The sequence below is a fragment of the Diceros bicornis genome, chromosome 38 (genome assembly GCF_020826845.1).
Source record: "Diceros bicornis minor isolate mBicDic1 chromosome 38, mDicBic1.mat.cur, whole genome shotgun sequence".
Taxonomy (NCBI): domain Eukaryota; kingdom Metazoa; phylum Chordata; class Mammalia; order Perissodactyla; family Rhinocerotidae; genus Diceros; species Diceros bicornis.
This window is the reverse complement of record NC_080777.1, coordinates 11,871,941-11,944,029: the sequence shown is the minus strand read 5'-3', so window position 1 is coordinate 11,944,029 and position 72,089 is coordinate 11,871,941.

The following is a 72,089-nucleotide window of genomic DNA, read 5'->3' as shown; positions in this document are numbered from 1 at the left end:
CACCATAAGCAAGAATCAAATAAAAAAACAATAGAAAGATTAGATGACCAAGATATTCAAATGATAAAACTATCTTTTACAGGTAATAAAATAAGTATGTATTAGATGATGAAAGACATTAAAAACATAAACATATAAAGTGTTATCAAAATAGAGAGATTCTAAAAAGAACCAAATAAAACTTCTAGAAATTAAAAAAGCAATCATTTAAAAAGAATACTCAGGGGCCAGCCCGGTGGTGTAGTGGTTAAGTTTGCACACTCTGCTGTGGCAGCCTGGGGTTCATGGATTCAGATCCCCGGCACGGACATACACACCGCTCATCAAACCATGCTGTGCTGGTGTCCTACAAACAAAATAGAAGAAGATTGGCGCAGATGTTAGCTCAGGGACAATCTTCCTCAAGCAAAAAGAGGAAGATTGGCATAGGATGTTAGCTCAGGGCCAATCTTCCTCACCAAAAAAACTCAATAGCTAGATGAAACAGCAGATTAGATATAACTAATGAGAGAATGAGTAAACTGAAAGATAGATGTGAAGAAGTTACCCAGAGACAGCACAGTGGCATAAAAAAGTGAAATTGGAAAAGAAAAAGAAAAAAAAATATGTATATATATATATATATATATATATACAGTTGAAGAGACTAGAGGATGCAGGAGAGGAAATGTTTTAAAAGATAGGCAAGAATGTTCCATAATTAGTAAAAGACGTAAATCTTCCAAGGAAGATATATAAAAGTAAATTTCACTTAAATGTCGTGATGAAACTTCAGGGAAGATCTTAAAGTCAGTTGCAATGAAAAAGGGAGATTATCTACAAAAGTAGGACAATGAGAATGACAGCTGACTTTTCACAAGCGTCAATAGAAACCAGAAAGAGATGGGGTCACAACTTCAAGAAAGGGGGCAAAAACCCTATTAATTTAGAATTGTACATCCTGCTAAATTTTCATTCAGTTGTAGTGAGGGTAAAATAAAGACATTTTAAATGAAGGTGCTGGTGGTATATACAAGGTGTATGTGTGCAAGGGGATTATTTTCTTAGTGTTAGAGATGATAGTGAGGTTATAGCCTGTACAGACGGATTTATACAACACCCCAAATTGCCCTAGATCTCAGACAATATGTCTTTGGGTAAAATTTGTAGCAAGAACATTGACAAGTAAGAAAATTAAGCAACATTTGTTGTTAGCTGGAACTTAGCCCTAAACTCCAAGGCAGAATTCTAATCAGAAAATTAGACCAAATAAGAGGCTCTTTGTATTTTGTGATAGTTAGTCCAAAATAATCTCAAACCAAAGCAGTCTAACCAGTTCAATTATCTTATCTTCCCTTTAATGTCCATGCCAGAATCACTTATCTTTTGTGTGTGTGTATGTGTCTGTGTGTGTGTGTGCAAAAAGGCAGCTGTAACAAGTACAGCAGATCCAGAAAGACAGTTGTGAGAGACAGCCTACCTATGCCATTGCCTCGTTCAGAGCTCACCTTGGTTACTCGTACAACAGATAGGAGAGTGGAGCACCTCACCCTTTATTTTCTGCAAAAGTTGAAGCAAAAATGCAGTGGGGAAGAAGGGGATGTGACTGGTTTTGTTGAGTTGTAAGATAAATGGAACTGACTTGAGAAGTCTTCCTAAGCTTTAATTTAAACTATGACATAAATTTGATTGCTAGTGCCCATCACCACATCTAGCACAGAGAAGGTGCTCAATAAATATTTGTTGAATTAACGAATGAAAGAAAAATGAATGGAAAAGACAAGCAGTTGAGGGCTAGATAATTATTTAAGGGAAAGGGAGAGACTTCTTACATCTTAAGGGGGCTTTGTAAAGAATTTCTACATTTCCTATTCTGGGGTAGAAATCTTCCTGGAGAGATTTTTCTAAGTTTTATTTTTCCACAGCTGGACTCTGGGTAAGACATCTAAAAATGTGTACTGTTGCTCACAGAGAAAGGCGAGTAAATATAAGGGGTTGTTGCTATGCAGTGGTGGAATACTCAGGGACCACAGGAGCTGAAGAGGCAAATAGACTAATTAAAGGCTTTAGGCCTCATCATGATGGCCTTGAACTTTGTATGAGCTTTGTAGCCAAAGTAGTTTCCAAAGGGTGGGGCTCAGTGACTCTTTCACCTCAATATTAAGGAGCATCAACTCCTACAGTTTACAGCTGCTACAGCAACTGGATGCATTTCAAGGAAGAATGACTCATTTTAGAATCCCTGCAGGCAAAGAGATTCATGTTAACGAAAGCAATAGTTTGATGGGATTTCTCTGATTTTTAAATACCACCAAGCCCTTTGATAGGCATAAAACACAAGTATTAGAAGGAAAAATGATATTAATCTAGCTAAATTTCAATTATCCACACTAATGTTGTAAATTTCCCCAAAGTAATTTATGTTTGGCTTTCGTAGACATTGTGTGATGTTGCCTTTGTTTTGCAGCAACAAATTTATCTACCCAATCACGTTTGGCTTACTCTGTTATTGAAATGATTTTTATATTGCCTGAGTACTCAAAGGAAAGGAAAGGAGGCCCAGAAGACATCTACTGGCAATTAGAATTCAACATAGAATAATCATTTGTACACAGCTTTAAATTTTTCAAAGCACTTTAAAATGTATCTCATTTTATTTCTATAGTAACACTGAGCAGACACGGATGTCAAACCATGGTAGTTGCAGGATGCTTTACTTTATATAAGCCCCATTAGCCTCCTATCAATTCCTAAATAAATAACTTTTCTAAGAAAAAACAATATGTTTGCTGTGCAAACTCAGCTTCAGGACAAAATCCTCTAGACGTCTCCTTCCAACTAGATAACACTCCATCTTTGTAGTAATCGATTGCGTTAATGGCCCCAAATCTTCATCCTCCTCTGAACCACATCGTTTGTAATGTGACATTGCAACTCCCGCTATCAAGAGGTGGGGACTATTTCCCCACTCCTTGATTCTGAGTTTGGCCATGGGACTCATTTTAGTAGTTTTGATGCAATCAGAGAATTGAAACATGCCTGCAAGTTTCTGCTAATGCTTTTGCTCTCCTTTTGTCATAAGAAAATGTCTAGACTAACCGACTGTAGGAGGAGGCATAAAGAACAGAGTATAGACACCTCACCTAAGGAAGGAGTGCCAGAATGTCAGAAGTGCAGGAAGGAAGGAGGGAGGGAAGGAAGGAAGGATGGAAGGAAGGAAGGAAGGAAGGAAAGAAGGAAGGAAGGAAGAAGGAAGAGGAAGAAGGAAGGAAGGACTGAAGATACCAGGAATGAAGAAAAGATATCAGGAAGAAAGTCAGGAAGGAAGGCAAGCAGAATGAACAGATTTTGTTACTGAGAGCTAAGCACTATTAATACCTTGGAAAACATCCTTCCCAATACCTTTTATGTGTACAGGCACGTTTGTATGTAGGATGTAAATCAAAAGTTCTGTAATATGCTTTGTTTATTTGTAAGTATGCCATAAGCATCTTTACTAACCAATAAATATACCCCAACATCACTATTTTTAATAGCTGAAATATAGTCTAATGTAATTATTACCAAATTTTATTCAACAAGTTCCTTATTTTGGTAAGTTGCAAAATAACCACAATTTTCTACCTTTTCCTATATCCATGCTCCTTTGCAATGCGATTTTGTTGCTCCTACCATGAGGAAGTGGAGTCTGTTTCTCCACCTTTTGAATCTGGGCTGGTCTTGTGACTTGCTTTGGGTGAAAGCAAGAAGTAGAAATGATATTATGCAAGATCTGGCCCTAGGCCTCAAGGGACCTTGCATGCTTCTCTTTGTTTTCTTGAAATTCTGCCAAACTGCCATGTGAACAAGCCCAGCTGATCACTAACTATACACATGAGTGAGGCCAGCCCAAACCAGAAGAACCTCCTGGCTAAACCCTGCCCAAATTGCCAACCCATAACTTGTTAGCTGAATAAATGATTATTGTGGAAGTCATTAAGTTTTGGGGTGGTTTGTTTTTATAGCAAACTGATAATTGTTGCACCTATTGATGAACTTTTAGATTGTTTCTAATTTTTCTTTATTATAAACAATGCTTTGATGAAAAACATTTGCAGAGCTCTTCATATACTTGTAGAGTATTTCCTTAATATAATTGCCTAGGAGCAAGCTTGCCAGGTCAAAAAGAATGTTCATTTTAAGTTATAACATACGTAGCTAAATTGCTCACTGGAAAGTAGGATTAATTTATGTTTTAATCAATCATGTAAAGAGTATCCAACATGGTTGTGTTGGAGGCAAGGACTATTTTAGATAGGGTTATCAGGGAATCTTTTCTGGAGAGGTGACATTTGAACAGAGACTTGAGGAGTGAGGCAATGAGCCATGTCTGAGGAAAGAGTGGTCCAGGCAAGAAAAAAGCAAATACAAAGAGACTAAGACTGGAGGGTGTATGAAGTGTTGGCTACTGTGGTTGCAAGTGAGCAAAGGAGGTCCAGAAGTTAGATTGCAGATAGGCAGGGATCTATCAGATCCTACCTGAGATCATGTAGAGCCTCATAGGCTGCGATGAGCATTTTGTACTTTTTCTGAGTTTAATGGGATGCCATTGGAAGATTCTGTGCAGGGGAGTGTCATCATCATCATTAACGTCAGCAGCAGCATCGTCTTCCTCATTGCTAATACTTATTAAATGTTTGCTATATGCCTGATGTTGTTCTAAGCATGTTTCATATATTAATTCACTTAACCCTCCCCAATGTAAGAATTAGCTGCTATTGCTACCATCCCAATTTTACCAGTGACATAACTAAAGGGCAAAAATATTAGATGAATTGTTCCAGTTCACACAGTGAGCTGGAGGCAGAACCAGGATTCAAACCCAAGCAGTCAGGCTCCAGATCCTGGAATTATGTGACTTATGTTTATGTTTTAAAATGATGCCTCTTGTAAAAAAAAATTGCCTATAGAAGGGCAAGGGTGGAAGCTGTCACTTTGGAGTCTTTTACAGGAGCCTAGAAGGGGGAGTTGATTGACTTGTTGATAACTATGAAGGCAGTGAGCAGTGACACATAGGAGGATTTGCTGGTAAATTCTCAATGATCCTTTAATTCTTTAAAAAACCATAGCTAATGTGATTGGTAAAAAATGGTGTCTCTCTGGAGTTTTATTTGCATTTCTTTGATTAATAGTGAGGTATAATATTTTTTGTAATTATATTGACCATTTGTATTTCTTCTGTTAATTGCTTGTACATATCCTTCATACATTTTTCTATTGGAGGAGTGTCCTTTTATAGATTTCTGAGAGCTCTCTGTATACTAGGTATACTCACTTAAACGCCTTAATTTATTTATACAAATATAATTAGCTAATATAAATATAGAAATGTAATATTCTTATATATTTCCCAGTTTGTTGTCTTTGGTATTTTGACTTTGTTAACTTCTTTTTTGCACAATAACATTTCATCTTATTTTTATGCAGCGAAATTGCATTATATTTTATGGTTTCTGAATTTTCTGTTATGCTTGGAACAGTTTTCTCCATCACAAAACTATAAAAGTATTCACCCATATTTTCCTAGTGCTTTTATATTTGAATTTTTTTTTACTTAAATACTTGATTCATTTAAAATTTATATTGGAATCAGGAGTGAGTTGAGATGTAGCTTAATTCATTTTATAAATTACTAACAGATTGTTCTACATTATTTTAAGCATACACAACGTTTTTGCACTGATTTGAAATCCCACCTTTGATATACGTTAAATTTACATATATTCTTGATACCCTTTTTATACTTAGTTGCATTCCTGCCCTAAAATTAGACTGTTTTAGTGATAGTCATTTCATAGTTAATTTTAATATCTGCTAGCATAAGTACCCAGCCCCTAATTAATCTTCCTTTTCAGAATTTTCCTAGCTATTTCTCCTTGTTCGTTCTTTCAGCTAAATTTTAAAATCATTTACTCAGCCATAAGAAATGATGAAATCCAGCCATTTGTGACAACATGGATGGACATTGAGGGTATTATGCAAAGTGAAATAAGTCAGAGGGAGAAGGTCAAATACCATATGATTTCCTTCATTAAGTAGTAGATAATAGCAACAATAAACAAACACATAGAGACAGAGATTGGATTGGTGGTTACCAGAGGGGAAGGGGGGAGGGAGGAGGGCAAAAGGGATAATTTGGCACATGTGTGTGGTGATGGGTTGTAATTAGTATTTGGGTGGTGAACATGATGTAATCTATGCAGAAATAGAAGTATAATGATGTACACCTGAAATTTATACAATGTTATAAACCAACGTTACTGCAATAAACAAAAAATTAAAAAAAATAAAAAATAAAAAAATAAAATCATTTTTCAAGATAAAAACAGCTTGTTAAAATTTTGATTGGGACTGTAGAATTCTACAACTTTTTTGTAGATTAATTTAGGGAGAATTGACATCTTTAAAAATTGAAGTTATAACTGAAAGTTATGATTACTCTACTAATCATAAAGTATTATTGTTATTGTAACAATTAATATGTTGCATTTGGGGGAATTTCCTTATTATCGTCTTGTCTTCTCTTCACCCCTCGCCTCCCCATACACACACAGAGAAATTGCAGGGCACTTTAGAAGAGAATTTTCAGTTCTTTCTCTTGAACTTGAGCTTTCTTCTTTTATTTGCTCTGCTTTACCTGCTCCCCAGAGCTGGGGAATTGTTATTAATCAGCTCCAAATCTGAGTTCCCAAAAGGGGAGTATGTATGAAAGACCAGACTGGCCCTCAACATCTGCAACTTTCAGCCTGTTGTATGACTATTCTACGAGCAAGCCACTGGGCACTTTTTTCCAATCTGAAACTTATTTCATGTTAGCACACTTTTGTTTTACAACACTGTTTCCAAGTTTATGGCTTTCTTGCTTGAGCCGCTTGTTCCAATTGCATCTAATATTTCATCAAATATGGTAAAGAAACCATGAGAATGGATTGATGCTCCTTGTGAGCCGTCTTAAGCGGACATCACCAGATTGCTGTAAAATGGTTTTCCTTTTTAGCCCTTCTGAATCGTAACATGTTTCTGAGGCCAAATTCTTCAGGGAAACATTATGACTATTTAAGGTCTCCAAACTTTATGCTTCAGTACAAAAGGCCTAAGGGTGAGGATTTTAAATGGATGAAGTGGAGAAATTTGCACTTCCTTAAGCAAACATATAGCATTTCCTTCCATGTGTCAGAAATGAAAACAAAAAATACAAACTAATTTGTCATGAAATTTTCCCTTTTATAATTCCCTCCTTGGTGCTTTTTCAACCTAACAAGTCATATTTTCTCTTCTTTCGTGTCAGGTTTATAGCTTTGCTGGTCACAGTTTCAATAACCATGATGGACGATCTTCTGTTCTATATATCATGTACAAGTATTCAGCTTAAAAGTATCTTTGTGTTCACAGCTTGCTTTCTGTCACCTCCCTGATCCCTCCTCCCCACTGCATATGCACATGGCGTTATATTATATGCGCGGAGAGCTTTGGGGAAAGCTCATATTTAGGAACATTAAGTAAGCAGAGGATGGCTGCTTATTTGGGCTGAGCCTGACCTCACTATGAAATGAGGCAAATTGTCATATTTATGACTCAAGGTAAGTCAATAATATATTGGTGTTCACATGTGGAAACACATTTACTCCCCAACATGTGGCCTCCACTTTGTGTTCTCTAAAGTCGTAGTCTTTACCTAAGTCTGTCTTTCTCTTTGCTTCTTCCTTTCTTCCTCTTCCTTCTTCACTCTTTCTTCCTCCCTTCCTCTCTTTCCTTCCTTCCTTCCTCCCTCCCTCTTTCCTTCCTTCTTTCCTATCTACTTCCCTTCCTTCTTCCGTCTCTCTTCCTCTTTCCTCCCTCCCTCCCTTCCCTCCTTCCTTCCTTCTTTCCTATCTACTTCCCTTCCTTCTTCCGTCTCTCTTCCTCTTTCCTCCCTCCCTCCCTTCCCTCCTTCTTTCCTTCCTTCCTTCCTTCTTTCTTCCTCCTTCCCTTCCTTCCCTTCTCTTTTCATACTTTCTTTTCTCCTTGCTGAGCCCTGAGTAATCTTGGTGGGATTTATAGCACTTACAGATAGCATAAGAAAAACTTCTCTTCAGATAACTAAATTATTCCCTTTACCCTCCTATTTCCACCCTCTGTTTGCTAGATCCAGGCTTACAAACATACATACACACACCCACACACACAGTCATACATTGAAAAAAAAATTATATGGCTGGATAAGTACTATTCACAACTATTGCCTGGAAATCTGATCCTATTGGGTCCTTTGGCATCCGAGTCAGTATCATTTGTTTTTCTTGCTCTACGGCTTCTCTGTAAATTACAGCAGGAGAAAGGACGCTCATGTGGTTTCTGATTTACTGTACAGAATATTGAGAAGGAAAAAAAAATCAGAGTAGTCATTGATAATCAAAAAACTTAGAAAAACCTCACTGTGAAAGTCTTTATTATTTCTAAATTTGGTCAGCTATACCTTCCTGTTCCCCCAACTACAAGGCCCCCATTATCCTGAAGTCTATTTTTATAACAACTCCACTTTGCAAGATTTAGGTTAGGAGGGTCTGTAGAAAATCTTTGCATCCCTTCCCCTCTCCAGTGTGCTTTGGAAATTAGGTTTCTCTCCCTATGTTTTCCAGTTCGTGCCGATTTGTGGGGGTATTAGGCAACCCATTCTGCCCTGTGTTTCTCCTCCTCCTTGCATTTGGGTCACATTTTGGATTCCATAGGCTGTTTTGTGGCTGACCACCCTCCTCCCCCAACAGTCATGACACACAGATGGCCAATGTACTCGTATCAGGAGAAAGAGTCCTCCTCTGGGAAAGGCCTCAGAAATGCTGGATGGTCTTTGCTAGCTGCTGTCATTCTTGATTTTCCTCATCAAGCTTATAGCATTGTAAGGTGTTGGAACAGCCATCCAGACTCTGAGCAGACTCAGTGTTGACGTTAAATGTCATAAACACAGTCAACCACCAACTGAAATCAACAGTTACTTGTTTGCTTTGCTTTCTGTGATTCTGAGTAACTAGTTGGGATGAATTTCCCACTTTTTACCCCTTAGATTCAGGAGGATGAAGTTATTAAAGCACAGAACTGGGCACCAGGAAACTGATTAAAAGAATCATCTGTGTTGCTGCCTTTCTGGTCCCTTGGAGATGACATTTACTTTCCCCCAGGCTCTGTTTCCCAATCTGTGATTTGAAAGGATTCATTCTCTCTAAGGTCAATTCCCATAATAACATTAGATGCCCCTGTTTGCTGATGTTGCTGTTGTTGTTTTCTTTAAGAAGGGAATTGGGTAGGATTTTCTTACTACCACATTTTCAATTTATCCTATGACTGGGGCAAAGAACAGAACTGCTTTTCCTCCACCTACATGGGGAGAAAAATACTCATGAGTTATCTACTTCCCACAAATGTTGAAAAGATGAGGGACTGAGGGACTAAGGCTGTCTCCACAGAGCACAAAACAAAGCAAAATTTGGCAGCTCTCCAGTTCATTTGATTTGAATTAAACACAGGTGAATTTTTTATGGTTTATTTTTGGCTTGATGCTAGTCATCGAGTTTTTAGGAAAGTTGATATTAGTGCAATTACTGATCATTTTAAAGACAACATACTGTATTGTATCGTGTAGCTTAAGAAGCAGGTATTACTCTTAAGAATCACAGTTGTGTGACTAATTTCTTTCTTTTTTTTTTTCCATCAAATTCTTAGCTTTACTTATTTTTTTTTTGGTTTTATTTTTGTTTATTGCAGTAACATTGGTTTATGACATTGTAAAAATTTCAGGTGTACATCATTGTACTTCTATTTCTGCATAGATTACATCATGTTCACCACCAAAATACTAATTACAACCCATCACCACACACATGTACCGAATTATCCCTTTCACCCTCTTCCCTCCCCTCTTCCCCTCTGGTAACCACCAATCCAATCTCTGTTCCTATGTGTTTGTTTATTGTTGTTATTATCTACTACTTAATGAAGGAAATCATATGGTATTTGACCTTCTCCCTCTAACTTATTTCACTTTGCATTATACCCTCAATGTCCATCCATGTTGAGTGTGACTAATTTCTACTTGAAAAAATGTTGCATGTAGGTAAAGATATCTGACCATGAAGTATCCATTTATCAGTGTTTAGTTAATTTGCTTGAAACAAATAATCAGGCTGCAGTAGCTGGGCTCAAGCTTAGTTCGGGGACTTGACTTATCTGTTTGCTCCCAAATTAAAAATTCTCATTCCCTGACTATAGAATCTGGATTTACACTCAAACAGGACTAGACTAAGCAATCCCTGATGGCAGGAATCATATTCTAGTCTTTGTGTACAAGTAGCACAGTGCCAGAATATAGTAGGTCCTGAATAAATATATTATGAACAAAATGTATAATTAAATCATTCATGATCAATTCATTTTTAATATCTTTTCTATAGTGGTCAAGTATACATAACGTAAAATTTATCATTTTAACGATTTTAAGTGCAGAGTTCAGCGGCACTAAGTACATTCACATTATTGTGCAACCATCACTACTATCCATCTCCAGAATTTTTTCATCTTCCCAAACTGAAACTCTGTAGCCATTAAGCAGTAACTCCCCCCTCCCACCACCCTCAGCCCATGGCACCCACCATTCTACTTTCTGTGTCTATGAATTTGACTATTCCAGGTACTTCATATAAGTAGAATCATACAGTATTTGTCCTTTTGTGTCTGGCTTATTTAGCCTAGCATGTATTCAAAGTTCATCCATGCTGTAGCATGTGTCAGAATTTCCTTCCTTTTTAAGGCTGAATAATATTCCATTGTTTGCATATGCCACATTTTGTTCATCCACTCATTCATGCATGAGCATCTGGATTGCTTGCACTTTTTGGCTATCATGAATAATGCTGCAATAAACACGGCACATAGTGCAAATTTTACCATCTTTATAAGAAATAAAACATTGCTCAGAAAGAATCCATATTATAGGAATCCTTTAGGTCCATTAATATAGCTGAAATTCTTAGGCCATTTCCTGATCTTTTTGTTTTATGCTGGGAAGTTCACCCACCAGACTGTGAAGCTCTATGAGGGTAAGATCCCTGTCTTGTTAACCTTTACATTCCAGCATCTGGCATAGGGCCTGGTCCAGAGATGGCTGAGTGAAGTGTTATTGAATGGATTGACTAGACATCGTTATCTGATTTGCACTTTCAGGCCCCAAGAGAAAAAAGAAATGAAAGTTAGAATTCTGAGCATACTCATCGTCAACTGATTTTTATCTATGTTTTCTTTCCTTCCCACTAGATTTGATATTTTCTCAACATAGGGAACAGTTTGAAATTAGTGGACTTCAAATTATGTTACTTAATTTTTTTAAGAGAATATTGAAAAGCAATGCCTCTTTGCTCATTTTTATGTTGACATCTAAAATTTTGCACAATAAATTAAGTAATGCTAAGGAAATTTCTTGTTTGTTGCCAACATTGACAGTTAATATAATACATCACTCTTTTAAATATATCAATGGAATTTTATGTATATGATAGCAATTTGATCCTACCATCGTCAACTTAAAAATACACAAACAAGCCCTATTATAACAGTTGGTAATTTTACATTGTTTCTTTTTTTCCCTTGAACTTATATTTTTATTCCATTTGCCTCATAGAATTTTGTCATAATTTAATAATTGTTTCATTGTTGAAAGTCATTTATTGAGCACTCTATCATTCTTCTTAGCAACCTTACACATTTAAAATCTTTAATTTTAATTTTTAACAAATTTTCCGTGAACATAAGGCTTGATGTTAAAAACAATTTCTGCTGGGTTGAATCATCATCATTCAATCATCATAATCATTATTAGTGCATAGTCATTCAAAAAGACATGATTATATCACAATTTTATAATTATTTACAATATTATAATTTATAAGTATTATTCCTACAATAATACAAAGTTTTAGTGGAAGTACTTTTTTTCTATTTATGAATCACTTTAATAAATGTTGTTAAATTTGAGTGTAATAAATGCTCAATTTATTAATAAATACCTCAGTTTTCTACTAACTTTGAGTTTTGTTTGTTCTTCTTTTTCTAGCTTTTTTAGGTGTAAAGTTAGATTGTATATTTGAGATTTTTCTTGTTTCTTGAGGTAGGCCTATATTGCTATGAACTTCCCTCTTAGAATTGCTTTTGCTGCATCCCATAAATTTTGGAAAGTTGCATTTCCATTTTCATTTGTCTCAAGGTATTTTTTGATTTCCTCTTTGACTCATTGGTTACTTATTAGCATGTTGTTTGGTCTCCAAGTGTTTGTGTTTTTTCCGGTTTTCTTCTTGTAATTGATTTCTAGTTTCATTCCATTGTGGTCAGAAAAGATGCTTGATGTGACTTCAATCTTAAATTTATTGAGACTTGTTTTGTGACCTAACATGTGATCTACCCTGGAGAATGTTCCATGTGCACTTGAAAAGAATGTGTATTCTGCAGTTTTTAGATGGAATAGTTTGAAAATAGCTATTAAGTCCATCTGGTTTAATGTGTTGTTTAAGGCCAATGTTTCCTTATTGATTTTCTGTCTGGATGATCTATCCATTAATGTAAGTGGGGTATTAAAGTCCCCTACTGTTATTGTATTGTTTTCTATTTATCCCTTTATGTTGGTTAATATTCACTTTATATATTTAGATGCTCCTATGTTGGGTGCATAGATATTTATGAATGTTACATTCTTTTCCTGGATTGATCCCTTTATCATTATATAATGCCTTTCTTTGTCTTTAGTTACAGTCTTTGTTTTAACATCTACCTTGTCTTATATGAGTATTGCTACCCCAGCTTTCTTTCATTTCAATTTATGTGGAATATCATTTTCTATTCCTTTGCTTTCACTCTGTGTATGTCTTTAGATCTGAAGTAAGTCTCTTGTAGGCAGCATTTAGATGGGTCTTATTTTTTTATCCATTCAGCCACCCTGTCTTTTTTTTTTTTGTAGGGAAGATCAGCCCTGAGCTAATATCCATGCCAATCCTCCTCTTTTTGCTGAGGAAGACCGGCCCTGAGCTAACATCTATTGCCAATCCTCCTCCTTTTTTTTCCTTTTTTTCCCCAAAGCCCCAGTAGATAGTTGTATGTCATAGTTGCACATCCTTCTTAGTTGCTGTATGTGGGATGCCACCTCAGCATGGCCGGACAAGCAGTGCATCGGTGCGCCCCTGGATCTGAACCCAGGCAATCAGTAGCGGAGCGTGCGCACTTAACCGCTAAGCCATGGGGCCGGCCCCCACCCTATGTCTTTTTATTGGAGAATTTAGTCCATTTACATTTCAAGTAATTATTGATAGGTATGTACTTATTGCTATTTTGTTAGTTGTTATCTGGTTGTTATTGTAGTTCTTCTCTGTTCCTTTCTTCTTCTCTTGGTCACTTCCCTTCTGGTTTGATGGTTTTCTTTAGTGTTGTGTTCCTTTCTATTTATTTTTTGTGTATCTGTTGTAGGTTTTTGGTTTGTGGTTACCATGAGGTTTATATATATTGTCCTATTTATAAAGCAGTGTATTTTAAGGTGATAGCTGCTTAAGAATGAACACATTCTAAAAGCACTACATTTTTATTCCCCCCTCCCATGTTTTATGTTTTTGACGTCATATTTTACATTTTTTTATTTTGAGTATCCCTTAACTACTTATTGTAGTTATAGTTGATTTTACTACTTTTGTCTTTTAACCTTCATTGTAGCTTTTTAAGTGACTGATGTACTACCTTTACTACATATTTGCTTTTATGAGTGAGATTTTTTGCCTTTCATATATTTTCTTATTTCTAGTTATGACCTTTTCTTTTCCATTGAAAGAAGAATCTTTAACATTGCTTGTAAAGCTAGTTTAGAGGTGATCAACTCCTTTAATATTTGCTTGTCTGAGAAACTCTCTATCTCTCATCAATTCTGAATGATAACCTATCCAGGTAGTGTATACTTGGTTGTAAGTTTTTTCCTTTTAGCATTTTAAATATATCATGCCACTCCCTTCTGGCCTGCAAAGTTTCTGCTGAAAAATCAGCTGATAATCTTATGGGTTTCCTTGTATGTAACTTGTTTTTCTCTTGCTGCTTTTAAGATTCTCTCTTTATCTTTAACTTTTCCCATGTTAATTATAATATGTCCTGATGTGGACCTCTTTGGGTTCATCTTGTTTGGAACTCTCTGTGCTTCCTTGACCTGTATGTTCAGTTCCTTACCCAAGTTAGGGAAGTTTTCAGCCACTATTTATTTAAAAGGAACAGCCACTGCTCCTTTGTCACTCTTTTCTCCTTCTAGGACTCCTATAATGTGAATGTTAATATGCTTGATGTTGTCCCAGAGGTTCCTTAAAGTATCCTCATGTTTTAAAATTCTTTTTTCTCTTTGCTGTTCTAATTGGGTGATTTCCACTGTTTTGTCTTCCAGACTACTGATCCCTTCTTCTGTATCATCTAATCTGCTGTTGATTCCCTCTAGTGTATTTTTTGTTTCAATTATTGTATTCTTAGCTCTATGTTCTTTATTTTTTTCTAACTCTTTGTTGAAGTTCTCAGTGTGTTCATCCATTCTTCTCCCAAGTTCAGTGAGCATCCATAAGACCATTACTTTGAACTCTTTATCAGGTAAATTACTTTTCTCTGTTTTATTAGGGTTTTTTCTTGTTCTTTTGTTTGAAATGTCTTCCTCTATCTCTTCATTTTGTCTGGCTTTCTGTTTTTATTCCTATGAATTAGTGAAACAGCTACCTCTCCAGGTCTTGAAGGAGTGGTCTTGTGTAGGAACATCCCTGTGTGGACTGCATCTACCAGGTGGCTTTGACAGGCTGGCCAGAGCTGGAGAGAGCATGGGTTGGTGGGGTCCTAGGGTACAGGGATCTGGGCTGCTTTGGCTGGATGCCTGGAGCTGGAATGGGTGCAGTGGGGGGATGTGGGGTATGCTGGGCAGGGGTGCCCTGGTCAGACAACTGGAATAGGCATGAGCCAGAGGGGTCCTGGGGTTCACCATACCTCGCTTGCCTTCACGGGATAGCTGGAGCTGGGACAGGTGTGGGGGGGCCTGGGTGTGCTGCCCTGAGGCTGCCTTGGTGGCGGGTGGCTGGAGCTGGTGTGGGCCAAGGGCCAGGGGTGAGCTGGGACAGGCTTAGCAGGCTACCTAAAGCATCTGGACTGTGCTCCTGCTTGCACTATCAAGATGGAGGGGGAATGCCAAAAAATGATGTGCCCCTGCTCCTCCAACCCTGGAGAGACTTCCAGCCACTCCCCTAACCCCACCCCCAGTGTTTGGCAGATGCTCTAGGGTTAGTAAATAGATTTCTTCTGGTATAGTGTAGGTGCCCTTTAAACTGCTATTTTTTGTTTGCTGTGCCCCAGGTCAGAGAAGCCTGCCTGCAGCTGCTCAGTACTATCCCTCTCTGCTGCAGGTTACTACACGGAGGTGGGGTGAGGTTCCCATTTATACCATGTTTCTGTCTCTCTTACTCATCTTTATGTGGTCACTCTATCATTTGTTGTGCAGAAGCTGTTCAATCAGCCCTCAGTTCTTCTTCAGGAGAAATTGCTCTATATGTAGGTGTAGATTTAGTGTGTCCATGAGAGGAGGTGAATTCAAGGTCTTCCTATGCCACTATCTTGGACTCTTGAGAAGGACATTTTTAAATGATAGGGGATTTTTAATTTTCAATTTGTTCTCTTTATTCCCAGATTGAAATGAAGTTCAGAATCAATTCTACTTATACTTTTCATTTTAATAGATGTAGCACTGAGATATCTTGTTCACATAAAAAATTAGATGGGAATGAATTCCTTTTGAATCAAGCATTAAAAGTCATGTAGGAGAGCTATCATCAAAAATTATTTTTAATAATTCATCAGATAGCAATTCAATTAGGTCTTCTTTCATTTTCTTAGTTTTTTTGAAGTATATCTCCTCTCAAAAAAAGTTTTAAAAAGAGTATTAATTATATCTGTTGCTCTTTCACTTAGAGGCACCTGTTTAACCTAAAATATTTAGAAGATACTGGAGGAATAAACATAATGTGAATTTAAATATACCTCTTTTTTCCTGTACAGTATTTTTAAGTAAGATTATTTTATCTTATTGAACATTTAAATGTATTTTTATCAGGATCTTTGAGCTGCATATGTAGTTTTATTAATTTGTGAAAAGCTGTCTTCCATATAATCATTTGGCAATCTCAGTCCTCTTTGTCAAATTCTCTAAATTAGATTTATTCTCTGTAAGAAAGCCTGACTTCATATTTCAATTTAAATAAACTTGTTCATTCACTTTCCTTTGACAACCATTTCCCTTTTGAATTCTAATTTTAAGATGAATAAATAAGGCATGAAACTTTGCCATGACTTTGGGCCTGGGTATAAAAAAGTGCAGCTGCCTTTAATATACATATATTTTTTTTACCAGCATTCTCGTTCGTTTGCTCTCATAGAACCCTCCCTCAAGAGCTGTGCATTTTTTTTTGAAAATGGTTGGAATATGGAAAAGACAAATTCATTAAATAAAAATCTTCATCCCACTTGCAATTCCGCACTGGCATATATCTAAATTCAGAACATCTCAAATGGGTTGATAGTACTTTGTGTCTAATGCCACACTTTGCTTTTACAAACGTATGCATAAGATGAGAAAACACAAGAAGACTTCTCGCCGGTTTATGGTGCCTTTGGTGGGCATAGAAGCCTTCACCAACACCAATATTTTATATGGTCTGTTTGACAGGCAAGGTGGGGGAGTTTACACCTCAGGACAATGCACCATCATAAAGTTCAGCATCAGAAGTGTGTCTGTCTTTTGTCAATCAGCAGAAGAGTGAACTGACGGGAAATCTCAATTCCAGACATTTCCTCAAACATATAAATTTTTAAAAAAACAAATATGGAAGTTGAGGATTAGAAAGTGTATTCTCTTAAAATTACCCATGCTAGTTGCCCCTTGAAAGCATTTATCTCCAGGGGTACACACACTCTAGCTTAAGGACCACTGTCTCATGCTCCTCTGAGCCTTCATCACTTAGCTTAACACACACTGATATTTATGGTGACGTCACAGTTGTAAATTCTTTCCTTTCATGAAGCTATTTCTTATGAACTGGTTAGTTCCATGGGTTACCGATTGCATAGATCTATGTGACAGACACCTCATTCATTCACTTTTTTCATTTGTTAATTCATTCATTGTAATGTGATAAATACCTACCATTTGCAAGTCTTTGTGGCTCAGCAGAAGATAAAAAGGACACAAAATAAGGAGCTTGCCTTTTGTGGAAATGAGAAGGCTTGTACACAAATAACTACGGTCGGTACAAATTAGAAAACGTGAAGTTGAACCCAAGGGAGTTTAGAGGAGGGAACAGTTAGTTGTGACTCGAAGAATCACGTCCCAAGAATGACTGTGCATAAGTATAGACAAATGTAAAGCCACCACAACTTCTAGAAAAGCAACTCAAAGGACCTGTTGGCACAATCTTCCTATTTGAAAGATAGCACTTTAAAATTTGTAATTCACATGCTCATACTTAGATTTATGAGTGTGTGTATATAAAACCTTTAAAATGAATTAGCTTATTTCCTACCTATGGAGGCGACTGAATCATGCTTTATTTTTTTTCTGTTGAGAATAAACATATAGCATCATAGTCTGTCAGTTTCATATTTATTGGAGGAATGTTTTCAGATCAGTCTTTCCTCACTGACTTGAGAACACATTTACTTTTATTTCATGAACTCTACTTCAACCAAAAAAGTCTCTGATGCTGACTCAGCATACAAAGCTACATTTTATACCTGTCAGGCTGCATATAGATTTTTATAAGGTGAACAATGGTTGTATTTAAGTACTGATGTAGTAATTGTGAAATCTTCTGGCAGTATCATTTGGAAACTGAATCCATAAATTTTATTAGTATTAAATGTTTCTAATGGGAGTTGACAAATAGTTGAATGGAATAGCTTTTTCTCTGTACTTGGCAAAGAGAGAGGGAAGAAAAAGTCCCTATTACACAATGAGAAATGCATTAATGCTCAAGCTCATTCATCTCAATTTTGAACAAATATAATTTAAGACCTTTTACAACTGTTGGTGAAATTACAGTGTGCTGCAGGGAAGTTGCAAAATTTTTATGAGCCTAATAAAATTGTCATTGTAATACCATTATAGGGTGCTGGGACAATATGCGTATTTGTAATATGCATACTCCCATGCCAAACTGAGAAGGGAGATAGTAAGTTTTATTGGAGACAAATGCTGAACAGGGCTAAAATCCAAATTTGTTTGATAATGAAAATCTCCCTATCAGTGTCTGGTATCAAACAAAATTGGATGGGTAATTAGGCACTTTAACTGGTTGGCTTTACAATGGAGCATATAAACATTATCAAGCACAGTCTATAAAACAAGTTATTGTTGAAATAATCATGTATTATCTTCAGATAAATTTCAAAATAATTACCGCTTGTGTATTTCCTGCTTTTTCACTCAAGTTTGGTTTCAGAAACATACCCAATGACCTTTCTCTGCTCTCGTTTTTAGCACACAGCCAAAAATCTCTTGATGGTCTTTAGACAGACTAAAAGCTTTTGAAAATATCTGATAAGAATTCAGCCACTTTGCAGCATGAGGTCAAAATAAACAGCCTTTCTTACTATCAACACCTCGAGTGATATCAGTTAAAAGAGAATACTATAAAATGGCTCAACACTGAAGTCTTGAGGATTGAGAACAGAATTTGCAGGATGTGTCCCCAAACGGAGCTGTAACCACATCCTCTGCCTACCCCTGGGTTCATGTCCAAGATTCACTCACAGGATCAAATATTCAGTTTCTCCAAAGTGGACAGTAAGATATAGCCATGCACTCCAGCTGTGAAAGACTTGATGCTTACTCTTCTCTCTTCCTGGACCTCAGCTGATGAAAGTAACACAAACACAAACCCTTATTACATCAGTGGAGTATGTCTGCATTTGAATCCTCAACATCTCTTCAATGCCTTAAAAGAATTAGTTTGACCTAAATCTGTTAATCCCATTCCCCTTAGTAGCGGTTGGTTTAAGACATTAGGAATAAACCTATGACCCACTGCTAGCCTGTGCTCTGAGAAGGGAAATGTGCTGGTGCTTCCTGGGGAGACTGCCTTCTTCCCAGGAGAGAACGGGAAAAGACCATCTCTTTCTTCTTTGTGTTTAGGTGTGGCCCATGGAAATGCTGCAGCCGTCTCACTATAGCGGAGGATGAAGCAATACAGAGAGGAGATCTGAGCTAGGAGAGACACTGAAGATCTGAGACAGAGCCCTGACCTTCTACCTGGAGGCTGCTTTCCTTCAGGTGAGCGGAAGTCTGAGCCAGGGAGGATACTTGGCCAGGGACAAACTTGCAGACCTATGCCACTTGCCAGTCACGTAACTTTTGGAAAATTCTTACTCTCTCTGAGCCATGGTCTCCCCATCTATGAAATAGGAATAATAAAAGTACCTAGCTTATAAGGCTATTGTGATCCTTAAGTGATAATATATGTAAAGTGCTTAGAAGAATGGCTGGCACATAGTTGACACTCAATAAATGCTAGCTATTCTAATTGTTTTTAAGTGAAAAATAGTCTTCCTTATTATTTAAACCATTTTGAATTAGGATTTTCTGTTATTTTTAAGTAGAAATATTTAGCAATATTAAATAGCATAATTGATACATTGGCTTTGCTCAAAGGCCATATTTTTAAGGAAGACTCCATTGACCAACCTATTTAAAATTACACCCTACCTCTAGCGTTGCTCCCCTGACTTATTTTTCACCATCAGATTTGTAATCTATTTTACTTACTTATTTGTTTATACATTGTCTCCACCATGAGAATGTAAGCTTCATGAGGGCAAGGATTTTTTTGCTGTTTTTACAGCTATACTCCACAGTGCCTAGATGAGTACCTGGGAGAGTAGGCACTCAATATACATTTGTTGACTGAATAAATGTGTATCTTGTGCCGTTTGGCAACATTATACAACAAGTAGGGCAGGCAAACCTCTATACCCTTGGGTCACAGGGTGACAGACAGGCAGCAGAGACAATGCTACTTCCTCCAGATGGAAAAGTGAAACAATTTAGGTTGCATTAGAAGTTATTCAGCAAAACAGTCTATTACTTTCCAGGTCATGTCTCTACTCTGATAGATTAATTATCAGTACTTTTAAAGATGGAAGGATATTGTATCAGATTGTGGGGGCTGGTAAGTCTGAAATCCACCGGGTAAATCAGCAGGCTAGAAGCTGGGGCATGAGCTGATGCTGGAGTCTTAAGGCAGAATTTCTTCTCCAAGAAACTTCAGTTTTTGCTCGTAAAGCCTTTAGACTAATTGAATGAGGCTCACCCACATTATTACTTTTTTGTGTGTGAGGAAGATTAGCCCTGAGCTAACATCCATGCCAATGCTTCTCTTTTTCTAAGGAAGACTGGCCCTGAGCTAACATCCGTGCCCATTTTCCTCCACTTTATGTGGGACGCCGCCACAGCATGGCCTGACAAGTGGTGTGTCAGTGCGCGCCTGGGATCTGAACCCGGGCAACCTGCAGCGGAGTGCGCACACTTAACTGCTATGCCACGGGGCTGGCCCCTCACCCATATTATTGAGGGCAATCTCCTTTACTTAATGTCAGGTGATTGTAGATGTTAACCACATCTACAAAATACCTTCACAGCATCACCTAGATTAGTTTGATTAAATAACTCTAAGCCATTCTCTAGCCAAGCTGATACATGAAATTAATCATCACAGATTTGATAATAAAAATACAATACATGGGTATTCTGTAGTCAACTTAACAAAAGGCTCTTCAAATACTGTTTATTGGTATTAAAGATTGAATGGTAAAAATGGCCCTAAATTCACATAATCTTTTGATATATAGTAAACATTATATCAGTAGATTCATGAGCCAGACTCAACCTGATTCTCGTAATACAGTAATGGCTTTTCTAATGGTGGTTTTCTAGTTAGGCCTCCAATCATGACTTAAAAATTCAGTACAAAACTATTTTGAGCCCCAGAAGTCATTCATTCTCACAGGGGTCATTTGGAGCTGGGAGGTGAGAAAATGCGTGAATGAGCATTTATGTAGTGGTCTTTTTATCTTAATGGATGTTTGGTTTTGAGGTGCTTGTTTTAGGGTCTGATTGTCAACACGAACACTCATAAAGATAAATTATAATTATTATTATTTTAGCTAAAATATATTGAGGTCTTACTATGTGCTAGGTAATACCAAGCACCTTACACAATTATCTCATTTAGTCCTCACTAAAATCCCATGATGTAGGAGTGATTGTTGCCCTCATTTTACAGTTTAGTCCCCTGGACTACAAAGTTCTTAAGATCATGAAGCATCTCTAGTATTTCCAGTGTCTCACCTCACACACTCAAGTTCAGAGCTTTATTCATGAAAGATTCTAAAGCACAGTTGATAGGCTGGCTGAGTTCCTTAAAAGCCTTGCTTTTTAAAAGGCCTGAGAGGGCTCACTTTGGCTATCCAAGGAGTCATAAACCTATGCCTTTTCAACTGAACCTTTTACTGTGATACTGCCAAAACCAGAACACCTTGGGTTGGAAATCTGAATGGGGATACACTTTGATCAAAAGTGGATCTGGCTTGTGCCTCACAAGTTTTGAATTCAAGGTTCATTTCAATGTTCCTTTCAATGTGGAAAATCATCATTTCATTTTAAGGAAAAAGAAAATAATCACTTTAATAAAAATCTTTATGAACAAGGTTCAGAGGGCTTCTTGGACAACAAATGACTCTTACAAAACAACATGGTGGTGAGTTAAGTGTAAATGGCTCAGAAACATGTAGATTAAATTTCCCTGGAAACACTCAAGGGCTTCCAAAATTAATGGGGAAAAATACATGGACAATATATATTTCAGACTTTATGCTTTTTTTTTTTTTTCTTTTTCACTCTGCTGATTTTATTTTCTTCTGCAAAACACTTCCTAGGGTGACTTCATCTCTTGTGGTCAGGACACTGTCAGGCCCAGTTGTCATTAATCCTGGTGCATTCTGGGTGGCCCAACCTGGGTATCAGCAGTGTTCCCTCTCTTACAGAGTTAGCTTTTCTCTTTGCTATTTGTCTTTCAATATAGGAAAGGTATAAAAATGAAAACACAATTCAAAGTCTGTGCCAAACTTTTGGGCCTTGTGAAAGTCCACCATTATGACACTTGAGAGATAAATGTGTGAGGTTCTTGGATGTTGAAAATGGATAAATCTTCTGTGCTTTAACTCAGAAAATACCACTATGGATATGGATGTGGTAGAGGGATCCATAAATCAAGATTTGAAGATTCTTAGGAGGGACTTTTGAAAAGCCCTCTAACCCGTTCCCAAGCCTCAGACATATCTCAATATAAAACATGACAGAAGCATAATTATAGTCCCATTTCTTAAATATTGCCTTAGATAAATTTTCTTCAACGTGCTTTAGAAAAATATTTCTATGTTTTTTCCTCTAGAGAAGTTCCCATAAAACTAACCAAATTCTATTTTATAGGAATTAAAGTTTATTTTCTTTTTTCCTGTCTTTGAAGGAGGCAAATTCTGGAACACTGGGTTGGTATCCATGATTTGTTTTGCCCAGTCCTTGCCCAACCTTAGTCAGTGAAGCTTGTCAGACATTTCTCTCTTTCTGAAGATAACAGTGCTGACAAAGCTTATTTTGCAATTCCTCCTGCCACATCCCCAAGAATATAGTCTCCAATGTTACCAAAGTGTATTAAATCCTGTCCATCTCAGGACATTATGTGATAGGGAAAAGCAATTTACCTTATTTAATGAGTGCAAAAGTAGTGGAAAATATGGTATCTACCTCCTAGAGCTTAGAGTTTAGTAGGGGTTATGGAATTCATACACATGGTTGTGTGAGGGGGTCAGCAAATCTCCCCAAAGGCAACTATAAAGCTGGACAAAATTGATAAAAGTGGCTATTTCTGGAACTCAACCAAAAGCATGCAGCAATCAGTGAATCCTTCATGCTTGAAACACTACTGAACTTCAAGTCAGAACAATAGGAGTCTGTGATGTTCTTGCCTGGGGCTGTACCCCTTCCATCCCACGCAGCCCCCGCTCAGTCTGCATGGAGGATCTGGCAGAGTCAGGCAGGCCAAGAAAACATGCAGCTTTATTGCCAAATTGAAGGGACATCATTTCATTTGGAGTGGTGGGCAATCACTATGCTAAGCGTGGTAGAAGTGATGATATTGGCAGTGGAAGGGCCTATGTCTCCACTAGCCTGAAATTGTTGTGTGGTTATATGAAACAATAAGTAGAACATTGTGTGGTTAGGTTTTGAGCATATCTAGATGCAGTATATATGACAATTATAGTACAAAGAAGGAAAGGGGCGATATTAAAGTTTCTATATTTTACCAGAATCATTGGTACTAATCTATGAAGTATATTGTGATAAATCAAGATGCATGTAGTAATCTGTAAAATAGTCACTAATAAAATAGCATTAGAATAAAAAGTCAACAGAGGAATTAAGATGGTACACTAAAAATATTTTTAACACTAAAGAAGGCATTAAAAGAGGAACAGAGGACCAAAAATACAGGAAACATAAAAAACAAATAGCAAAATGACAAGTGTAAATCCAATTATGTCAATAATTGCATTAAGTGTGAAAGGTCTAAATGCCCTGATCAAAAGGAAGAGATTGTCAGAATGGATCAAAAAGCAAAATCCAACTAATGTTGACAAGGAGTACACTTTAGAGTCAAAGACAGAAATAGGTTGAAAGTGAAAGATGGAAAATGATATACCAGGTAAATAGTAGCCATAAAAGAGATGGAGTAATCATACTAACACCAGACAAAATTGAGTCTAAGATAAGATATATTATTAGAGACAAAGAAGGACATTTTATAATTGTAAAAATGTCAATACATCAGGAATATATAACAGTTATAAATATATACATACCTAACAACACAGCCTCAAAATAAATGAGGCAAAATCAGCTAGAATTGAAAGAATTAACAACTTAGTAATAGCTGGAGATTTCAATATCTTACTCTTTTTTTTTTTTTTGCTGAGGAAGATTTGCCCTGAGCTAACATCTGTGCCAGTATTCCTCTGTTTTGTATGTGGGCCGCTGCCAGTCAGTGGTGTAGGTCCATACCAGGGAACCGAACGCAGGCTGCTGAAGCAGGTGCACCGAACTTAACTACTAGTAAGTTAACTAGTAAGTTACCTAGTAGGCCACAAGGCTGGCCCGCATCAATACCTTACTCTTAAAAATTGAAAGAACAATTAGACAAGATCATCAAACATAGAAGACTTGTACTATACTTTCAACCAATTCAACTTCTGTTTTAAAAGAACAATTTACCCAGAACACTCCACCCTGTGTATTGCAAAATATACACCTTTTCAAGCAGATGACAAGATGCGAATGCAAAAAAAATTCCAAGGAATTCACAAAAATGCTAGAATTAACATATGAGTTATATATACACAAAAATCAATGTGTTTCTATATATTAGCAATAAACAGCCTGAAATAAAATTAACAAAACAATTTGGTTTCTCATCACATCAAAAAAATTCAATATGGTTAAAAAGGTAATTTATCCAAAATTGGTGTATAGAATCAATGCAATCTCTATCAAAATAAATATTTTAGCAGGTATTTTTGTAAAAATTGACAAAATTTTCCTAAAATTTATATGGAAATACAAAAGATCTAGATAGCCAAAACAAGCTTGGGAAAGAAGAACAAATCTGGAGGCATTACTCTACCTGATTTCAAAACTTACTATAACACCATAGTAAAAAACACAGTGTGGTATTAGTGCAAGGATACACTTAATAGATAATTGGAACAGAGTTCAGAGTCCAGAAATAATCAATTTCATTAAAGGATAACTGATTTTCAACAAAGGTACCAAAACAATCAATGGACACAGAATAGTCTTTTCAACAATAATGCTGGGACAATTGGATTCCTCATGCAAAAAAACTGAACTTAGAACCTTACCTCACACTAAATGCAAGAATTGACTCAAAATGGATTATCGAGCAAAATGTGAGAGTTAAAACTATACAACTTCTTGAAGTTGTATTTGCTTGAAGAAAATACTGGAAAACATCTTTGTGATCTTCATTAGGCAAAGAATTCGTAAATATGACCCCAAAAACATGATCCATAAAAAAATGATAAATTGAGCTTTATAAAATTTTACAATGTTTGTGTTATAAAAGACACCATTAAGCTAATGGAAAGACAAGACACACACAGGGAGAAGACATTTGCAAGTCATATATTTGATAAAGGACCAGTATCTAAAATATGTAAAGAACTCTTATAACTCAATAATAAAAAGACAAACAATCCAATATAATAATGGGAAAAAGATTTGAATAGACGTTTTACCAAAGAAGATATTCAAATTGCTAATAATTATTGTGAATACAAAATATTCAACAACACTAGTTGTAAGAGAAATGCAAATTAAAACCATAATGATATACCTTTACATAACTAGTAGAATGGCTATAAACAAAAAGACAGACAATACTGAATGTTGGTGAGGAAGTAGAGAAACTGGAACCGTCATGCATTGTTGATGAAAATATAAAATTTTCAGCTACTTCAGAAAACAGTTTGGTAGTTTCTTAAAAAGTTAAACATAAATTTATATGACTCAGCAATTTTACTGTTAGGAATCTACCCAAGAAAACAAAAAACATGGCAACACAAAGGTATGTATGTGAATGTCCCTAGCAAAAAATGGAAACAACGCAAATGTCCATCAGGTGATGAATGGATTAATACAAATGGTATATCCATATAAGGGAGTACTATTCAGGAATAAAAAGAAAATAAAATGCTACTGATTCATGCTACAACATAAAAGAACCTCAAAAATTTTATATTGCCTTAAAGAAGCCAGATAATAACTAAATATTGTCTAATTCTGTATGTATGAAATCTCCAGAAAAGGCAAATTTATAGAGATAGGAAGCGGATCATTGATCGCCTAGGGCTGAGGGTGGTGATGAGAATGAACTATAGTTGTGTGCTGCATAACGGCTTTTCAGTCAATGACAGACCGCATACACAATGGTGGTCCCATAACATTAGTACCGTATAGCCTAGGTGTGTAGTGGGCTATACCATTTAGGTTTGTGTAAGTACAGTCTATGATGTTCGTACAATGACGAGATTGCCTAACAACACTTCTCTGAGAACATATCCCTGTCTTTAAGTGACGCATGACTATACACATGGGCATGAGTGCACTTTTTGGAGATTTGGAAATATTCTAAAATTGGATTGTAGCATTGGTTGTACAACTCTATAAATCTGATTTAAAAAATCATTGAATTGTACACCTAACAATGAGTGAATTTGGTCCATAAATTATACTTCAATAAACCTGTTAAATAAAAAAGAAAAAGTCTTATTGTATATATTCCATTTACCAGACACAGTACTGGCAATAGAGGAAGGCTAAGTCAGACAAAACACCTGCCCCTATGGTGCTTACAATTAGCCAGAATCTATAAGGATTTTGAGCTGGATGGCATTGCCTGCTTTAGAAGTTTCAGGAACAAACAAACCATGTTAAATACACTATATTCCCCCAAAGCCCCTTCTTTCATGGAACTTACATTCTATTGTAGGATGTTTGGGGAAGACGGAAAATACCGACATAAACATATAAATATATAACATTTTAAGAGGTGATAAGTGCTGTTAATATAAATAAATCAAAGAAAAGAAATAGAAAATGCTGAAGGGCAGAGGAGGAGGTGTTATTTTAAATAGAATGGTAATGGAAGCCTCCTTGATAAGGTAACATTGGATTAGAGACCCAGGAGAAAGGGCGGGACAGCCACACCAATGTTGGGGAAAGAACATTCTAGGTGGAGAGAACTGACTCAGGGAACACCTGTGGCCTCTTTGAGGACTAACAAGGAGGCCAATGTGGCTAAAACAAACTGAGTGAATGGAGATCACAAGAGATGAGGTTAGAGGGAGCTGACGTCCAATCATTTAGAGCCTAAAACACATCGTTAGACTTGAAATTTTACTCTGAGTGAGCACAGAAGCCACGGGAACGTTTTGAGCAGAGACGTAAAATGATCTAACACATTCTCCTGGTTCATTCTGGCAGCTGGTGGAGAACAGTCTGGAGACTGCAAGACTGGAAGCAAGGAGCATAGTGAGGAGGCTATTGCAATCATCCAGGAGAGAGAGGCCAATGGCTGAAATCAAGGTAATAGCATTGTACATGATAAGAAGTGATTCTGGCATGTTGTGACTATACAGCTAACAGGATTTGCTGATGGATTGCATGACAGGCGTGGGAGAAAAAGGAGAATCAAGGATAATCCCAAGGTTTCTGGTTGGAGAAACTGGAATAGGTTATGAAACAACCTCCTACATCCTTAGGAGGTAAAACCTTAGCCTAAGACTGCAGGTAGGATCCTATGAAATTAATTGCTAAGATCCTGGAGGAATAGAACAGCAGAATGGGATAACCGAGCTCTCTTTATATGGTATTTAAGTCAGATGATGCATAGCTGTTGACTTTGCGAACGTTAGTCTTTGCTCCTGACACCACAGTTACAAAGGATTTCAACCACTGTTACTCAGGAAACAGTGAAGCATCCCCTCAAATTCCTGATAGCTTAAAGATGGCGGTGGCCATCTTCATTCTGTGGCCTCTCGTGCACCTTCTCCACAAGATGGCAGCACTGAAGTTCAGAGGCCTTCAGCACGGAGCCTCCTTCCTTAATAAATATAAATGAAAAGCTTTAGGCCCGTTTTTCAGACAAGTCAGACTTTTAGTCTCCCTCCTATCTCCCCTCCCCCACTGAGGGCAACCCCTTCCAATAATCAGCCTTCTGGACTATAATAGAAGCTTTTAACGTTATAATCTCTTGTCACATTACTCAGCAGTCTCATCTAGGCCCAGGAAACCATTTCCTGGAGGCCTCTTTTTTATTTGTGTTCATTAGCTCCACTAATACATTCTCTTGGAAACCACAGTTTAATAAATTTCATAGTGTATGACCAGCAGACTTAATGAATATTAGTCACTCGAAGCAATTTTTGTTTATTCAGCTTCTCTTCCTCTCCTCCCTTCCCTTACCCCAGACCTCATTCTGTGGAATGATAATAATACACAGAGAACTGGCTGGCCACAGCAGACTAAAAACCAGGAGTAAAAGAATCTTTCTGAGCTCACACCTGTTTTAAGATTTGTTATCCTTAAAACGAAAAGCTGTAGGGATTCACTCGACTCCTTCCTTGTAGCTCCCAGTGGACCTTGCTATTAAACCGCAGGGAGGAGCCCAGGCTTCAGAGCACTTAAAAGTACTTATGTCAAATCCATCCCATTCTTCCGGCCTCCGTTCCTCAATCCAGCCACCATTCCCAGGGGCTGGAGCACATTACAAGGCATTCACTTCATATGAATGGGCACAAACAGACTTTTTCACCATTTAGATATGTCTACATTTGCAGGCACATCCTGTAGGCTGCCTGAAACAGCCTTAATTTCAATTTACTGTCTCCCCAAGGATCTTGCCATTCTCCCGAAAGTGGAAAACTCAATGGTCGTTTCTCCTCCCGACCTCTCACCCCAGACTCTCTCTGCCTTCCTCCTCTTTCAAGGAAAGAGCTGTGCTGGGAGGAACATTTTACTCAAGATGAATAGAATGAAGCTTTGATGCTTCTAACAGTGCATATGATCTTTTATTTTTTACAAATAATGAGCAAGTTGCACCAGATTATCACATTTGGCAAGTTTTCAAAGTCAGTGCACGAAGCCCAGTAAATGCCATCTTGGGTCCCCTGGAATATGGCCGAACAAGACTGCATGAAACTGTAGTCTTGAAATTTTACACTGTCGTTTCTGTTCTGCTGGGGCTAACTATATTTAACTTTTTATCACGGGAAATTTCAAATAAATACAAAAGTAGACATAATGAAGCTCCATATAACTATCATTTAACTTTCACAATAATCAACATTTGACCAATCTCATATTGTCTAATCTTCCTCCCACAATACACATCTTCTTTACTTGGAGATTTAAAAACAAACCACAGATATTATGCCTTTTTCCCTGTCAACAGTTCCATATGCATTGCTGACTGATAAGGGCTTTCTATTTTTAGCATAGTCACCCTGTCAATATCATACCCAACAAAATTAATGATAATTCCTTAAAATTATCTAATCCTCAGTCAATATTTATTTTTTCCAGATTCCCTCAATATGTCGTTTTATAGTTTAGAATCCAAGCAAGGTCCACTCATTGCATTAGTTGTTTTGTTCTTCAGTCTCTTTTATTCTATAAAAAAACAGTTCCTCTTCTTCTTCTTCTTTTTAAATATTATGCCATAGACTTGTTGGTGACATGCAAATTTTTGTTCTGTATAAATGTCCCACACTATAGATTTGACTGATTGCTTCCTTGAGGTGTCATTTAACTTCTTCTTGTACCGTTAGGGCTATTTCTGGTTACAGAAAAGTTTGGCTGGTTGCCTCACTCTTAAAGTGAACAAGAATCATACTCAGGTAGCTAAATGGATTAGAATATTAGGGGCAATCAGCATTTTGATTTGCAATCTGGAGCTGGACTTACTGTTAATTCACTCAATATATATTAATTAGCTTTTATGTGTACCAGACACTGTACTTTGGGAATGCAGAATGACTAAGGGGGGTGGGAATGCAGGATGACTGAGAAAAACATGGACCTTGTCTTTGTGAAACTTAAGGGTCATGGGCTTTAAAGCACCCAAAGGGACACTTGTGTTGGATTCTCGTAACACCCTTATGAAGTCCATATAGTTACAAAGCCTTTTAAAATTTACTGAAAAATACTGAGAATGAAGTGACAGCAACTATTCCAGAAATCAGTAATGAAGAAGTCAGACACCAATCTTCCTGGGCCTTTGGATTCCAATCCTTTGGTAAATTAATTCTGGATCTCAAACTCTATCAAAGGTGCATCACTACTGCTGAAAAGATTTAGGCAACTTCTGAACCAAAATAATACAGGGGTATCAACTTGTATTGGCCTAGGTTACAAAAGAAGTTCCTTAAGAGTCCTTGATTTTGACATCATCTCCAAGAAACCACCAATGAGTTGAAATAAGAATTACATTGAAATGTAGTACTCACAGAATAAACACAACTGAAATAAGAGTTGCACAAAACAAAACTTATTTTCTCATACCTACCAGTGTGCAATAAGCTCTGATATTTCAAAATCTATTTTTATTCTATTTTTAAAAATGCTGATTTCAACTGGTGAATGAGTTTTATGACCCACCAATGAGTCAGGAACCGCTGACTGAACTGCTGACTTTGAGAATGACTTCGCTTTTGGATAAGATGGTGTCATGGATCATCTGCTTTAGCTGTGCAATTTAGGCATGTTTTCTTGAAAGCCTAGCTTTTATGCTTTTGAATTCACATTTGAGGAAGAAATCCAGGTGGAGATTTTCAGAAGCTGTAAAGAGCATCAAGGGCCTCCTCTTATTTATTTTTTCTTGGGTGGAAGAGTTGGCAAGCAAGATGGAAGGAGATACTTGGGACAAAGTAAGATCCTTGGGAATTTCAAATGTCTTATTTATAAAGAAGAGGGCTAAAATTTGTTAAGTGGCTTATACATGCTGCATGTTTTTCCATTTTCTCCTATGCAATCCTCGTAACAATATGATAGAGCAGCCTCTACCATCTACAAGTCACATGTGAGAAAACTTGGGCTCCCAGAGGTTAGATAACTTGGTTGAGCTGACAGTTAGTAAGAGGCACAGACTACTAACCAGCTAATAGAGGCCATATCTCCCAGTGATTGGGGACCTACAGGGGTGAGGGCCATTCTTCACTTTCTATTCTTGTTGTATCACTTATTGACTCTGTCAATTAGTAAGTGAGGAATGAATAAGATAAAATGTGCAAACACTTGGCATCTAGTAGGCAAAGATTATATATACATATATATACATGTATATAGATAGATGGGTAGATATAGATATATATGCACATTAAAATTTTTGTTTCTCAAATTATCCCTTGGAATAAGACAATACACTGAAGGTACTGACATTGTCTAGATCTCTAAACTTTCAGTCTGTTAGCATCACTCATTGTCGTGTTTCTTAAGTCAGTAAACACTGAATGTGGTGAGAGCCCTGTATGGACTAGGCCCTATAGCAAACTTAACAAGCAAGCAAACATACAAATTCAACAACAGGTGTCAATTTCCAGCAGAGAAATTTGATAGGATAAACCATTATTTTGAGCACTTGCCCATGTCTCATCAGGACTAGGTTACTTTTACAAAATCCAGAGATTTTGTTGTTGCTATTGGCGTTGTTCTGAGAATGTTTCCATTCTCACATGTGTCATGACAAGAGACAATAGTGTATAGTATTTAAGAGCACAACCCTCAGAACAAATCTGCCAGTGCCCAAATCCTGATTCTGCAACTTACCTGCTATGTGGTCTTGGACAAATTACTTAAAGTCTTTTTTCCTCTATCCTCCTTTGTAAGACAAGATTGATGATGTTGATCATGGTGATGATGATAAAAGTGCCCACCACATAGGTTGTTGTGAGGATTGAATGCTTTAGCATATATAAAACACTTGGAACAGTGTTTGGAATATAAGAAATATTGGCAAATACTATGATATTATGAGTTAGAGAGATATTCCCTCTATTCTCAGAAGGGCCAACTTTCCCAGTCTCAGTTGCATTTGGTAGCTTTTTGGAGTGGATAAAATCAGAATTGGATCTCCACTCATTCATGGGGACTTTGTTAGTCCTATACGATAGATAAGACAGTGCTAGTATTTGATAGGTTAAAGATGAGTGGAAGATCTGTTCTTTCCTCAAGAAACTTACAATATAGTTGAGAACAAAGTATTATCTGCCACCAGCTAGCTTTGAGACCTCACTCAAAATACTGCCCCTCTCTGAAAATAAAGGGCTTGAGTATTCTATCCAATGATGAGTGAGTTGAGACGCACCAGACCTTAATACCTCAAGTCACAAAGGGAAGATTTTCTTTCTAAGAATTATAAAGAAAATCATGAACTCATAGAAATATTTTAGATAATATAGAGCCTGAAAAATGAGGAACATTATGTTATTTAGTGACATCCTCTAGATTAAAAGTGTGAAGTTTATGGTTAAATATTTTTACTTGGGGTCCATTTTTCTTTTTTTCTTCTTCCTTCCTTCCTCTCCCTCTGCATCCTTCTCTTCTTCCTCCTTCTCCTTCTTTTTCCTTTTCTTCTCTTGTCTGACCTTCTGGTCAGACACTTAAAAGACCTGTCAAAGAAGCAATGGGCCTACCAAGTTTGGCAAGACATCTTCAATCTCTCCTTTTGGAAATTATGATTAGAGAAGCTTTACTTATATTCTCTCTTCCTCTCCTATAAAGTAAGTAACTTCCAAATCTCTAGACAATCTTTCCCTTGATGTCTAGGAGGACCTTTGACAGAAGGTACAATATTCAGAGTGACCAACTCTGAACCCATTATTTCAGTCTTCATACAGACAAATCTATCTCAAAATTATTGCTAATTGAAAATTGAAAGCCATGTTTATTTGCGAAGTTAATAAAATTCCCAAAGAGGAACTAAATGCCCAGATGTCTTCATCCTTTTTGAATTGACCTGTTGTCTTCCACTGAATATGCATATCTTCTATAATAGCAAATAGAGTCATTTATCTTGAACTGGTTACCCTATATTCAGCCATATAATAAGTCATTGACTTACTAAAATGTTGGGAACCTCAATAATGCATCATATGTCTCATTAGCAATGTAAAAATCTGTTCCTGGGCAGAAGTATTAACTGCTGCCAAAATGAACAACTGTCTGCCATACAGGAATGCACTGCAAAAGTCAGCTACCTCGTGTCTTAGTATGAAAGGTTTCCTTCAGTATGGGGTCCAAGAGACATGTGAATTTATTTTCCTATGTAGTTCCTCAACATGTGTTGGATGCAGGCAGACTTAGAAATCGGTTATGTTTAAAGGGTTATTTTATAAGCCTATTGTTTGCAACTGAAAAGGCATCTTCCAATAGTGACAGTGCTACAAGTTCAGGTTAGGTTCCTGAAATCACCCATGGAATTCTACTGAACGGAAAGCTGAGATTTTATAATTTATAGTCACTAATCTACCTAAGGAAACTTCTGTCCCAGCGCTAAGTTCATGAAGCCTCCAAGACTTGAGTTACTGCTGAGATAGCGAAGAGGAGGTGGAGGATGGGTGGAGGAGTGCACAGCATTAGAGGAAAAGGTGGAGAAAATAGAAAGGAATTTCCATGGCTCCAACTGTGTTCACTGGGTCGTCGATAAATCAGAGGCAATCTGTATTCTACAGACTATGTACTTCCCATTATACAGCTCTCTATCTCAATTGCCTCCATGATGGTCTTAGGTGTTTGTAATTGAAAAACTTTATCCTTAAAAAAATTAAGAAGGGTCAGCCGGGTGGCATAGTTGTTAAGTTTGGCACGCTCCTCTTTGGTGGCCCAGGTTCGCAAGTTTGGATCACGGGCGTGGACCTACACTGCACAACAAGCCATGCTGTGGCGGTGTCCCACATACAAAATAGAGGAAAGATTGGAAGAGATGTTAGCTCAGGGACAACCTTCCTCACCAAAAAAGAAAAAAAATTAAGAATTTGTGGCCACATCTAGAGCCTCCAAGAAAATGGATGTATAGGTCTATTCATTGGGGTAAAATGCACAACACAAATTGCTTGGCATCATACACAGATTAGCTTTTAAAGTTTGCTGCCTCAATACTGTATTTGGTAAGCAGTTGGACTGTGTAGTTTGTTGGCATTTGTTTGATCATAACCAAATCCCAGGTCTTCATGAGGATTCTAGAGAATCAGAATTATGGCTTTATAGAGCTGAATCATGAACACTACCCTGGAATATAATTCCCCCCTGCTGAACTGACTCAAGGGGACAACAGTCTCAACCCCTTTGGTGCCTGATGGGGGGAAAGGATAAGATCTAAGGAGACTCAACTGAGTCATCACACCCAGTTTTATATAGCGAATCTATTGCCTACCCTGTAGAAGAAGCATTTGAGATAGAAACAGAAGCTGTAAATAAAAGTCACGTGCAATTTAAATCATAAATGCCTCATATGCTCCAATTTTCCCCTCTCTACCTCAGTCCCCATCTTCCAAGTTGCATCCCAGTAACACTGAACACGCCCCCCCCCCCCCACACCACCACCACCACCACCACCACCACCACCACCACCACCACTGCCAACCAGAAAGACCTTTCTGGCCTGGGAATTCCATGCAGTCAGGCCTGACTTCTGTCAATTACTCCAGATGCTAAACTAATTGGCCTGATGCTCAGATGAAAGAATCTAAGTCTAGAAAGGCAGGAAAAGCCCCCTCCTGTGACCAAAGCCATTAAACCTCAATTAGGACATAGACAGGGAAGGTGTAGATGAGTCTGGGGTAATTACCAGGCTTTGCCTGACAGCTCAGTTCCTGCAGCCTGGGCCAGAGCAGGTGATTTGGAAATCGGATCCCCAGACAGCTGCAGACAGTGCAGGCTGATTGCACCCTGCCAGCTGGACCTCCCGCCACCGGCAGTTTACTGTAGTGTGTGGCCCCTCAGAACTTATCTCTGCCTGGAGAGCTGGTCCCACCTGTTTCAGAGATGGCCAAGCACAGAGAAAGCCACCCAGGGACAAACATCTATAGATTCCAGCCCAAGAGACAACTATTGGGTGTGTGGGGTGCTCCTTATTATGCTTTAGAATCATCTTTTAAAAACCCATTCTAGCTATGCTTCAGGAGAATTAGAAACTAACTAAAAGTTCCACTGTCCTCATCCTAGGACATCCTTGGGGAGACTTGATGACTAGCCAGCTGGCCCAGGCTGTTTTCTGAAGGTTTCCTGAGGCTGGAGTGATTCCTGTCTCCCACACCGACAGTGCATTAAGAACACAGATGTGGACATTCGTGGTGTTGTGGGCTGAACTGTGTCCCTCCAAAATCCATGTGTTGAAGTCCCAAACTCCAGCACCTCAGAATGTAACCATATTTGGAGGTAGAGTTTGAAGAGGTGATTAAGTTAAAATGAGGCTATTAAGGTGGGGGTCCTAATCCAATGTGACTGGTATCTTTTTGAGAAGAGGAACTTAGGATACAGACTGAGAGATATGAGGGGTGCGTGTATACAAAGGGATGACCATGTGAAGAGTCATCAAGACGGTGGCCATCTGCAAGCCAAGGAGAGGGGCCTCAGAGGAAACCAACCCTGCCGGCATCTTGATCTTGGACTTCCAGCCTCCAGAACTATGAGAAAATAAATTTCTGTTGTTTAAGGCACCTAGTCTGTGGTATTTTGTTATGGCTCCCTAGCAGACTAATACACATGAGTTCATTAATTCACTCAACAACTATTTGTTGAATATCTCGTTCCAAACATTGTTTAGATGTTGGAATAGAGAGCTAAAAAAGACAGACTGGATCCCTGCTGTCATAAAGCTTACATTTCAGTGGGAGAAAAAGGTCACTAAAAAGGTAAACAAATGAGCAAGTTAATTTTAGAGATTGGTAAGTGTTATGAGGGAGACAGAACAGGATCATGTAATGGAAAGTACGTGGGGGCTGCTTTGGATAGGCTGTTCAGGAGAAGGCCTTTCAGAGGGGTGATATTACAGTTGAGGCCTGAAAATAGGGAAGGCATTAACCATGCGAAGATCTGGGGAGGAGAATGTGCAAAAGTCCTGGGGCAGAAACAAATTGATGTCTTTCAGGAACAGAAAGAAGACCAGTGTGAGTGAAAGTAAAGTGGTTTGAGGTGGATTTATGTCAAGTGGAAGGGAGAACTAGAATGGCCTGAGGCAGATCTCTGTACATAGCTCTGCCCTCTTCAAAGTTGACAAGGGCGAGTGAAGGTCATACATTGAAGGAGGCACATGTGGAGGTGAAAGACAGAGTAGAGCCCTGAAGATGGAATCTAAGCTCCAGGTTCATGGTTAGCCTAGATCGGTGGTTCTGAACCTGACCAGAATCAATGCTTCCTTTTATAGCAAATATATATATATATTTTTAATTATTTTATTGAGATCATATTGGCTTACAACATTGTGTAAATTTCAGGTGCACATTATTACATTTCAGTTTCTGTGTAGACTGCATTGTATTCACCACCAATAGTCTAGTTTTTATCCATCACCATACATATGCGCCCCTTTATGTCTTTCAACCTACCCACACTCCCTTGCCTTCTGGTAACCACTAATCTGTTCTCCTTATCTATATGTTTGTTTATTTATCTTCCACATATGAGTGAAGTCATAAGTATTTGTTTTTCTCTGTCTGACTTATTTTGCTTAGCATAATACCTTCAAGATCCATCCACATAGCAAATATTTTATAAGATCCCTTTCACTATCCTGAAACTGTCATAGACAATATGAACTATATAAATACATAATTAAAAAAAATCAATATAATGCCCCAACAGTAATAAAAGGGAAACATTTATAATAAAATAATTTTAATACATAAATACGCATGCACAGGTACATTAGAAGAGTCGATGAAGTAGTCACCTACCTGCAGGTAGAAACACAGTGAACATGATCACTACAATCACAGGCTGAAACCTAACTTGGTTGATCAAAACTTATTTTTAATCCTTCATAGTTTAGAAAATTTTCTTTCAGCTTTACAACTTGTTATGGTAACGACATGTAAATTTTAAGATTTCTGCCAAATTTGGGGAAATTTCTATCAAGCTTTTTCATTTATGAGCTTTCAGATTTCCTGGCATTTCAAGTTTTCTTGTGCAATGACTAATCTTCAATGATCCTTGAATTGTCAACACTGATTAACCACTTCCCACCTCCTTTTGCTGGGGGGCACTGTGGGACACATGCGCACCCCAGGAGGACTCTTAGTTCTGATCGACATCACAGTGTTAGGTGACGAGGAGCAGTGGGAGTTTTCTGAAAGCCAATCCTACCCTGGAATTAACTATATAACTGTAACTTAACTATACTTGGAAGTGTCTGCAAATCACATAAACATGTTCTACTAAACCTGACCTTTAACTCAACATATCCTGTGAGCTGGATCACAAAAACGTCTGTGACCTGACAAGAGGGAAATGTGACACACGTGAAGCCAGAGTGAAACAAGATGATGGCCTTCACCAATTAAATATTTTACTTTCAGAAAATTTAAGAAACCATATGATCATGTGAGCATTCTGCTGGGCCCTCTTAGATGTGTGGATCAGAGGCCCTGGAGCTTAAATTTCATTAGCTTCACTATTAATGTGCCTCTACCCAACTTCCTTGTGTTTCTGATCCAAAACCAGCAAAATCCCAACTCTGAATTCAAACTTCTGTTTTCTCTATAGATGTCCTGCTGAGCACTGCTGCAGAAAAACCATACTACCACGCATGACATTTCCCCTACAGATCTGGCATTATGAACCTCAGTTAGGCTCTGAATGACGCCCAGTGGTTCTACAAGTCTTGAATTAGTTCTCTCCCCATCTTCCTAAACAACTATTCTAAACCTTCCTCACTGCTCTTAAATATTTATTCTGGGTTGCTTTCTCTCTCCCTTATTTTAATGTCCTTATAAAATTATACATATATAATTACCTATTATATATATACACATATATATGTATGTGTATAATTATGTAATTAACTGTACTCATCTTTATCTTGTATCCTTATATTAATGGAGGGGTGTCACCTTTCTGGTACATCCTTTCCACCTGTGCTCTGCTTCTCCTCGTGGGGACACGGTTCCTTCAATTATCTTGCTTTTTTCCATAATCTTGAACCACTCTCAGTCAATTGGTTGTTGCCCTTAGCCTATAAATAAACTTAAATCTCTCTAAACTTAAAACAAAATTCTTCCTTGTTGCTGCATCCATTTCTAGTCACAGCTCTATTTTGTTTTCCCTTTTATAGCCAAAATTCTTCAAAAAATGATTGATAATCACTGTCTCCATTTCCTTACCAACAGTTGCCTCCTCACATAGTCAGACATCCAACCTCACCACTCCACTGAAACTCCTTCCACCAAGGTTTCTAGTTGCCAAAGGATTTTCTAGTTTCCAAATTCAAGGGGCACTCGACTCTTACTTGAACTTCACGTGCATTTGACACCATTGGCCAGTCCCTTATTTTTAAAGAATATTTATTGGTTTATGTATGTGTTATCTATATTGTTCCAGAGATGATTTAAAGTGTCCTGTCAAAGTACAAAGAGTTAAAAAAGATAAAATAAAAACTTAAGAGTGTTTTAATGGTTCTCTGGGCATTTAACACATGTACTTAAACCTAAAGATAATTAATATTGTTACCTCTCTTCAGGTAAAACAAGGATCTTAGGACATTCCAATCAGCCTCTTCAAACTTATATGCATGTTTTTGTCCTTTATTCCAGTTTGATCTTTTTAAACCCTGTAAATAGAGATTAGTATTGTTTTTAAATAATCAGAGATTTATTTTTACTAAGATAATTATCAATTTCTTGATACATTGTTTCTTTTTATATCCCACGCCTTCCAACTGGAACCACTTCCTTCTCCTTTATGAAGTACATACTTTAGAAGTTTCTTAAGTAGAGTTCTGTTGATGGCAAACTCTTATTGTGCTTATCCAGAAATTTTATATTTTGTCCTCATTCTTTGAAAGAGAATAAACAACTCTAGATTGATTGCTCTGTTTTCTCAGCATATTAAGTATATTATTTCTCTGTCTATTTTTGTTGAGAAATCAGACGTTGGTCTCATTCTTTCTTAATGGTTTTTTTCTATCTACTTTGTGTGTGTGTGTGTGTGTGTGTGTGTGTGTGTGTGTGTGTGTGTGAGGAAGCACCAGCCCTGAGCTAATATCCAATGCCAATCCTCCTCTTTTTTGCTGAGGAAGACTGACGCTAGGCTAACATCCATGCCCATCTTCCTCTACTTTATATGGGATGCCGCCACAGGACGGCTTGCCAAGCGGTGCGTTGGTGTGTGCCTGGGATCTGAACTGGCGAACCCCAGGCCGCCGCAGCGGAGTGTGCGCACTTAACCGCTTGTGCCACCGGGCCGGCCCCTCTCTCTATCTACTTTTAAGATGTTCTCTGGTATAGTGCATATTACTACTATACCTTGAAACACATCCTGTTAGGAATTTGTTAGGTTGCCTCAAGTTAAGAATTGTTTTCTTTCATCAATTCTGTAAAATTTTAGCCATAATATCTTCAAATATTGCCTCGCCCTCAGTCTCTTACTTGCCTCCTTCCATAACTTTGATTAGTAATATTTTGGGCTTTTTGCTCTATTTTTAACACGCTCTTTTATTTCTTTCATATATTAAACATGTTTTTTGTTGTTGTTCTTTGCTTGATAATTCCAGAACCTATAGTCTTTGTTGATGTGACTCAAGTCTTTGCTATTTCTCTTGATTATTGTTTTGGTGTGATGTTTACTGTGTGTTCTAGTATTTTGTGGTTTTCTTTTTTTCACTGTGATGTTATATTCACACCCTGTAATGTCTAGTTTGTGATTCTAAATTCTTAGGAGAACCTTTTTTTCTTAGGGTGAGATTGTTTTCCCCTTTCTTCCTGAAAAGAAGCAAGTGAAAGGAGGCAAGATTCTTGGTTCTCCTCCTCTGCTGGACTCATTTATTTATTTTTCACTTTTATACTAGGATCTCCACATTTCGACATCGTCTTGTATTAGACTCTTCACCTTATTATCTCCTGCATTGCATACCGTGCATAGCTATCAAAACGAAAGCTCAAGGTCTCTGGGGTTCAATAGTTATTTCTCTGAGAAAGTGGGCCTCAGTGACAGCTTACCTCTCTGGATCCATGCCTTCATTATGATTTTTGCTTCTGAGCATTCCTTTCTACTTACCAGTTCAACAACTCATTTGAAATATGGTTTTAAATTTTATCTAAACTTTCCTTTCAGAAGGAGGTTTGTTCAGGATATCTAGTCTGTCAAATTGCTGGAAATGGAAGATTCTCCTGATTTCTTAATATTTTTTTCTCTCTTGGCTTGAGACTTCACTAATTTTTTTTCCCACTCTAGCCATCTTTCACAGCTTTCCTCATTGGATCCTCTTTTCCTGCTCATCTCCCAAAGGTTAATGTCTCACTGTGTTCTACTCTTTACCCTCTTCTAACCCACTTGGAAAACACGTCCCGCTCATGCCCTTTGCTATCGACCATACGCCAATGCCTCCCAAATTATGCAGTGTCTAGCCAAACCAATCTTTGGGTCTCCAGATCCTTGTGGCTAAATGTCTGCTTTATTTGGCTATAACCATGGCATCACAAGCGAATGTATTCAAAGTCGACTTAATCGCCCTCCTCTCACCTTTTTCTTTTATTTTTTCTTTGGGAAAATGACACCAAAATCTATCCTTTTAACCGACATAGAAACGTGGGAAGCATTAGACTCCTCTCTCTCCCACATCCTCCCCATACAATTGATCACTAAGTCTGTTGATTCTACCACCTTAAAACCTCTCAAGTGTATTCCCTCCTCTCCATCACAACTCCCACTACCTAATTAATGAAAAGCTTCATCATTTCTCTCCTGAATTGATGTAAGAGACTTCTAAATGTCTGCCATCAATCCACAGTCCTCACTGGAGTCAAAGTAGTCTCTCTAAAGCACATATGTGATCATCTCATAACCTGCCCCTTCCCCTACCTAAAATTCATCAATGACTCTTTATAGGGCTCAAGATAAAATTGACATTCCAAGTTCATCTGTTCTATTCCCTGTTAACCCAAACTGGAGACAAACTGAAATAGTTGCAATTCCTCAAGCACATCATGCTTTCTTACAGCTTTGTGTCTTTGCACACACTTCCCTTTGCTTAGAATTTTCTTCCTCTTCTTCTTTGTCTGGCTTACATATTTTTATTTAATAGACACAATGTACATGTTACTTCCCCAGAAATCCTCCAAGTCTTCCACGTTCCACAGTCTATCCTTCCTCTGTACCCTTGATTCATTCATTCAAGAAACATGTATTGAGTCTGTATTATCTATCATCTATCTATCTATCTATCTATCTATCTATCTATCTATCTATCTATCTATCACTATAGTAGTATCCTGGGCATTAGGAAAGTAATGAAAACAAGAAACAATCCTTATTACATTGCAGCGTAATCATATAAAGATAGCAGAGAGCACAGTGAAGGGTAACCTGAACCAGCTTGAATGAACAGAGGGCTTTCAGAGGAGTTTGCACAGAAGTTGATGTAATTGCTTCCTCTTCTGGTCCCCAACCCCTGATTTTCTCTGCCCCTAGCAGCCAATCATTTGTGTATAAAATAAATCAGCATCTAGTTGGTTATGAAAATAAAAATTTGCATAAATTTCTGTAGTTTAAATCAGCCTAGCCTCTGCCTGTTATTGACATACTAGATATCATGAAGCTCTGAGTAATTGGGTTCATATGTTCCAGTAGGGCTTATCCAACCCTGAGAAATTAATAGCACCTGATCCAACAGGACTAACAAAGACCAAACTCAAGAAAAGAGATGAATATATTCTGACCTACATTTTTAGACTTCTTTTAATACATTCATTCTTGTTTTATTCCAAAAAGTCACCATAGAAATGTATAAAAATATGCACTGTTCAATGATATAAAATATATTATCAAGGGAATGAGAGTAAAGAGGAAATAAGAAAAGGAATATCATAAATCTGGACTAAGATTAGAACGTGGAAGTGCTAGAGAAACGCAACAGATTTGACTCTAAGCTTCTTAACAGCCAAGACAAAGAAGGATCATGATTGGTCACAGTTCTCTGCAAGAAAAATAAAACAAACCACTTGTTCAGAAGAAGCACAGTTTTATCGAAAACTGATTCCCCAGGAATTTCTCCCATGAATGCAGAAACTGCTGTGTGATATGGTAGACAACGGTCCTAACATGATCCCTTCCATAACTCCAATCACAGACATAATGAGCCTGTCTCATCATATCCTTTCTTGTGGGTAATTGGCATAATGCCAAGAACAAGTCAGTAAAAGCTGCTCTACAAGAAGTAACTTTCAGTGAAGCTCACAGAAAATTCCAAGAATTTAGAATCAAACAGCTGAGGATTGAATCTTCGTTCAATTACACAAAAAATGTATAAACTGGATCCTGTTACTTCCTCTTCCTTAGTTTGACCATTTGTAAAAACTGTGATGATAATGCTTACCTTTTGGTTTGGCCGTTCAGTTAAAATTCAGAATATTTAGTAACAATACTCGACATCCATTATACTCTTCCTCTATGCCAGGCACTGTTCTAAGTACCTTACATGGATTATCTGATTTAATCCTCAAAGCAACTCCATTTCATGAGTACTGTTGTTATTTCCATTTACCAACTAGGAAGCTAAGACCAGAGAGGTTGGATAATTTGTCCAAAACTACAGAGCTAGGAAGAGGAGAGCTGAGGTATCAGCCCAGGCAGACAGATAGTGGAGTTCATGCTCTTAAAGCATTCTGTTCTATAATATTATACAACTTTTAGGCATCTTTTGATAAAAATCATTTTTTACAATCAGAGTTTTGATAGCAGGTTCACGTTAGCTTTGTTGTGAAAACCTGAAAAATAGATTTTCTCCACGGCAATTAAGGTGCTTTGCCAAAGGTAGTTTGATCAAGTTCCTTTAATAAAACTCAAGGGGTCTGACCATACAGATAGAATAAATGGCAAGCTTCCCCTACAGAGCTCTAAGACCAGAAAAGTTAATCCTTGTGTTCTGCTTACTGTCTGTGGCAAAGACAGCCCCTTGCTGTCTACTCACCTCGTTTATTCAGTTGACAGACAGCTGCTGGCTAATTGGCCTGCTGTGTTGCTCTTTGGCTGGTTTGTGTGGCAAGCTGAGTCTGGCAGGAGGCCTGAAACAAAGCTTACCCGGCATGTCTTCAGCCGTGTCAAACTCTAAAAATAGAAGGTTCTGCAGAGCTAAGGAGTTGAACATCCAACCAGTCAACGGCTAGAAGATAGGTTACCTCAAGGGTGGCTTGTGTTTCCTATTAAACTGGGGTTGAAATGACAAGGCGCAATCTTTCGAGTGCTAGTGTCTGAACAGAATGGCACAGGTCTGCTATGTGCAGGGCTGAATCCTGGCTATAAATCATAGCAACAATAGCCTGAAACAGAGCTATCACGGACCCTTAAATCTCCAGTTGGCCTGGTTAAGCCATTATGAGAAGTCTGCCTTCTCAGATATAAGAATTCCATGCCTTAGTGCATAAGGCACACCTTTCTCTAATCCATTCCTTTGTCTCATCCAGACTTTATTCTCTGGAATTTTCCTCCAGGCTCCATGATGCGATCAAGAATTAAAGAAGATTCTATATTCCATACTACATTAGAAAAAAGTGACAGCATATCAGAGAGAGGCAGTTTGGACCTGTATTTAAGTCAGCCTGTCTGGATCCACATCCTAGCTGCATCCTTTACTAGGTATGTACCTTGGACAAGGTATTCAATCTTCATGGGTTTCATTATGACCCTTAGCTTTGGTCTTGTTATCTCTAAAACATGAGTAATAAAAGTACCAACGTCATAGAGTGGCTTTGAGACTAAAGTGAAATAATCCAAATAAAGCACTAGAAATCATGCTCAATAAAAGTTCTTTTCATCATGATGATTAACATCATGTATCATCTAGAGAGGTCCTAGTATACCCATACTGGAGGGACTCAGGAGAAAAGTGAAGCAAAGCCTGAGTTAACTTTAGAAATCCAAAGTGTTGGAGAGGATGTGGAGAGAAGGGAACTCTCATACACCACTGGTGGGAGTGCAAACTGGTGCAGCCACTATGGAAAACAGTATGGAGATACCTCAAAAAATTAAGGCTAGAACTGCCATATAATCCAGATATTCCACTGCTGGGTATTTATCCAAAGAACATGAAAACATGAATGTGTAAAGATACATGCACCTCTATGTTTATTGCAGCATTATTCACAATAGCCAAGACTTGGAAGCAACCTAAGTGCTTATCAAGGAATGAATGAATGAAGAAGATGTGGTATATATACACAATGGAATACTACTCAGCCATAAGAAACGATGATATCTAGCCATTTGTGACAACATGGATGGACATTGAGGGTATTATGCTAAGCAAAATAAATCAGAGGGAGAAGGTCAAATACCATATGATCTCACTCATAAGTAGAAGATAAAGACAACAACAAACAAACACACAGAGATGGAGGTTGGATTGGTGGTTACCAGAGAAGAAGGGGGGAGGAGCAGGGTGAAAGGGATGATTAGGCACATGTGTGTGGTGATGGATTGTAATTAGTCTTTGGGTGGTGAACATGATGTAATCTATGCAGAAATGGAAATATAATGATGTACACCTGAAATTTATACAATGTCATAAACCAATGTTACCACACACACAAAAAAAAAACACAAAAAAAGAGAGAAATCTAAAATGATGCAGAGGTTGACACTAGGAAACTCAATTATATTCATGAGTGGAATACTCTATAAAACACTACACTCCCCAAGGAAAGGCTTTTTAATTTTTGTAATTGGGGATTTCCTGCTCCTCATTCATGCACCTAAAGGGAAGCCTGACTATTAGCATACTCACCCAGTTACACAAAGGCTCAAGTCTTCCTTCCTGATACAGGCTGGTGAAACAGACTTTCACAAGGCAGTGAAAACCCAAAGCAGCTATCAATACTTCTTAGTCATAAATCTGAATGGACAGTGAAAAATTATTTGAAAGTGATCTACAGCATAGAAGAGGGACACAACAAAGAAACATAACTGACAGTGGAGGAAATAGAAATAGTGCATGAAAAAGGAGAAAATTAGAAAAAATTCTTCCAAGTAACTGGGAAAATTTAAAAGGCTATTTCATCCAAACCAAGAACAGCTTGCTATCACAGAAGATAAATCAGAGAAGAAGGAAAAAAATAGGAAATTAAGACATTAATGGTCCTGTAATCAATTCCCCAAAATTAAATGAAAGGGGCCAAGTAACAGAATGAGCATGGATGAAGAATATATTAGTTATATAGAAAGTAAGTGGAAGAAACTTTCCAGTACATAAGGCAGAAATTATTGGCCAGAAATTTGAAGAAGGATAATTCAAAATAAAATTATTAACAATATGGAAACCTGGAATAAAATTTCTAGATTATGTCAATAAAACTTTAAGCATTAGAATAGTAGTGGAAGCATGCTGGTGGTCTTGTATTTTTTAGGAGGGATGAGTTGATGCTGATGCTGAAGAATTATCTACTTTGTTTGAAAATATGTTGAAATATGGTTGATCAAAATTTACATGTTATCATTTTGACGTTAGTGCTGTGGAGTTGACTCCAACCTCTAGTGACCCTGTGGACAGCAGAGCGGAACCCTGCCCAGTCTTTTTGTGCCATCCTCTCACCTTCTGGTGCTATATCAGACAATGCACCGCTGCTATTCATAGGGTTTTCATGGCCACTTTTTTTGGAAGTGGGTGGCCAGGTCCTTCTTCCTGGTCTGTCTAGTCTGGAAGCTCCATTGAAACCTGTCCACCATGGGTGACCCTGCTGATATGTGAAATACTGGTGGCATAGCTTTCAGCATCATAGCAACACACAGCCACCACAGTATAACAATTGAAAGATGGGTCGTGTGGTTCCCTGGCCTGGAAATGAACCTGGGCTGCCACAGTGACTGTGCTGAATCTTAACCACTAGACTACCAAGGCTGGCTGCATATTATCATTAAAAATATAAAAATAAAAGGTGTAATGTTCAAAGCACTTGTGAGAGAGAGAAAAAAGAAAACACCAACAAGAGAAGCAGCATAACATGGAGGTTCAGATCATAGCTCTAGAGACAGATTGCTAATATCTGAGTCCCAGTTTGTCAATTTAGCAGTCATGGGACCTTGGACAAGTTACTCAATCTCACTAAGCCTCAGTTTCTTTACTTGCAACAGGAATCATAGGGTTATTTTGAACATTAAATGTGATAAAAACCAAAAGATAATTGGAATATAGATTAATACATTGTAAGATATCCGTAGATGTCAGCTATTAATTAAGACTACAAATGGTGGGGCAAATAGTAATAGACAACATTCAGATGACAGAAATAAGTCCAAACATATCAAGAATCACAATAAATATGATTAAATTTCCTTAAATTTCCATGTTAAAACATAGAGTCCTAAAGTGAGTAAAGATGCAAATACCAGATACGTGCTGCTTACAAGAGATCTACCTAAAACAAAATGTGGCTAAAATTTTGAATATAGTTAAAAAGGATATACCAGGCAAATGTTAAAACTATTAACAGTAGACAAAATAAAACTCAAAAATCATTAAAGTTAAACAAATGTCTTATGGGAAAAGCGTACATTCATTCAACAACTTATTAATTAACACCTACATTTATTTCTTGAATATCTGCAACGTGCCAGCCATTGTCAAAGTGCTGGGATGATAACACTTATCTAGACAAAAACATTTGCTGTCTTCAAGAAGCTTATGTTCCAGTGAAGGAAAATAGAAACTAAATTTATGCATGTATAAATATACTTGATAGTGGTTAGAGCTATGAGTAATAGTCAAAGAGGTCAAGGAGACTGAGAGTGATGGGGGCTTCTACTTTAGTAGGGTGGTGCAGCAATGCCTTTCTGCACAAGTGACCTGAGTGGAGTGAGCAAGTCATGAGACTATTAGGGGTGGTGTGGGTGGGAAAGTGTGTAGGCAGTGCAAACAGCATAATGTGTTCATGTACACAATGCACACACAAGTGCAAAGGCCCTGAGTAAACTGCCGGAAAGGAGAAATCTAGACATACAGTGATGGCGAGTTGCTTTATCATCTTTCAGAAACTGATAAACAATCATAGCTAAGGATATAAATTTTTAAAGTTGAATCGACAATATTGGTTAAATTTACATGTATATAACTCATTAACCAAGAAACAGGAAAACATATTTTTCTCAGACAGAATATTTTTAAAGAATTCGTCCTATATTAACAATGAAGGAAGCTCCATAAAACAAATCAATATGTGGGTATTCTCTGACTATAATGCAGTAAAACTAGACATTGAAGAAAAGATAGCCAAATACTATATCTACTCAGAGATTAGTAAAACATTCTTCTAAATAAAACTAGGGTTAAAGAAGAAATTGTATTAGAGCTACAGACTATTTAGAAATATACGAAATTGAAATTACCACATATAAAATATGACAGTACTCAAATGACGATCAGTACTCAAATGACTGTGTATTATTCTAGTTGCATTTTTTTAGAAAACAGGAAAGGATAAAAATAAAATATTAAGTATTTAATTAAAAATGCAAAAACAAAAAATAAATCTATGGAAGGTAAATGAAGGGGGTTAATAAAGACAAAAGCAGAAATTAATGTAATATAAAACTATGAAATTAATAAAAAAATAACACAACCTTCAGTTACACAAAAAGCTTTTTTCTTTATAAAGGTCAACAAAATAGGTAAATATTTAGCTATTTAAAGTAAAAAAAAAAAACCCACAAATCACATTGTGAGTCAGCAAAGAGAAAATAACTCCAGATACAAAAAGATTTCAAAATTAGAGAATATGTTTATTAGTTTTATATCATTGAATTTGGAATGTAGATGAAATTGATGACTTTCTAGAAAAACATAAAGTAAGAAAGGTGACTGCAGAAGACATATAAAACCTGAAAAGAACAATAGTCATAAGAGAAGTTGAAATGATTTTTCAAGACCTGCTTATGATTGTCCAAAATTTCGAGGTAATTTTCCTGGTACGTTCTATCAAACTATAAGAAACGTGTAATTTCTGTGTTATGTAAATCTTTTCAGAGCATAGAAAAACATGAAACATTTTCCAACTCATTTTTCAAGACTAGTATAATCTGACACTAAAACTGAACAGAGAGAGTATCAAAAAGCTGTAGATACATCTCACTCATGGCCATAGATGTAACAATCATAAATAAATATATGCAAGTAAAATCTGGCATCTTGGAAAAAAGAGTAATACATTGTGCAAGAATGGCTCAACATGGGAAATGTATTAACACAATGTTCTACATTTCTAGATTAAAAGAGACAAAACTACATGACAATCTTTATAGACATTCCAATGCCTATCTAATAAAAATTCCTAATAAGATCAGAATAGAAAGAAATTATCTTTAGTTTCATAAGGAATATCTACCAGGAAACTACTGCAAACGCCAAACTATATAATGAAACTTCAGAAGTTTTCCCATTGGCAGTAAGAACAGGATAATGCATGAGAGGCCACCAAAATGACGTGTGTCAAGAAACAACTTGTTGATTGGAGAAAGAAAGAGCATTGTCAGCCAATATTTCCACAAAACATTCCTATTGCATGTGTAACTTCCAAATGAGACTTGGGCATACTTTTTAACCAAAGTAATTACCTGTTTTTTGTGATATTGTTAAAAATACTCCCTTGTAAGGAAGGAAAACTATTCTTAGGCAACGCTCAATTTTCTTCTGCGTAATTGTAACTTGCTAGCCACATTCCTATGGAGCATAGCTCATAAGACAGGGGTGATACTGAGTGAATAAATTAATAGTTGGCTTTAAGTGCATGTCTTATTGCAGGAAAACACTTCAAATGCATCATCAGATGTTTCCATGGACTCTTACACTCTATGGAAGCCATGTAATTGACATGGACCATCGGTCCCAGAGCTTAATGTAATCACACTGGGAGTCAACTCACTCTTATAGAAAATTAAAACAAGTCAAAGGCTCTAAGGGGAAGTTTTGGGAACCTGAACAAGCTTTTAGAAGTCTAACAATTTTTTGACCTATAATTGAAGTAATATTAAATGACTTCCACTTAACTGACTCATGGGAATTACTAACTCCAGTCTCTCTATAAAATGCTTCCCAAGAGGTGGTTGTGTTTATTCCCAAACATGTTTATGTCAGTTGTAATTGTTACGGAATATGTCAGGTAATTTAATTAAATAGTATTACAAACAATAATATAAAACTATTGTTTCTATGAAAATTAAGTTGAAAGTTTGTAAAGATTTAATTAAGGTAAGTGGCTACTTTGTGCCTTGTACCTTTTGGGTATTAGTGTCTTGTCAGTTTTGGACCTTTCAAATAACTTCTCCCAGTCCATCATGATGTCTGATTTCGTTATCCATGTTATTCTTTATTGGGCAGAAATCAACTTTTGCCTTATAATTTGGGTTTTTTAAAAGAAAAAGATCACTGCCCCTAGGTCACAAAGATACACTACTACTCAGGACTGGCTGCATAAATTACCAGCCCAGTGCAAAATGAAAATATGAGATTCTTTGTTCAAAAATTATTGAGTATTTCAAGATGGCAACAGTAGAGCATTCAACCAAGCACTGGGTACTTCTCAGTGTTAGTCCCCATGCATGTCCCACACCCATGAAGCTGACTGTATTCTTATATCATTTTCTATGATATCATCTTCTAATAAAACAATATAATTATGTTACTTTTCACATTTAAGGTTTTAATCTTTCTAGAGTGCACATTTGTATAAGATGTTTAAATAGGAGTTTAGTATTTTTTTCCTTCATACAGTGAACTGGTTTTCCCCAAATCATCTACTAAACAACCTATTCTTTCCTTATGGTTTTATAGTGCCATCTTTATCATATTATGTTTTACATGGATCTTTCTTTGAGCTTTCTATTCAGTTCCATTGATCTGTGATTTGTTTGTTTTGTTTTTTATTAAAAACCTCCCAAAAAACCATCACCAAAACAAAAAGACAACCCACCAACTGGGAGAAAATGTTTGCAGATCATATATCCAATAAGAGGTTAATATCCAAAATATATAAAGAACTCATACAACTCAACAACAAAAAAACAAACAACCCAATCAAAAAATGGACAGAGAATATGAACAGACAATTTTCCAAAGAAGATATACAGCTGGATGTTCAACATCACTAATTATTAGGGAAATGCAAATCAAACCTACAGTGAGATATCATGTCACCCCTGTCAGAATGGCTATTATTAAAAGGACAAGAAATAACGAGTGTTGGAGAGCATATGGAAAAAGAAGAACCCTTACACACTGCTTGCTGGTGGAATGGAAATTGGTGCAGCCACTATGGAAAATAGTATGGAGAGTTTTTAAAAAATTAAAAATAGAACTACCATATGATCCAGCTATTCTACTTTTGAGTATTTATCCAAAGAACAGGAAAACACTAATTCAAAATGATATATGCACCCCTATATTCATTGCAGCATTATTTACAATAGCCAAGACTTTGAAGCAACCTAAGTGTCCATCAACACATGAATGGGTAAAGAAGATGAGGTATTTATACACAATGGAATACCACTCAGCCATAAAAAAAAAGATGAAATTGTGCCACTTGTGACAACATGGATGGACCTTGAGAGTATTAGGCTAAGCAAAATAAGTCAGACAGAGAAAGACCATTACCATATGACTTTGCTCATATGGGGAAGATAGACAAATAAACATGTAGATATGGGGAACAGATTGGTGGTTATCAGAGTGGAAGGGGGTGGGCAGAGGGTGAAAGGGGTAAAGGGACACATGTGTATGGTGATGGATGGAAACTAGACATTTTGGGGTGACCATGATACAGTCTATACAGAAGTCAAAATGTAATGATGCATACCTGAAATTTGTATAATGTTATAAACCAATGTGACTTCAAAAAAAAACAAAACTCCTGCAAAGATTGTAGTGTAATGAGGACCATGTTAAATTCGTAGATTAATTAGGGGCAGAATTGATACCTTTATAATATTGGTTTGTTCACCCAAGAATTTGGACTGTCTATTTAATCAGTTTTTCTTCTAGGTGCTTTATTAGGATGTTAAAATTTTCTCTAAAGGCTTGTGTACTTTAGGTTAAGTTAAATCTTGGATATTTTATTCATTTCTGTAAATAGCATCTTATATTTTTTATAAAACATAAATATTTTATGTTATATAATTGATTATTGATAGTTTCGATAAATGATACTGATTTTTAAAAACCGATCTTGTATCCCATATTCTTTCATTACTTCTAAGAATTTGGCTATTCCTTTTTTTTTCCCTCTGTAGATGATCATATCATCTTCAGATAAGGCCAGCTGTATAAACTGCAGGGCTCAGAACAAAAATGCAAATACAAGGCCCCTTGTTCAAAAATCAGGGGGAAAAAAAGGGCTTTAAAGATACTAAAATATAAAGTTTTTTCAATGGTTTTTCTCTTGGCTTGTCATAGTAATTCATAATTGCTATTTAATGTTGTTCTAAGAAAAATAAAATTACAGTTTTTAACCATTAGCATGAATTTTACCATTTATTTTTATATCGTGCAATGCCAGTTTTGAATGTAAATATGAGAGAACTTAACTTATATTCCGAATTACACACTTCATATTTCCTAGCTTATCTGTGTGCGTGTGTGTGTGCGTATAAATAGCCAGAACAGTAGAAATGTTGCACAAACCAACTCAGCTGTTTTTATTTCACTTTTTGATACATGCTGACCATTCTACCAACACTCTCCACCTTCTGCTGACTGATGAAAAAGGAAAGATGGAAAGAAAAAGGATCTATGGTTCGCTCTATCTTTTCAAAGAAAAAGGATCTATGGTTCGCTCTATCTTTTCCTTTCCTTCTATGTCATAATTTTCAGCATAAGTCGTTGGCTAATACACGGAAGTAACATGAGTAAGAAAGGATATGATAGGTTTTCTTGGATATTCATATTTCTTAGAACACCATTGCCTTCTTTCTGCATTTGAAGTGAGTTCTGGTTTGAACTGAAAACATGTCCTCTCCAGGCTGTCAGGACCCCACTTACTCGGTCATAGATAGAACGTGCTTACATTATACTTGCTGTGAGTATTGCTGCACTTCTATGCATCATGGGTCCTCTGGAATTCTGTGCTCATGAGGCATCATAAACACCACGTGCAAATGGAGCAGCAGGGAACAGCATACCGCACACTTCAATATGCATGTTCCATTGTCTCGTTAGATTTCACTTACAAACAAAAGTTTCGAAAATAAAATAGTTAAGAATCCTGGCATGAGCAGAGCAGAAAACCCAGCATGGAGCCCTTCTGAGCTTAGAGTCATGTGCCACTGCAAAGGTGACATGCCTATAGAGTTGACCTTTCTGCAAGTAATGACTTCTCTTCCAATCCTTACACCTTTTATTTCTTTTTTGTTATAGAATTTGCCAGTGATAACAGTAGATATCTAATCAATTATAAATATCTAATAACAGTAGCAATGATATTTGGTATTCTATTCTTGTTCTTGATCAAAGAAGTCTAAAATTTCTGCATAAAATTACATTTTTGCTATATTTATGCTATATAACCTTTACAAATTTAAGAAAATTTCTTTCTATTTCTAATTTGTTTTTAATCATAAATATATGTTGAAGTTTATTCAATACTTTTTTTGAATTTTCTCCTTTGTCTATTAATATGGTAAACAATATTGACTGATTTCTTTTGTTGTTAAATCATCCTTGTTTATGTGAAATAAACTTGACTTAATCTTGAGGTAATTTAAAAAAATACGCTATTGGATTTGGTTAGTTAATACTTTAAGATTTTTTATATCTGTGTTCAAAGTGAAATGGGCCTATGAAGTAAGCCTTTGTTGCTGATTTTCCTTATTCAGTGTTGGAATCAAGACTAACATCATAAAATGAGCTGCACAGCTTTTGCTTTTTTTCTAATTTCTGGAAAAACTTATCTAGGACAAAAATAAACCATCTATTGAAAGTTTGCTAGAACTCATCTGTAAGAAGTTTGAACCTGAGAGTGTTTTGGAGAAGAGGTCTTCAATTGTCCTTAATGCTTACTAGACTACGTTTTCCATTTTTCTTTTCTCTATTTTGCAATGTTATATTTTTCCATAAATTTATTAGCATATACGCACAATACTTTTTAATATTATTTTAATATCTGTTGAGTCTATATTTCCTCTTTTTTGCAACTTTTTTTTTTACTATTTGTTTTGATAGAGTTCTATCTTATTAATCCTTCCAAAGAAACAGCTTAGTTTAATTAATCTATTCTATTGTCTTTTTTCCATTCTTTCACTAGCTCATTTTAGTTAGTTTTTAATCTGTATATTTCTTAATTTTTTTTTTTTTTTTTTTTTTTTGTGAGGAGATCAGCCCTGAGCTAACATCCGCCAATTCTCCTCTTTTTTTGCTGAGGAATACGGCCCTGGGCTAACATCTGTGCCTATCTTCCTCCACTTTATATGGGACGCCGCCACAGCATGGCTTACCAAGCAGTGCGTCGGTGCGCGCCCGGGATCCGAACCAGCGAACCCCGGGCCGCCGCAGCGGAGCGCGCGCACTTAACCGCTTGCGCCACCGGGCCGGCCCCTAATCTGTATATTTCTTAAACCTGTTTATTGGGATTGAATGCCTGGCTAATATGCTTTCATTTTTTTTAATTTCATGATAATTTTATATAAAGGTATAAATTTATCTTTTAATACTTTATCTGCATTTCACACATTTTATAGTATTTCCAATATTGATTAGTTCTAAATGTTTGTGATTTTTGTTATGTGGTAATTATTAGTGCTTTACATCAATTATTTCTGGCTCTTTTCCTTCTGAGTTCATGGTAGAATTGCATTTCTCCAAATCCTTTGAAGTTGGATACAGCCATGTGGTTTGCTTTGAGCATGTGACTGTAAGCAGAACTGACATCACTTCTGGGCAGAAATTTTAGGAGTGAGGGTCTAAGTCATCATAATTTCGTTACTCTGCCATAGCAATTGAGGAAATGCAAAGATTAAACTTCTCTCAATCTGGATCCCTGGGAGGCAACGACTTAGAGAAGAGACCCTTGTCAACCCATGACGGCAGTGTTATAAGACGAGCAAAATTAAAATTTTGTTGTTTCAGGCCACTGAGATTTGGCAATTGCTTGTTATCTCAGCATAGCCTGGTTTATTTTGATTGAAACAGCTTACAATTTTCTTTTCATCTCCAGGATTATTTAGTAATATGTTAGATACTTGCTGGACATATGGGTGGTTTTAAAAGTTATCCTTTATTTTATTGTATTATGTCTTAGACTATAGTTTGTGTGATTCTTGTTCTGTGGTATAATATTGATTATTCTTTTATGTTTTAATACATGGCACATCTTTTTAAATATCCTATGTGTGCTATAATGAAAATGTATATTCTCTGTTTATTGGGAATAGAGCTATATATATATTATACATTGTGATTTGAGTATATATTTGAATACACATTATGTATATAATAGTTCAAAGTTATTACTTGCATTTCTCAAGTCTTCTATGTATCTTATTTTTTGTCTGCTTGAATCATCAGTTTCTGAGAGATACATGTTAAAGTTTCCAATTTCAGTTCAGATAGTTGTTACTGATGTCCTGTTGGCACTATGTTATTTGGTACACATTGATTGATATTAGTCGTATCATGCTGCTCTATTGTTTCTTTTCTGAGTGTAACATTCTTCTTTGTATCTTATGATATTGTTGTTTTACATTTCATTTTATCAAATATGAATTTTGTCACTCCACTTTTATTGATTTATTTGTGGCTGATATATCTTTTTCCATTCTTTGATTTTCACCATTTTTATATCCTTTTGTTTGAACTGTGTTTCTTTTGGCCATGCATTGTTTAATCAGGTTTCATTTTAGCCAATATGACTATCTCCTTTTTGTAGTTAGTTATTGTAATTATAATTAAGGTAAAATATATTTCTACCATCTAATTTCATATATTCCACTTATTATACTTTTATTTTTTTAAATTTCTTTTTTTCTTTCCATTAGATCTATTAAGTTTTATCCTTCAGGTGTAAAAGTTATATATTCTTTTCTTTTAAAGTAATGGTTATTTTTAACTCAAGATCCATTCCCATGCCTATTTTCTCCATAGATTTCTTAAGCTTATCAATATCTATATTTAAATCTAACAATGCAAGCGTCTTGGCTTGTCTTATCTACCTTGGAAAAACTCTTCACCCATTTCCATTCCGTTATATCCATTTGTCTAAAATTTTAGTTCTGATTGTTATGGATACAATATCTCCTTCTCTTTCTCTCTTTCTCTTTAAAAATTTTCCCACTGAGATAAACTATTTGATCACCTTTAATTCCTATACCACTTCCAGCATCTGATTTATTTATCTTTTTATTTTTATTTGCATATTTTCTTCACTAATTTCTTTAAAAGTGAGAATTTATATGAAAAATCTTCCAAAGCCCATATATCTGAGAATATTTTCCTTACATCTTCATATTTAAGTGACAATATCCCTGAATATGAAATTTAAGATTCTAATTTTTTTTCCTTAGAAAAAATTCTTTTACTTTTTGCATCCAAGTCGCTTCCAAGTAAGATGATATAAATTTGGTTCTTTTTCTTGTGTAGGTTATTTTTTCTCACTTTTGGAAGCATTTTGAGTAATTTCTTTACCTTTGATATTCTTAGATTTCATTATAATGCATTTAAGCACGCTATAAGCCTTTTAAATCTAAATTATTTCATCTTTTGTTAATTCTGAAAAGTTTATCATGATTATTTCTTTATGTTTTTTCCTTCCATTTATTTCCTTTATTTTAGCACCCTTATTATCTGTACACTGATACTTCTACATATACCTGCCATATCCGTTAGCTTTTCCTTTATATTTTGTATAAAAGAAAGGATTCTTTTTTTTCTTATTGCCTTCTGATTACCCAAAAGTCTAATTAATTCCAAAGCTTTATCCATTCTGTTATTTATTCCATCTATTGGATTCTTTATTTCAGCTATTATGTTTTTTATACTTAATATTTCTACTTGGTTCTTGTCATAGTCTCTTATTCCTGATTTATATGATTAATATTTTTATCTCTTGAGGTATTTTATTGTGTTTCTTTTACATTAGTGATGTTTCCATCCCAATTATTCTGTTTTAGGAGTTACATGTTGTTTTTGTTTTTTAGTGGATACATTCTTTAGGTAAATAAATAAATCAGTCTGCAAGCTTATGTTTCCCGTGGTGTGTCACTTACCCAATCAGCTGGCATTCTTCAGAGATGGGCCAAAGGTCAAGTCCTGGTGCGTGTCTCTCTCCTTGTAAATTGAAAGGGAAGAAATATGATGAGGTCCAGTTTGGAGAGCTCTTGGCACGCTCTTGGAGAGCTCGTGAAAATGTTATCAACTACTTCCATTTGCTTCCATCCACGAAGCAAATCTTTTGTTCCTGGACTTACCTTTAATAATTCATCAAGTGACTTGATAATTTAATAAGTTTGGGGGGCATCAGATGAAGAAGAGGGTAGGAGTGAATGCTCAAGGGCAAATGGTCAGGCATCTCTTGTTTTTTATCACCCCACAAGATACCTGATAGTACCTTGGCAAGCAGCCAGGGCTGTTATTGCTAATTTTTATGGCCATGAGGCATCCAATTACTGTCCCAAGCAACAAGAGATCTTAAAAGCCCCTCTGAAAATTAGCTTCTCACAGCTAGCCACTTAGTCCTAACTTTTCTTCCTTGGTGTGTAGATGTATTGTCCTCTGGATTCAATTGACTGGCAAAATTGACATTCAGAGCTAACATAGACCTAACTGGTTCCTGATGATTTTTTAATTTGGTCAGAAGCAAAGAAAGAATTCTATGAAAAGGAACAAGGACCAACAATTTCAGGAACAGAAGGGAGAAGCCCAACCCACAGAGCTAGCCAACTAAGACTGAGACTGGGAAAGTGACTGGGGCATGTCATCTGGTCAAGGGTGAAATGTGATTTAAATTCTTCATTGGGACTGGCTTACCTCAGAAGACTGACTGGGTTTGGGAATAGTCACTATGGTCTGTGGGAGAGCCCTTTCCAATTTATGAAGCACTTCATACAAGCATTATCTCTTTTAATCGTTAATATGGTCTTATGCAGTAGGTATGGCTGGCAGGATTCCCATTTTACTGATGAATAAATCAAGGCTTGGTAGCTCCCCCTCACCACACTGTTGGTATGGGGGCAGAAAAAGTACTTGCATACAGGTTCTTCTGCTGTTCCACAGATATCCATATACTCTCTCCTTGAGAAAGAACATGACCTCCCTTATCAGCAAACAAATAAACACAAAGTTGTTAAAGGTTTGCTGACTCATTTAGACAGAAACGAGTGCCCAGAGTATAAAATTACTCTATAAAAAATATCTGCCTGGATTAGGGCCAGCTGGGAATTTAGCCTTAGGCCTATAGAGAGGTGTAGGGAACTCCACAGAAGGCAAAGGAAGGAAAGAGAACAGAGAGAGTGCAATAGGAAACAGTGACCTCAGCAAGTACTATTTTAGGAGTCTCCTTTCCTGTGAGTTTTATTCCACAAGATTATAAAAGCTAACCCCAGGCTGCAGATTTTTAAACAGGAAAACATCCTCTTGGTTTGCTTTCTGACCTAGTCCTCTTCCACATAACTCAATTTGTCCAACACACACAACACCAAAGTTACATTTCTTGGAGCAAAAACCATAAAATATTTCTGGTCTTTCCCATGTGGTTTGTTTACTGGGTTACGGTTGGTTTAATCTTATCAGTTCTGCTGAGCAAGATGCTCTGAGCAATCTTCCTGAAGTTTGTCTCCCAGCAGGCAATTCTCCACTCCTTGCTACCTCATTAATGTCAGAAACCCTGAGGTGAGGTTTTTGCCAAACTGTAGTTCTCAGAATAAAGAGAGAGAGAGAGACTTCCTCATTTCCTGTAGATATGCATGAATAGTACATTTTTCCTCTTCTCCTTCCAATCCCTTCGGTAAAAGGAGGAATGATGTCCTCCAAATAGAATGCAGCCTAGAGCATAAATCATAGTCCTGAGGAGAACAAAAGAAACCCAGAAAAAGAAAGAAACAAAACCCTTGCACATTATGGTTAGAAATTACCCCAAAGACAGGTCTTGTGGACCCAGGATTGACTCATTTTCTCTTGATCTACTTGGGATTGAGGATTATCTTAGTGTGCTGTGGGAAGGGAGAGGCCTGTGTTGGGAGGAGTGGGGGTGTGAAGGGAGAGGCAGAGGATGGAGAGATGAAAGGAAAAAAGAAGCGGTCATTGATTTCTGTCTTCAGTGATGTTATTTTGCATTGTGAAGCCACTAAACACCAAAAGGATGACAGTGTTATAGAAAAGGGAGTCCAGGTAATTGAGACCCATAACTGCCACTTTTCTAGTACCCACAGGTGCACCTAATGTGGAGGATGAGCAATGAGTAATACTCTGAAACCCCAGTGTGGGTGCAGTGACTCTTCAGGTGGGTACTATTATAACCCCATTTTACAGGTGAGAAAACCGAGGTGCAGAGAAGTTATATAATTTGTCCAAAGACACACAGCTAATGGTAGGATTGGGATTCAAACTGGGGCAATCCGGCTTTGGAGTGTGTGGTCTTAATACTACATTTTACTACTTCTCTGGGCTAGACAAGGATATTCATGCTTGTGTTGTTTAAAATAGCGAAAAGGTAATAATAAATTTTCAGCAAAAAGAGGAAATGGTTAATAAATTAACATAACCTAAGTTTAGGATGCATAAAAATCTGTTTTAAAATATTATTTAATACCATGGGAAAGTCTTCATGAGATGGTATCAAAAGAAAAAGTACAATGTAAAATAATATAGAATATGACCCCAATTTTGTTTAACAACAAAAACTTTTGTACCTACATCTGTATCATCTATCTCTGAATAGGTAAACATAGAAAAAAAAAACACACAGAAATACACCAAAATATTTACATTGGTTATTTCCAGACAGTGGGATGAATGGTAATTTTTATTTTCTTCTTTATACTTTTAAATATTTGCCACTTTGTAAAAAAGAATCTGCACATAATATATTTATAATAAAGAAAAGAATTCCCTGTGTAGGGAAACGGTGTCGTTGAATCTGATTTCTTCTTTCCCACCTTGAGTGCCTTCCATCTTGAGACCACTGTTTTCATTGCTGGCTGCTCTTCATCATGGTGGGGGGGTTCTGCTTGCACCCCCCCCCCCATCCCCTGCATTTCTTCCTGTTCGTGTCAGTGCTCTATAAACTTATCTAGGTCCACAGAAAGGAGCCCTGTGGTGAACTCTGGGATGGTGCAGACTTTGCAGTAAAGTTAATCACCTAAATGATGATGCTTTGGTTTTGAAGTTCTGGTTTTGTGTATCAGATTTCTGTTCACAAGGCAGAGGTGATACCTGGGGACTGAATTAAGATATACATGATGATTTAATTAAAGGGATTTAACATAAATGGTAACAGGTAGAGAATATATGTGAGCTAGGGGGAAAAAAAGGAATATGAAGTCTTTAAATAATAGAGATGCCCATAGACACTTGCTCATTTATAAACAGTTGGATGGATTATCAATGAAATACATCTTTGGGTCTTTTGCACACTGAGTATCATACATCTGTAAATATGGAACAGCCCTCTGGTCTCAAATTCCCTGCTAACTAAGAGGGCATCCACTTCCCTACCCCTCGCTTTCTGTTGAATGTTCTTTTCTTAAAGACTGACCAAAGACTATTTCACTATCCTTGCTATTTGTGCAATTTTCTTTTTAGTGTTATATAACCTGAATTCTTCCCTCTGTGATTTAAACACGTTTTTGTCTTTTTGTTATATTCAGCAAAAGTATCCCCAGAGGGCAGCTGGCCTTGGGTTCTCTGAGGTGAACTAAGACATTAGTTAATGGATCTATTCCATGACTCTTCTAGTGAGAAATTCAAATACATAAACCTTTAGGATCAAATAGGACAGACTGTAGAATTCCCAAGCCACCCACAAGGTACTCTGATGATTGTTGATGCGACTGCCCCCATTCTCCAGAGAAAAAAAATGGAGGTCCAGGTGAGGAGGATGGAGTGGGGAGGAGGTTGGCTAGGGACAGACTCCTGATCTGGCTTCCAGTTTCCAGCAGAGTGACATCATCCTACCAGCACTAAGACCCAAGCTGTTTACCAGGATTCCGCACCAAAATGGTTGACATCCTATAATACAGAAAAAAAAAAAAAGGTTAGGTCCAGGAAGGACTGACTGCGGGTCTGCAGAAGTGTTTTCCATATACTAGTACAGCAGAAAGGGTCCCACACACCCCTGGTGACCGAGTCAGCCCTGACCAGATGTGGGGCCAGCAAACCCTGCCTCCAGGCAGCCCGTGAACCAAAGTCCTCAGTGCCCCTTGGGCCCAAAGGCATAAATCATCGATTTTCTATGAATTAGGGATTACTGCTAAATCGTGTGCTTTCTATTAATAGATCTTCATAAATGCTGCAGGTGCGGCTGGAGCTTGGCTTTGAAGTACTGCTTAATCGTCCCCTTCCCAAATCCTCATAATCCAACCCTCATAAAAAACCCCGGGGATTATTGATTGAGAGGGCCTTGGGGATCCCTAAAGGCGCTGCAGCTCAGACGCTGGCCTGCCCCCAAGGTGCGGCTGCAGGCTCGAATGCGTGCCAGGTGCGGCGGTCCTGCTGAGCCAACCTGGAGGGCCGGCCGGCTCCTCTCAGGCAGCGACAGGGGCGGAGCCCCCGGGAGGGGACATCAGCCACGGTGCCCGGAGCCTGCCTGCGTCCACCTCATCAACCTTAAAGAGTGCGGATTTCCGCCCCCCCCATTAAATATCTTGCTTAAAACAACGTTTTTTGGAGCTATAGTTTGAGGCAAATTTTCTTACTCTAATTAATCTATTAGTTATAATTAATTTGAATTAAATAAATTAGTTTAAATGATTTTAATTAATTTAATCAAATCAAAATTCATTTGTTGAATTTCTTTACTGCAATGACATTTCTGTCCTGATCTTCTGTGCCTCCCCTTCAGTCACTGTCACTCCAGCCACTCCGTACTGCTTGCCAGTCAGGCCAGGAGGGCCACATTTAATAAGATGTGTTGCTATGTCCATGAAGTTCCCACACGTGGACTGTCTTTCCCTCTCCTCTCTATTTCATGAAGTCGGCTCACATGTCATCTCTCTTGTGGAGGTTTCCTGAGTTCCTAGGCAGATTTAGTCACTTTCTCCTTCTGTTTCCAAAATACTTTATTCATGCCTCCATCTTAGCACTGTTTCTATTTGAGTCTATTTTATTAGTATAGCGTTCGTTTATTCGGCACATTCCTTATCTCCTGAGTTCCAGGCCCTGGGCTGGATGCTGAAGATACAAAGTTGAATAAGACAGGGTGCCTGATTTTGAGGAACTCACAAGGTCATGTGAGAAAGATATAAAAATAACTGGAGGAGTAAACCATGCTAAATGTGATCATAAAAAGCACTGTGAGGTCTTAGGTAGGGAGCCACTAGTCCTCTCTGGGGTGTGAAAACTTGAGAACTGCCTTACTGGGAACACCCAGTAGGGTGCTGGGCACTTATGCAGTGCTTGGTAAGCCTTAATGGAATTATTGGTGCAGTTGAAAGATGCCTGGATCTGGACTCATTTCCCAGGTTGGAGTTTCAAGTTGTGCCTGTCAGAAGATGTAACCTAAGGCAGACCACTTGAACATTCTATTGTCCTTTCTCATCAATGAAATGGGTATAATAATACTGACCTTTTTCTAGCACTGTTATCAGAAGCAAATGAGGAAATGTAAGTGAAGGCAATTTGAACACTCTGAAGAGGTAAGTAGAGGCAATGCCTCGTGATGAATGCTATCTTCATGGCGCAGAGCGATTCCTCCTACTGAAAGCAATTCTATGCATGAAACCCCATTGGCTTAGCTACAAGATGTGGAAAACTGAAACCATAGCTGGTGTTAGGACAGTGAAGAGACAGGAAGTCCTGTTTTTTCACTCCTCCTGATCGTCAGTCTGTATGTTGTATGTTTGCGTGGGACCATTGGGTTCAGAGGTTTGAGATAACTATGAAATATCTTTGAGGCCTAATTGGTCAGTTCTATTTTATGTAGAACAGAATCGGTGCACAAAGATATTTACACCTTCCAGGAAGAATTTCCCCAATAGTCTTTCATGGTTTGGTGGAAATAACTCCTTTTGGACCCAGAATCAGCCAGACATGTGTAGTTATTATGGGTGGGTTTTGAGAATTGCTGTTATGTTCAGATTTCTTCTCAGTGCCTTGATAACTGTGGTTGGAAACGAACAATAGCTTGTCAGTGTGAGTTTGAGGGTAGACACATCCATCGTTGATTTAAGCAGCTTTGTACTCACCATCGTGCTAAAAATCACAAAATTAATCAACTAGTAGAAAGACACCCTTGGAGGTGAATGGAGGGAAGAAGATGTGAATAGAAAGGAACACATTTGGACAGGGATCTATTTAGCACTGCACCTTCAGTGCTTTGTGGTCCTATAAAAATATGGAAATGTGTGATAGAGTGGAATGCACAATGAAGGGAGACAAAGGCTTCTAAGGGAGAGACGATGCTTTGCTTCTGACAGTAATGTCCACTCAAATGAAAATGTATTTGGTAAAATTTTTGACTGTCCTTCCCACATGGAATGGTGTTTGTTCGATGAAGTAATATGCAATGAGAAATAAAGCCTCATGTGGCCTGCAAAAAGAAAAAAACCCATTTTTTATGTGTTCAGGTACTCCTCAATGTATGATTCAGTCAGAAGCTGGGGTTTAGCCTGCATAGTTCATTAGCCCCAAAACGTGCATGCCACGTGAGAAGGCAGCCATGGCTGACCAACTGTGAGGTGTGCTGTGGTGTGGAGCCACACAGCTCGTGTCTGGAAACCCCCACTGCTCCATACACATGGTTCTACCTAACAGGCTGGTGCAATCATCCCTGTGGCAATATGTCTTCTGGTTTTGTTAAGCTGCTCCTTTACTATAAAATAAGAAAGAAGAAAAAAAGGCCACAACTCTCTTTGGATCTGAATCTGAAATTGAACTGACCCTATCCTCTTGGCTGAGTGTATGGAAGTTTTATAAGCAAACTCCCTCTACCCTTTAACCCGTTACTCCCCAGACTGGCGTTTTATGGGCAGCCACACTGTACCTATTCCTTCAGTGGTGCCCATATTTTCTTCAAATTAGCTTGCTAGCCACAGTATTGTCTGTGGCCCTAACGTAGGCATTTTTGTTATAAAGTTTGTAGTATAATTTGACATTTTAAAGTTTGTAAATATATTACATTGCTTAAAAGAAGCTTAAAAAAAAAGTACCAAGCACCCACATCTATTGTTAATTGTTAAGTTATATATTTTATTCATAGCTTAATGCATGATATCCTGCTATTGTTGAAAATATACTAAAGCCTGTATGGTTTAGAGATTACTTTTGCTGGGAGGAAAGAATTTCTGGACCACCTGCCCCTACTAAGACTCTTATCAGAATGAATGGGATGCCTGCCTCCCCTATCAATGAGATATTGATTAAGTGGTGTTAATTTTGAACTCAATAGGGTATACTAACTAGATGGGATATACTAGAATTTATAAGATTAATACTACTGGAGGTGAGGCTATTGACAACGCAGAGGAGGGGCTCACGCTGTCAGTTATCAGGGCTCCTGGGAGTGCTCGCTGAGAACAATTGATCCTTAGGGAATCTCTCAGCAATCCCAATTGTAAATCTTTTCTGTAGGAAAACAGCCATGAAAGCTTAAGCCATATTTTCCCAGAAAGACCAATACAAAGGAAATTAAACATTTGATCTCCTCATGTAGCACTGCATTGCGATTCCCTGATGTGTACGCATTTTCGTTGTAAAAAAGAAATAACCAAAAAGAAAAATCTAATAAAGATTCAGAGTGCTCTTAGCAAACACTTGTAAGTTTTCTCCTTTGAATTGCCTTTAGGGATCCATTTCTTTTTCCCCAGTTTGCCTTGAAAGATGAGCAGCTAGACGTACTCATTCAACTTCCTGATACCGTCCAGGAGTGCTTACAGCCTTTCCGCTAACACTAATTAAAGATGTATCAGGTCCTCCAGGGAGCTGCACTGCTCACTAACACCATCCGGGACCATCCAGGAGGGAGGCAGGACTCCTATAAGCTGTTTGCCCCAAGTCAGCCAACAAAGGTGGCAAATTCCCAGGGAAAGTATCAAATGAGTCTGTTAATGAGCTAAACACTACGAAAGAGGGTGAGGGAAGAGGGTATGTGCAGATCCAGAGACTTGAGTGTGCTGAAGGAAGTGAAAGGTTTATTTATCTAGTTCTCAAATGCGTGTTAACGTGAGGATCTCTCATCTTGGTGGAAATCTTTTGCTAGTTCAAGGAATCTCAGATAAACCAAGGCTTCAGACTTTACATTTTGGGAAAAAAAGGCAACTTGAGCTTCATAAGGGTGAATATTTTTATAAAAATTATAGTTGTTATTTGTCTACATTGAGATTTTTGTCTCCTTTAAGTAAGAATTTATCCCAAATCAGGCTCTGAGTTAGAAAAAAGTTAGAGATCAATTTACTCAAATTCTTTATTTTACAAGGGAAATTAAGTGACCTGTCCAAGTTCATACAAATGAATGTAGTGTCTGGTTAAGAAATGACATGGGCTAAACCCGTTTCACTGTGCCACGCTGATGTCATTTCTATCATACTGTTCTGTATTTTCTATTATTTGTCCAGTTTTTCTCTTTCTTCTTCCCGCTGCCACCCCTTGCCCCCTCCAAACTTGCTTGTTTTGAGTATATTGAGATATCACAAGTCTGCAAATGTGCCACCTCTTCCCCACTCCACATCCATCAGTTCCATTCTTCCTCCTCTGCTATTTTGGAAACTGCGTTCTCTACTTCTATTCCTTTAAATATTACTCTAGACACTTTACCATACATATTTAACTTTAAAAATTATAAGGTTAATATGTTTACCCTCCTTTAATTATAAGATTAACTAAATATCTTTACCCTCCTTCTAAAAGACCTTAGAACATGTTTAAATCTAAGCACATTTATATTCTACTATAGTCCAGTATTTTAGCTCTATCTTGATTTTCTCAATGAAGGTAAACTTTACCGTGAAGTGCACAGATTTAAGTGGGAAGTTCTACATGCTTTTTAATCAACACATAGACTCAATGTTTATATTGATGTAAACTCACCCCAATGAAGATACAGAACATTTCCATCAAGTCTCTTATTTCTCCTTCCAGTCAATCCCCACCCTCCACAGGCCGCCGCTGTTCTGATTTCTATCACTGTAAATTAGTTCTGCCGAGCCTAAAACTTCACACAAATGGAGTAATGCAGTGTGTATTTTTTTGTGTCTGATTTCTTTCACTCAGTATGTTTTTGAGACTCAACCATGTTGTTTTACATATCAATAATTTAGTGATTCCCAAAGTAGACCACTGGGGGTCCCCAAGACCCTTGCAAGGGAGCCCATGAGGTCAAAAGTATTTTTATAATTAAACAAAGATGTTATTTACCTTTTTCGCTCTTATTCTCTCACGAGAGTACAGAATAGTTTTCCCAAGGTTAAATGATACATGATATTGCAACGGATTGAATAAAGAATCAGATATGAGAAACTAGCTGTCTTTTCTTATGTCAGATATTGAAGATGTTTCCAAAAAATAAAACAATATCATTGCTTTCACTAAATGTCTTTGTTTTGAAAAGTACAGATATTTTCATAAAACATTATTTCATTTGTGTTAACATGTAATAGAATTAGTATTGTTATTTTACAGTGAATAAATGAATACATATTTTTAAATTACTCAGTTTTAATTTCTAATATGGTAAATATTGATAGCTATAAGCCATGTTAAAAAAGCTCTTTTGGGTCCTCAATAATTTTTGAGAGTGAAAAGTAGTCTCAAGACCAGCAAGTTTGATAATCGCTGCAGTAGTTCATTCTTTTTTATTGTCGAGTAGCATTTCGTTGTATATATCATAATTTGTTTATACATTCGTTGGGTTATTTCCAGTTTTGGGCTGTTATGAATAAAGACTCTATGAATATATTTATATATATATTTTTATAAACCTATGTTTTCATTTGTCCTGGATAAATACCTAGGAGTGTGATTGCTGAGTCATGGGGTCTGTGTGTTTTTAACTCTATAACAAGGCTGCCAAGTTATATTCCAAAGTGGTTGTTCCATTCTACACCCACTAGCAACAGATAAAAGTTCCAATTCCTACACGTCTTTCCCAACTTTTGGTGTTGTCAGTCCTTCTAATTTGAGTCACTCTAATAGGCATGTAGTATTATCTTTCTGTGCATTTGATTTGCATTTCCCCAATGACTAGAAGTGTTAAGTAATTTTTCATATACTAATTGGCCATTCATACATCTTCTTTTGTGAAATATCAGTCCAGGGCTTTTTCTTTTTTACATGTGTTTTACTGTTTATCTTTTTGTTATCTAATTATTGGAATTATTTATATAATCTAGATAAATGCTAATTGTCAGAAATATTTTCTTGCAAATATTTTCTCTGTCTTTTCAATTTTGATTTTCATTTTTAATGGTGCTTTTTGATTAGCAGACATTTTTAATTGAAATCAAGTTTAATTGCTCAACATTTTTAAGGGTTAGTGCTTTTGGTGTCTTGTCTAAAAAATCATGGCCTCCTCCAAAATCATGAAGAAACATCTATTCTTTTTTAATTCTAGAAGCTTTATAGTTTTAACTATTATATTTAAGTCTATGATGTATCTCAAATTAATTTTTGTAGGTGATGACCAAGAGATAGACCTCTTTCCCCTAGCCCAGCTTGTACCTCCAGGGGAACTAGAATCCATTGTTCTAGTGCAATCTTGTGACTACCCTAAGCCCTTTTCTTACTGAAAGAAAGTGGTATTTCTTTCATGAAGCCCATACTTATTTACTTGTCTTATTTTCTTACAATCTTGACTTTTCATATGCATCTTGCAAATTATTTAAAGTAGAACTTTGTCTTATTCACTTTAAAACCACCTAAAGAAGCTAGTATAGCAAACTACACACAGTAGATGCTCAGCAAAGGATTACCAAATTGAATTTTATTGCAGCCTAGGGGTTTGGAAAGATCATTTTGTTATTGGAACTTCCCTCTTCATCCAGTCTTGTCTGAGATAGTGTGCTTTTTTATACTAAGTAATCCATAACAGATTGCAAGCATTCACCTAAGCAAAGGGCATTCTGGAAAAAGATGCCCCTTTCTAATAGGTAAACCCAGACCCTTTAGAATTCCAACCCAGCAGATCAGTTTAGATACAATTAAAATTTTATGCACTAAATGTTGTGCCGTTGATGGACAGTGTTGGCATTTTTAAGGAAATATCAGTTAATCTTTAGATTCTTCTATATATGGGGAGAGAAAAAAATCCCTAAGTTGTTTAAAATAAAATATATGCTGTAGTTAAAACATATCTTCATTCAAGAGTTTCGTGGTGGTGTTCTGTACTGTCTCTCACTTCAGCTGTACTTATCAAATCTTCCGGATGAAGAAACCAAGTATAAGGTAAGGTTTTATGTTATTTATTTCATTGAAAGCAAGTATAGTTTTCAAGGTCACAGCCTTAGAGAAGAACTTGGTTAGTTAAAGAAATCTAGTCTTTTCATCAGTTAGGGTCTTGAGTGCATGCAATAAAGATTAACTTTGGTTAACTTAAGAAAGAAAAAGGAATTCTTTAGAAGGATATAGGATCTCTCACAGAATCAATGAGAGTGTTAGAAAACCAGGCTTCTGAAACATTGGGGTCCAAGTACTCAGGGAGCAAGAACTAATGGAATGTTTATTTGGGCAACCACCGATAAGATGAATCAGCTCCAACCCCTTTGTCTCACTGTCGCTAGATTAAATTCCCTGGAAAGAGAGAGAGACGGACTAGCCTGGCTTGGAGCTCCTGCCTTATTCTTAGCTGGGGGAAGGGAAGGGCTCTGTGATGAACTGGATGACAAGGAATGGCTGGAGGGTTTTTTCCCTAGAGGAAAGTCTGGGCGCCGGTACCAGAAAAATGAGCAGTTGATGGTCAGAACCAAAAAATGTACAGTACAACCATGTGTGTTCTCTCACTTACAGGTACATGGGGCCTATGATTACGAGAACAAGGCTATCAGTGAGTTCAGTGTGTCTCCTTTGACTCCACATGCTGTCCTGAGAAGGCGTTTATTAATAATAATAATAATCACAATAATAGTAATAATATATTTCGTGAGTGTTGACAACGTACAAAGAACGTGTCTAAGTACTTAATAAGTAAATATGTACCATGTCATGTAATCAGCAAAGAAAGTGTTCAACGCTTTCTCAGCATCTGAAGTCAAGCTCATGAAAAACAATATGGGGCCAGGGCAGTGGATTGTGCTCAGGGTTTTTTTTCATCCCATTGTAGTGGACACTGTCATGTATCACCCAGCTCCCACTTCAGGACAAACAGGCTTATTCCTCAGCTGTTGGGCATACTGCTGACTGACAACCCTCAGTTCTCAGCCCTCTCTGGGCATTGATGTCAGCTAGAGATCCACTTACATCCAATGGCTAGACAGACTACGTCAGGGTACAAAGGGCTGTGCCCGTTTGCCCCAACCTGAGGCCACTCTGCAGGGCCATCCCAGCTTCAGCAGAGTCCCTGTGGGATGGGCTGTGGCCTTTGTTGTGACTACATCACAGCCTAATTTCTCCCCCTGTCCAGTCCTGTTGCCTTCCCTTCTCTCACCAGTGTATTGATCCAGAGAGCACTTCCTATATATTAATTTGCATCTTTGAGTCAGCTTCTCAGGAAACTTGACCTGCATGACCATAAAGCCAGGACTCTAGTTAGTGTAGTTTTTGTGTCTGCGTGGTAGAGCTCTTTCTGACCAGGTGGCATATATGGAACTTGGAATGGTCCCCTGACCACCACCATCTCATCTGGTGTCTCCTAATCAAGCTGGAGCTATTTCTCAGCCCAGGACAAAAGGGGTATGTACACTGCCAGACTAGTACATCAGCTTGTCTTGGGCCTCAGGAAAGATCCCTTGACAGAGCGTCCGGGTATTTGGATTCCATTCTGGATCAGTCACTAGGTCACTGCAGGACCACAGACCATCCAACCATAAACCCTTAACTCTGGGGTGGGCAAGGAGGAGAGGCTCAGATTTTCCACTTGTAAGTTGAGAATGTTGAAGTAGATAATCTCTAAATTTCCTTATCTTTAAAATTCTACGATTTTATAAAAATAAGAATGCTTGTGCATATGTAACTCATCTGAATCTCAGTTTTAAACTGTAAAATGGGACAATATTCAGCTTTAAGTGCCAATGCAAGTGTTTAATAATAGATGCAAATGTGCTTTAAAACTTGTGATGGTCAATTTTATGTGTCCACTTGACTGTGTGTCTAGATTAAACATTATTTCTGGGTGAATCTATGAGGGTGTTTCTGGATGAGATTAGCATTTGAATAGGTGGACTCAGTAAAGTAGATTTCCTTCTCCTATGTGCATGGGCAGCACCCAATCGGTTGAAGGCCTGAATAGAACAAAAAGGCAGAGGAAGGGGGAATTCACCCCTTTTTCTTCCTGCTTGTCTGTCTGAGCTGGGACATTGGTTTTCTCCAGCCTGGAACTAAGATTTATGCCATCAGTTCCCCTGCTTCTCAAGCCTTTGGACTCTGACTGAATTATGTCACTGGCTTTCCTGGGTCTGTAGCTTGCATATGGCAGATCATGGGACTTCTTACCTTCATAACTGTGTGAGTCAATTCCTCAAAAGAAATCTCTCGCTTTCATCTCTGTATATATATATATATGTGTATATATATATATATATATATATATATATATATATATATATCCTATTGATTTCCTTTCTCTGGAGGACTCTGAGTAATACAGGTACTATACAAACAAATATAAATCATTCCTATATCTATCAAGTCTCTCCTTTTCCTTCAGGGAGAGCAGAAATGCAATGCCTTTCAAGGTTCTGCAGTAGTCATTGACTCATTCATTCACCTGCAGACTAAAATATTTCAGTTAAAGTGGATAAAGAACCTGGTTCAATATGTGCTTGCTTTTCAGAGGACTTAGTTGTTGCAACCTAAAAATGATGTTTTAGGTACAATTGATAAATAAAAATTGGTTCTTGTTTTTTGAAAGTATATTCATGAAACAGCTACTTGTGAACAACTCACTCCCCAAAACACCAAAAACCCTAGAATTATTCATGGAAAGATTTTTTAACACTGCCTTGCTATTGTACTAGTCTGGTATGCTTCCAGAACTCCTAGAATTTAGGAGATAAAGAATATTACCTTTTGGGGTCCCTTCCAACTGAATGTTTCTTTTAAAAGAGCGCTGAGAATGTGATAAGAGGCACAAGGTCCATTTCACACCAGCTGCTTCTCTTCTTTCCTATGGACACCTCCTGCCTTCTCATCCATGTAAAGTAAAAATCCCCAGGCCTGTTGCAGAGGGTCTTTGAAAAAAACAGCCTCTTTGTTCTTGTCCTTGAAAGCTACCTTGACACAGACCCTCATTTCTCTATTATCCACATGAACAGTCTCAGCTTGGTGACTTTTCCACTAGACCTCCGAGTCTCCCTCATTTTCTTTCCTTACCGTGCATCAGGGAAGGTTGGCAGAAAGGACAGGTATGGACACAGTTGGGCACATCTGACCAAATTCCAGCACGCAATATTCATGTCGTGGGTTCAGCCGTTGCCTTGTGCCAGCCACATCTCTCTTCTTAGCCCCAGTGGAATACAGTTGAAGGGCTTATTCATGCTGCAGAGGGCAGGTCTCCCTCTCAAGGAGTAGATTTCTCCTTGAGCCAAAGTTCTCAGAGGATCATAACTCCCCTTGGCTTCTCAGCTTTCTTTTTACATTTTTTAATGAATAACTGTTCATTTTTTCAAAGCATTCTTCCCATCTGCTCCTGGACAAGGTGTCTGACTAAATTACATTCTGTGACACATGCTGACTTCAAGCTAATAAAAGAATAACCAGATAAGTAGTGAGTAGGTTTTTAATCAGAAGACTATATTGAACTGGAGATAGTAAAATCCTGCATAACTATCTGCAGATGCTAAAAATCTATAAAGGTATAGTCTGGGTCAGCATGGTTTACCTTCCTAATATGTTAGCCTTTGTTTTGCACATAGATTTATTATTGAACTTAATAAACTATCAGTTTTATTACGTACAGTACATAACTCCTGTAGTTTTACTATAGTAACTATAATCCCAGCACAATTGAGAGAGACAAAAGAGATCATTTCATGGGTGGATATTTCGAAATATGAGTAACTAAAGACACGTTTGTTGAAAACATTTATTTTCACTAAGCAATCTGACTTTTGAAAAACGTTGAATACATCATCGTTGAAAACAATATTTCACCTCCAAGTTCCTTAAAGTGATATCTCCTCTGATGTAGACACAAACGGATCCTTTAAACATTTAAGCATTTTACCAACCAGTAAACTTATTGTGATTTCACCAGAATCAGTGTAGAATGAAAGCAAGGAAAACGATGGCCTGTAAAGAAAGGTGACACTCTTTGCACTACCTCAAACTTCTTGTAGAAACACTGGCTAAAAATATTAGGAAGGAGAGGAAAAATTTTGGAAGACCTTGGGGATCTTGATGAATTTTGCAGACTTTCTTATACTCGATAGTATGTTTAAGTTTGTGATTTTGGCATTTGAGTGTCTGATGTGATTTAGAAAAAAAGACAGTTTGCTGTCTTTTTCCTTGGTATTACTCTTGAGAATGCTCAGTTAAAACTAGGTTAGCTTGACCTGAAATTTCACTTGACTAGACAATAGCCAGAGAAATGATAAATTTATCACAAGTATGCTGCAGGGAGAGGTTTGCTTTTGGTTTAACTCAAGACTCAGGTTCACCAGAGGGAAATAACATGCTTGACACTGAGTCCATGTCCTGAGAGACACAAGAGGTGATCAACATCATCCACATTAACCCAAGGAGCAGAGACTTTAGATTAAAATAAATATCACATTTTCTTTTCCTATCTGTTTGTATTTTGGAACCATAGAGCTAATGGTCCAAAATTTTGAAAATAAATTTTTTTCAGACCGATGTGCAAGTTGAAATTTTTGGGGTCTCTTTTTTAGACCTATC